General features: G+C 43.5%; 3 protein-coding genes and 1 long non-coding RNA gene across 5 annotated transcripts; 2 read left to right on the top strand and 2 right to left on the bottom strand.

Annotated features, from left to right (window-relative positions):
- Positions 1–9947: 9947 nt before the first annotated feature.
- LOC116654772 lies at positions 9948–10682 on the top strand. The gene is made up of 2 exons (XR_004309986.2): positions 9948–10257; positions 10329–10682. It is a non-coding gene; the product is annotated as an uncharacterized LOC116654772 (long non-coding RNA).
- A 34349-nt stretch (positions 10683–45031) lies between these two features.
- Positions 45032–46910, bottom strand: LOC6496004. The gene has a single exon (XM_001959990.3). It carries the CDS (start codon positions 46884–46886, stop codon positions 45087–45089), a length of 1800 nt encoding a protein of 599 aa, XP_001960026.1. The 5' UTR covers positions 46887–46910; the 3' UTR covers positions 45032–45086.
- A 295-nt stretch (positions 46911–47205) lies between these two features.
- Positions 47206–49425, bottom strand: LOC6496003. 2 transcript variants are annotated; one of them, XM_044715383.1, is made up of 2 exons: positions 49311–49425; positions 47206–49255 (listed from the first exon to the last, which is right to left on the bottom strand). In XM_044715383.1, exons 1-2 carry the CDS (start codon positions 49363–49365, stop codon positions 47259–47261), a joined length of 2052 nt encoding a protein of 683 aa, XP_044571318.1. In that variant the 5' UTR covers positions 49366–49425; the 3' UTR covers positions 47206–47258. The 2 variants fall into 2 exon arrangements, with proteins under 2 accessions (XP_044571318.1, XP_032306464.1); XM_032450573.2 differs by lacking the exon at positions 49311–49425 and having other exon boundaries at positions 47206–49256.
- Positions 49426–50849: 1424 nt separating this feature from the next.
- Positions 50850–51735, top strand: LOC6494603 (circadian clock-controlled protein daywake). Its single transcript, XM_032450574.2, has 2 exons — positions 50850–50973; positions 51025–51735. Exons 1-2 carry the CDS (start codon positions 50907–50909, stop codon positions 51711–51713), a joined length of 756 nt encoding a protein of 251 aa, XP_032306465.1. The 5' UTR covers positions 50850–50906; the 3' UTR covers positions 51714–51735.
- The last annotated feature ends 20354 nt before the right edge of the window (positions 51736–72089 follow it).

Raw genomic sequence — 72089 nt, 5'->3', positions numbered from 1 at the left:
TCCTCGGCGTAATTATTTGTTTTGGCTTGCTGGGTTCATTTACTCCACCAAAAAAGAAAATACCCCAAAGGAGTCACGAGTAGGATGTATTTTGCATGTGTGTCTCATTGTTTGTTTGTTTGTTCGTGCACATGTGTTTTAATTTCTGTTTGTTGTTTTTAACAACAACAATAAAAAACTGTTACACTCTTGTCGCCGCTGTTTTTGGGCCCATATTGCCGCCTGCCCTGCCCTGGCGTGGGTTCAAACAATTACAAAATGTGGCCCAGTTTAAGGGTTACCTTGCTTTTAATTGTTCTTCCTGCCAAGGGTCTGCCTTATTATGAAACTATGTATCCCTCTCGACTCTGAAAAATCAATATTCTCTCATCTTTGAGGAGTGTACAAGGCAAAAACTACAAGTTCAAGTAACTTGTTCGAAAAATCAATAGACCCAAAAAAGCTTTAAAGCCAGCCTCAGTATGACAAGGACTCGGCTGCGTCGCGTCCTTTCGGTTGGCAAAGAAAAGCGAGTTGGAAAAACCGGTTTAATGAGCCGGCTGCTTCGACTCCTTTGGCTGATGGTCGTCTTGCACGCAACGACACCAAACATGTCCTTTTGCTTATTAAATTTCGTGAGCAAGTGCCGAAGGAATCCCCTCCAGTCCAGAGCTGCAGGAGTTGCAGGAAAAAACGCAAACAAAGCACAGCCAAGAGAGCCAAGGCAGCCAGGATGGTCGGGACAGGATATTAAGGACACTGGCCGAGGGAAGAGGACATAAAAAGCAACGACTTGGTCACGACCAATAAGATTGAAGACAATTCAATTGAAAAAAATCAACGATCGATAATCTTTACCACTGACCGCACACACGCTCTGTGCTCCTTTCGATGGCTTTCGTCTGTTAGTCAGTAGGTCCTTGGACCTTGGTCCTTAAAGTCCCGAGAGTTCCAGTTTCTCCACCGACTTTCCCCCAGCTGCTCCTGGCTGCTCCATTTACATGTTTATGGGAGGAGCAGCCTTTCCTTTTCTACTTCTGTGCGTTTGCAACTTGAGCGTGTGCTTTTTAATTCGCTTTACTTAGTTCCAAGTGCCTAGAGCTCCGGCATGGACACAGAACGAGAGGGTAGTCTGGTAGCCTCGCTGCACAGCTTTCTTAATTTTGTTTGACTTTAGCTAAAGTTTAATGATGGACTCCGGCTGACAAAAGGGGTGAAAGGACGAGGCGAGCAAGATGAGTCAACGCTCTGGAGAGATACACTCAAGTGCTTTGTAATCGACTGCAATCAACACGAGCAGCAAGAGGCTTATCCTGGCAACAGGATAAAAAGGATGGGATAATCACGAGCCAGTCGCTGGGGGCACATTGTTTTATAGTTTGTTTAATCACCATTAGTCAGTAATGAAAAAATTGAACATGAGATGTAACATTTTAGGGTTAGTACTTAGTATTTTTAAATCCATCATAAGTCCTTGTGTTCGAAACTATAAAGTGTGACTTTATAATCCCAGTTCCCCTCCGGCAAACTATATTTAATGTTTGCTTAAATAATGTAAAATAAATATTGACAAGCTGCTGCCTGCGTAATGGATTTAATGAGCTCACTGCCAGGGACTCTAATCCTCCAGGATATTTGTGTGTAGTTTTCGAGGCTGCAGCTCATTATCTTAGTTCGGCCGGAGGCGTTCTCTGGAAAACACACGTGCACTAGCCCCCTCTCTTTCCGGCCCTGTAGCCCAATCTCTTTTGCACTCCTCGCCTTAAATAAACAAGGAAGTAATTAACATTTTCGGGCATTCCTTCGGTGTTCTTTATATTTTTTTTCTGTTCACTCAGCTCGTTTCTACTTCATTTACTTTGCTTACTCAAATTTCGGGACCAGCCTATTTACATGCAGAAAAACTTTTCCTTTTGCCGTTTTTTTTTTATTTCATCTTTTTGTGGAGTTTTTTTTTTTATTTTGATGTTGTTTGTCCCACAGCCCTGGGGCTGCACTTTATAAAGTGTTAACTTGCCGAACCTGAAACGGGCCCTAACCCTTTGCTTTCTGCCGGGGCAGGAGGGGAATGGGAAACTGCGTGTTCTGGCCATATAACTTTGATTCGATTTCCGTTCCAACATCGGCCGACAAACTCCTCTAATGCCCCGTTATGGCCAGATTAAATATTTATTAATACGTTTTATTAAACGATAAAACTGTTTATGGTGGAAACAAAACGTGTCTCCTCTAATCAAACATTTTATGCGTCACTTTGATGGCTGGATCAGTGATGGGGGGGTTACCTGAGTTTAGTGGGATTGTGTGTTTGTTTTGTAGTAATGTATTAAAAATGCATAAACCCATAACCACATAATTAGTTTTTATAAGCGCAGAGCCCGGTGTGGAGCTAATTTTGCATGTGCCGTGCCACAAATCCTATTTCCAGCCCCCCGAAAATATTTAACTATGCTTATTTTTATTTAAATAAAGGCCATAAATGTTTATATGGTCTATGAACTAACTTTATGAGCCTCATAAAAAGTGGAGCACGGATGGCCTGCTGGGGTGGGTGGGGTATAAGAGGGGCCAAAACCCTCGTTCGAGAACCGCCAAAAGCCAACTAAGCCTGTCAAATCCATCGAACAAAACTATGGCCAGCATCAAATCGCTGGAGTGATATGACAAATCCGCAAGCCAAACAAGTTTTATTTCGGACAGGGAGATGGGAGATGGAGATCTTATCGTTGGGCAACAAATTAACCCAAAACTAAAATCTCTGGCCCTCGGTTTCTGATTTCATAAAAAATGACATGTCCGACAAAAAGTTATAAAATCAGCACGCGTAGCCAAACCGTTTAAAATCAAATGCCATCTCCAGCAGCTCCATCATCGGATTTGGGTTCCCATTTGGTTTTTTCGGATGAAGACTCTTCTCCATCTTCTCCTCCTCTAGCTGAAGAGTGGTGGACTCCCCCACAGAGAAATTTATTAAGTGGAAGATAAGCATCTAGGGGCATGAGGAGGGGCAAACAGACAAACCGACTTGACCAAACCATTGATTGATATCCCAGATACTCTCACACACAATCGAGTATCTTTCAGATACAAGCGGATGGGTTATGGACATTTAATGGGCGCGATGAGCTTACAGAGCTGTGGCTCTGGTCATTGCTGTTGCCGGGGCTAATAATAGAGGTTAACTATGAAAATAGCTTGGCCGCCTAGCAGCTGCGGCTTGTAAAGTTCAAAATACTAAATATGAACGCAGTTAAATGGGAAATTTTATTCCCTCTGAGATGAAGGAAGAAAGGGAAACGGCTCAAGTTTTTACGACCAAAGATGATTGTGATTTCTTATCTTCGATTTTTTGGGATATAGCCAGGAAATCGGTTTTATTTCTTCCTTAATAAAATCAAAGAAATTATGTATTTTCAAACAAAAGTCGTTAAAACAACCACATACATTTATGCACTATTTGCTTTTTGAAATTGTTATTAATAATTGTAATGGGCCCTTCACTTTCTATTTCCAAAGACCTTGACAGCCTCGGACAATATGGAACAATTAATTTTCCCCAGCTCTCCTCTATGGAATTTCTTATATTAGCAACGATACATATCTCAGACCCGCATACCTGAATCAAAGACTATTTCGAATGATTTCGCTCACCGAGCAGCTGCAATTAATTAAATCACTTCACCTTGATCGGCAAATGAAGCAGTTTTGTTGACCACACCAGTCGCTATCTACGCACATATCTAATTTAGTCTAATAATGTGCATTATATTCGCTTATTTATTTTAGTTGAAAATGCAGAAAGACAAGGCATATATACACCTGACTCTATAGAGGGGCAGCCTCATTTGTGAGTCAAAGTTCGAGTTTAATAGGCCCGCTGGATGATTTCTGTAAAGTAGATGATGATTATTGCGATGGGGAGGCACTGATAAGACCCTTCTCGTAATGAGCAAACATTTAAGTATTGAAATTTTAATTAGGCATTGCGTAATAAAAATAAAAAACGGCCTGGAAAAAGGAAAACAAAAAATTATGAAAATTATAGCCGGTAATTTCGGTTTGTGGTCGCTTTTAGTTTTCTTGGTTTTTTAGGTTTTATTGAAATTTATGCCCGGTGACAGTTGAACCCCCTTTGATGGGGGAAATTAACCAAAAGCTTGGCCATAAAATGCATTAGCTCCCAACCCCTTTTCTAGAATTTATTTTTCATATTTTACGATTGCGTTTTTTATTGTCAGAGAGACTCTTAGAGGGGATCGAGAGCAGTTGATTGCACGGACGGACCATGCAGGTTTGCATTTTATTAATGAGATTAATCAATTTTTGTTTTCTTCATTATCATGATGCCTGTTGGTGTTCTATTCGCCCCTTTTTTGTTTTTATTTTTTTTCTCTTTGGCTGGCCTCTAGTGCCGAGTGTCTGGTATCTGATGGCGTTTTTTACGAGGCCTTTCGGTCGGATCTTAATATTTATGTGGGAGTCTTTGGAATCGGGGCGATGCGGAGTTTTTCAGTTGACGGCTTTTTACGATCTGTCAACGCAGCCCAACGTGTAGAATATATGAGCTCAATTGTCTTTTTTACGACTCCAGCTCATTTGCTTAGCGTTGAAACGCCCCTGCCTCTGTCCCAGGTCCCTGCCCCCGTTCTTAACCCCTGGCGTCTGTTCTGTCAACAGTTTACACAAATAGCAAAGCAAAGGGAGCATTTTATGTGCACTACAAAATGTATGAAATGTACTGCTAATAGCAACCCACCTACCATCTCCCCGGGGTGCTCCAACCAGCCAAACGTAGGCCCCTTCCTGGCCCCAAGGTGCAAACAACTAAAAGGCACTGAACTCACTTCGGGTTTTACGACTCGCATTGCCAACATGCACCGGCAACATGGGGTTAATGCTGCCACATCGATGGCTCTCAGCAAATGAAAGTAAAATGTTTCCCAGTTTATGACTTTGGCCCCAGGAACTCTATTAGGCGCAGGTAAGGGATTTCAGATTTAAAGGTTTCCTATGTCCTTGAAAACAAGAGCGCCTTAGATTGTAGAGATTTTACTTCAAAATTGTAAAAAAAAAATGTATTTTTTTCATACTACTCGTCTGTGCAAATTATTTTCAGATGATTAAATTCCTTTGCATCTGCCAGGATATTTACTTTATAACCAAAAATGGAATTTCTTTCTCCCATTGAAGCCATGAATCACTCCCGAACTCGCAACCACAATAAGTGCAACCGAAAATACTTCAAAAGATGCAATATTCCCATAATTTCTTGCAATTTCCAGGCCATTGTGTTGGCTGATCGTCCGTAAAACCTCCCATTCAAATCAAAACAAAAACCCAGTGGGCCATTTGGCAATGCAATTTTTTGTATTTTTTTTTGGTAGCAGACAAACAAGGAAAAGGCAATTAAATTCCGGGAATTATCGGAACAGAATGCCGCCCGCTAAACAAGCGACAAACCACAAAAGCGCAGTGGTAGTGGCACAGTGGCAGTGGCCAGAGGAAATCATGGCTCGTAAGTAGTTTTGCTTTTCAATGCAACAAAGGTCACCGAAAAAGACAGAAAAGGAGAAAAAAAACAGCAAAATAAACAATGGATTGGGCTGAGAAGAAAAGGCCTAGACAGGTAGAGACGCAGCGACAGAGGCTGAGAATCGGCTTGAATCGACCTCATCATGGCCATCAGGTGGCATGACAATTAAAATTAGGTAACACGGTGAAAATTGGAAAGTTGCCGCCTCCGAGAACTTTGAACTGCCGCCGATGCTCCGGATCTGAGCTGAACCCGCCTTTGATGACCGCCGACTAGTCTGGATCTGGATCTGACGCTGACGCTGATGCTGATGAAGTAATTCAGTGGCCCGGCCATTTAACAAAATATTTTGATTAAAGCCGAACGAACATTGGCTTTAAGCCAAGTCAGTCGGGACTGGCCACAAAAAAATCAATAGACTTCCGCTGCCGACGCTTTATTTAAATGGCAAGTTCACGCCCGTTTCTGTTTCTGTATTCGTTGTCTGGGCTGTCCATTAAAAGCAAATTCCTCAAAAACTCTGGCTGTCAGCAGCAAACAATGTCAACATGGCTGAAACATGGGTTGGGATGGTCCTGGATCTGGATCTGCATGCGAGGGTCACCCTCTCAAGCTGAAGCTCAAGAAAGGCGAAATATTCATGCGAAAATTTGTTAACTTTTTCTTGGGGCCAGGACCAGGACCAGGCCCAGGAGCAGGGCCAGGACCAGGCCAGTCAAAGCAAGGCAAACACACAAAACGCAAAGCACAAAAGGGCTAAGCTATACAATTTTGGGGCCATCTATCGCTGTCGCTTCCTACTCCTTTTTTATTCATGAGCACACAAAAATAATACAAATGAAAATAATAAAAATACAAATTGAAAGGAAAACAAAACACTTTTTGTGTCCTCGAGACCCCCGGACTGGGGCTGAGGGCTGATGGCTGAGGTCTGAGGACTGAGGACTGAGGGCGGTGTTGGACTTTCCCCATGTTTTTCGCTTTCTGTCCATTTATTTGTCTGTGTGTGCGTGTGGCAAATAAAAATAAATATATTATTTTACACGCTGCCAAGACGCGCGCCAGACGCTGCACAAATCTAATTCAAATTCAGCTGAAGAAGTGGCAAAATAATGTGCGAGCACAGGGCGTGCACCATTGCGGGTGGATATGGGAGGGTTGGACTGGGGCGACTGTCGCCCCAATCCTTTTTTCGTCCTACGGGCGGTCCGTGACGACCATAAAAAGGCAGGAAAAAGGCGACGCCGGCACAGGCCGCCCATTTGTTGTACTCACCGCCCCGGTCTCCCTTCCTAGCAACTCAAAGTCCTACTGCTACTCTAGCTCCTTTTCCCCTTGGAATAACTCACTCATATATGCGATCTAACGATTGCAGACTGAAACCAATACGTGTCCTGTGTGTTAGATACATTAACATATTTGTTTTGTCTGCGTGAATTCGCTCGTTTTCCCCATTTCCTTCCAACTGACTCACTTTCTCTTTCTCCAACGTGAGGTCTTAAAGTGCACAAGGAGTTATTACCAAGGATAAATATGGAGTTTTTTGCTCAAAAATTTGAATATAATTGTTTCTAAAGACTGTATGATACCCGGGACTTTTCCTTCTACATCTAAACTTTCACTGCCAATATTTTAAGTCAAGATTATTATAAAATCGCCTTTATTTTGTAATAGATACAATTGATAAATAGATTTCCAGACTTATTTAATATATATTCTTTTTCAATCCAATTTATTCGGTATTCCGTATTATATGTAACCAATCGCTTAATGAATTCCATATTTTCCCTCGCCAGGACACATCGTTTGCCGGTCGCCGGTCCTTTCCCTTTTGGTTGTTGGATCTAACAAGCTCTGGCAGCTGTCCCGCAGCTTTCTTCCCACCTCTTTCACTCCCCACACTCACTGTCTCTTTTCCAGCTGCCTCGGCCGTCTCTGTCACTCGCCGAGGACTCGTTTTCGCCCGCATCCACTTAGACAGCTCAGGCATAAAAAACATATGTTGCCTTTGGTCCTTTCACTCCTTCCGCTACCGTGTCCTGCCACCCACTTTTGGGCCACCTCGAGCCACCTCCTCCTCCTGCTCCTGCTCCTGGTGGACCCCCCGCCTCTGGCCTCTCGCTTGGTTGTGCTTTTTCCAACAATTGGTTTTTAGGTGGCAGTCGAGCACATTTTAAGTGGTAATCATTTACGCTTCGCAAATAAATACCGAGTTTGTGATTTGAATTTTCCTTCCATTTCCATCTCCATTTCATTTTCCCTGCTCCTGCTCCCTGTTGCCCGCTTCCTGACAGATTCCGTTTCGGATTGTGTTTTATTTTCATTTTGGGGCGCCCCGTTTTGTTTTTGTTGCAATGTTTTCAGCTTTTCTTTTTTCCCCGCTTCGATTTTTGGGTTATTTTGCAGCTTTCGCAGCCTTTGTGGAGGCGGAGCCGGCCCTGTCATAAAAACAGCGACCGGAGGACATTGTAAATTTTAAAGCTTAACCCTTTTCGCTTAACTTTTATGCGAGTGCCGCCAGATTTGAGATTTGAGAGTCTTCTCGCCCGGGATTAGGTTGGTTCACACTTTAAATAAATCCCAGGCCATATCGATCATCGGGCGGGCTGTTGGGGAAACTGGTTTTCCAATTACCCGGGCAACTGGCCTCATTAACCCATTAGGTCCGGCCCATTACCTTAACCTGGAGTACTTTCGTTGGAAACTGGAAAACTGAAAAAAGTAAAAAGCCGAAAACAAATGAAAGTTATCATTGTTTGAGAAATGGTTTTCAGAACCCCAAGTCTCCTCGGGAGAACCTCGCAACCGCAGATGCTGACTGATTTCAAAAGATTTCAGACTGGATTTCGAGCCGCTCTCTTAATGATCCGCACGCAGATGCGGTGAGGTTGGACCGAGATGGAGCCGGGTAGGAAGCCGGGGGAGAGGGCAGACCAAAACCCGATCTTTGAGTAACGCGATCAGGTGCGAACAAAATTATCAGCCCATGGGCAGAGCGAAGAGGCCCCAGACCCGAGAGATGAACAGAAAACAGAAAAAAGAAAAGAAATCAAAACTTGCCGCAAAGTTAATTATAATTGCCTGGGCAAAAATACAAAAAAACACACAGAGTCGAGCGGGGGGGATACAAAAAATAAATAAAGGTTACCTTCCCGGCTGACTTGGTAACGTGGGCAGAACAACAGGAGAAGCCGAGGGATCGGGAGGCGGAAGGCGGGCCTGGTTTTATTGATTCGGCGCTTGGATATTTTTTGTTTTTGAAGTGTGCGTGCGCCGGCATCTTAAATAATTTTTCATTTGAGGCACGTCGCCGGCCTAACTATATGAAATATCATTCGATGGGCCCCGTGAATGGGAATGCTTTTTCATAATTATATTTAATTTCAAGGTTGCGTCGCGGCGGAAAACAACAAATAATTGTTGGAGATAATCGGCGAGCTGTCGCGGCTGCTTAGCGCCTTGTCAGATCTGAAAAAAAAGAATAAATCCAACGCCATTGGCAAGAAGCGATTCGAAAGATACAAAGCAAAAAAAAAAGACAGATACATCAGCAGCCGTATCTGTGTCCGAGAGCTCTGTGAGTGGGCGTAATTATGACAATTGAAACCCACTTGCTAGCCGGTTGACCCGCCGATTGAATTGGGAATTAGCCCAATTGCAGTCTCTCGAATGTGTGAATTGAGATTGGAGAACAATCAATGGGTAATGGATTTGATATTGGAGAACGTTTGCTGTTCGCCATAATTGAGGCCTGGTCTGCTGGACGATTAAGCTGAATGGATGTTGACAGACGCAGATACGTCTCGGAATTAGCATTGAAAGTAGGTTGATAGGTTGATGTCCAATACGTGGCATTGAATGATACTACTGAATTCCAATCTGAAAGATACAAGTGTCTTAAGTACGTAAATTAAAGTGATGCACCGATAAATTAGACCTGCTGCTCTGTGGGAAACAAACAAATCAATGCCCAATAAAATGCAAACAAACCAGGTCAATGGGTCTGGCCGTATAGGAAGTTCTCAAATTAAGACATACCATTCCAAAGTAACAACTTCCCCTCTTGGGCAATAAAATCCTCTCCAGTGTGAACCGAACCGAGTGCTTTATTATTTTCAGAGCAGCTTCAACATTCAACAATAATGGAGGAAAACCGGGACTGTTTGACATATCAATTTCCCAATTTTCCCATGTAAACATATCAAATCGATCGTACAACTTGTCATGCCCAAATAGATCGAATGGTTTCATATAAGACCTATATGTCAGACACTAAATGGAATTGTAAACACAAGAAACATAACTCTGACTCTGGGTATGGGTCTGGGTCTGGGCCTGGCTATGACTGTGACTGTGACTGTGTGACTTATTGTGTTCAATCGAAATTAACACGGAATCGAATAAAACATCAACATCTCGACTAGAGCTCAGAGCAAACAAACAGACTGGAGAGAATGGTCCAAATAATGCGGCTCGGGCTCAATTTTGATTTTCGAGTTGTTGTCAGAAATGTTTTTGGCTTTTTGTTGGGCTTTCAACGCCTGCGCAAAAGTCAAGCGGTACAAGCGTCATAAATTGAACTACAACATGCCAGCCAGTCAGACAGTCAGACAGCCAGCGAGACAATATACCAAATGCCCGTAAATCGACCAGAGAGCAACACGAACACTTTTGTCGTGCATTTTGCGCCACACCCAGTAAACAATTTAGTCAATATACAGTGCCGATATGCATCAGCTCGTGGGGTTCGTAGACCCATGTACCCATGTACCCATGCACATATTTATATACAAGTATACCTCACTATGACTTTCAGTCGGTGTCTTTCTATGCTAAACAGTCTGCTCTCGGCTCTAACTTATTGAATTTCACACGCAAAATGGAGTATGTCCCATCGATAAGCCCCCAGTTCCAGCAAGGTGATCCGGAGAACCCCACCTAGATCTCGATGGGGCTCGATGGTCGGTCATGTGAGTCCGATGCAGTTGGCTCCCCGCCCGATTCTGTTTCAGATCTGATCACTCAGAGTCTCTGCCGACAAAGCCGCCAAATTGCAGACACACAACCTTCAACACCAGCTCCAGCTGTGATCTAATGTATTTGATCTTGATACGACTGTCAGATATATAAAAACCTATGCTGAAAAGGTTTAAATAAAAATTAAATAGAACTACCTAAAAAAAGTTAGTGGGGCTTTTCAGAGAAACTCCAAGTATTTAAAATATTTTCACGATAAAATTCTTTGGCATTCTTATTACAAATCATTCAGTCGGATAACTGATGTATGAATAATATATATGTATGCTGGGGAGTACTGGGTCAGTTTAATGATTAATTTCTTGACCCAGGCACCTGTTCGATGGCAATCGATGTCCATAGCCCGTACTGGCTGGCTGTCATCGATTGCCAGATGCTGCAAATATTTATCAGAGGTCCAATCCAGCTGCACTGACCCATAAAAGCTGCATAAATATTCATGGGCAGTGCAGTGACCAGTGCCTGCATTTATAATAAAATGCAAATGTATCAATTAAAGTGTGCTTTATTTTGTCAACAGCTCGGGATTCCGATGGAGAAATGGATCGTATCGTGTATACGCACATATAGACGGAGAGTGAGAGTGGTGGTGGTGGGGCCACTAGAGACAGTACTTGGTTTGGTCGTTGCTCTGGTTATTGACCTCGTACAACTTTTCAGCTCACATGGAGAGTGTATACTGTACTGTGAACTCTGTGGCATGGTGCCATAACAACAACAACAACAAAAACAAAAAGAACAATGACAAAAGCATAGTGTAGTTTCACTTACAATTAAATGACGACGTCGCTGTCGATGACGACAATTGTCCGCCGCCACAAAGCAACGGGACATCAATAAAGCTAAAAACCCCATACACAGCCCAGCACCCAGTGGCGACCATGTGAGCAGAGTAGAGTTGCCAGTTTCAGTTCAATTTGCCCGGTCAATGTGCCAGTTGCCCGCATTTGAGTAATCAGTGAGCTCAAAGGAGACCCTGGGTTGCAAGTTGCCAGTTGCCAGTTGCCGGTTGTCGGTTGCCGGTTACCAGAGTTGCTAGTTGCAACATCTAATTGAGTTATTACGTCGCCCAGATTTGCATAAACAAAGGGAGACGCATCACGTCTAATTATCGATTAATTATAAGACCTTCCCACAGGCAAACTAAAACTTAAATCTTAAAAATAACTATATAATAAGGTTACATTCTCTTTAGAGCTCACCTCCCTCCACTTGTGCAATCTCGTACCGCTTTAGATCTCAACATTTCCACGCTTTTGACTGACAGTGCGGTTTCCGGCCTCCGCCCCTCGGGATCCACCCCGTCTGACATTTTTTCTCAGTGTGGTTTGCTTTGCTTTGCTGCACACAAAAAAAATTTATGTTTATTGGCGTTTGTCAACAATTTATTTAAATTTATTGTGACAGCAGTTTTTGTTTATTTGCTGCACCGTCGTGCAGCTCCCCTGTTTGTGGCAGGTTGCTCTCTCGGATCGTGATGAATTAATCGAGGGATCGAGGGGCAGCTACAATTAAGTATAGTATGCAGGTGGAGCAATTAGCTGTTCGATCCGGGGGATGATATTATTAGTTATAGTCGATCGTTCATCGTCGCTCCAACCAGCAGAGGCGTGTTCAACTTTGATCTATTGATCGTTATGCTGTCCTAAGTCGAGTCTCATTATACACGGACCGTTGCCTGGGATAATGGGGATGCTAAACGACTTGTTAAATTTAATTGAACATTTTACTTTCACCAGACAGCACACCAGACACAGGGCTTTCTAATTTTAGTTAATGGAAATGTTTGCTACGCCATGGAAACGCTTAAAACAAAAGCCATCCTGTTCCATAGGATATGTTGGAGAGTTCTCAGGAACCCGTCTCATGGCCGAACCCGCAATCATCGATGACTAATCCGACTTTAGCTTAATTTCTCTTTCGTTTAATTTATTGTTTAATGGCCCCCAGCGAATCGGAATCGTCTGAGAATAAATAAAAGAGCGAAGCGGAAAAGACAGGACCGCAACCCTTTTGGCCAGTTTGCCAGTTGCCAGTTTTGGCCTGCCAGCTTTTAGAGGCTGCCTTATTTACGTGCTTCGCCGGCAACCTGTGCCCAAAAACACAAAAACTACACAACATGCACGGGCATAAATCATAAGCGTCGGCGAGTTGGACCGAAACGGTTCAAAGATACAGATACAGATAAAGATTCGGATATGGGATATGGGATGTGTGGGGCATATGGATGCGGATGCGGATACACAAACTCCGTGGCAGAGGCAAGTCGAACTTTTTAACAAGCATTTAACGATTTAATTTGGCAAATACGTAGACAGTGGCTGGAAGGAGAAGAGTTTTTGGGACTAGCCGAGAGGGGGGATCGGCGGAAAAGGATCGGAAACCGTAGTGGCCGTACTGCCCATTCGATATTTATGGATCGGAGGCGCAACCTTGCCAAAAGATGAACGCAACGAGAAAAATTCACCAAAAAATGCGACTGGGGATTCGCTAGTTGCCCGGCCCCGGTAACCCAACCATTTTCATTTCATTCCATTTCGGGCACAGGATCTCATATGCAAAAGTGGTGCCCTAAATGCGGTGCAAAGAGGGGGGTTGGGCAGAGGGCAGAGGTGAGGCAGTAAGGAGTGGCAGGCAGCATATGTGTGCGAGTGGCGAACTGCCGACTGCAAATGGAGCACATAAATTATATTCCATTCGATGATATTTGCGTTTTGCTGCTCTTTATTTAAAAAGAAGCAGCGCAGTTGGCCAAGGGCCCAGGCCGAAAAATTCTCTAGATTTCAAGGATATTCAAGGGGTATGATGGACTTGAATAAAAGGCTTAAAAAAGGATAACAAGATTAGAGAAAACACATAGGAAGCTTCTTTCGTCTGATTGAGAAGTTCTCATAAAACAAAAAGATATCAGAAATAGGCCTTAGGAGGATTTCTCTCTAATAGAATAAATACCTTAGGTTCAGTTTAGTTTTATAAATATCTCTTAAATTTATTAATGTCCTAGGTATTAACCCTTCTGGACCGCAACCCTTCAGCATCACACTCATACTTGTTAAGTTTCCAACTCTGGCGCAGTCAGCAATTTGCTTTGGCCATATTTTTCCAGTTCTCCAGACTACACACATGCATTTTAATGCCCTCCGTTCGACTCCTTTTTTTATATATGTACCATACATATATTTTTTTTCTATTTGCTTTCGACATTTGAAATGTGCCTTTGACTTTGCGGCTGCTGCTACGAATTTGCTGGGGCTTGGAAGTCAGTCCGAGTCCAAATTAAAGGATTCAAGGCTCGACCGCAACCCATTTATCGACTTTCGGCTTCGGCTATGGCTTTGGCGCTTTTTTTCTATCTCTAAAGTAAATGCGCCATAATTTATGGGTACTGGGCCATTAAAATATATGTGCTCTCAATATAAATATATGGCAAATACATATATAATATATAAAATGGAATCGCATTGGATTTGTGCTGTGCAGTTGCTGTCCGCTTATGGGCCATTTGTTATGCGGAGGCCTTTAATTTATTTTTATCTTCGGCTGCTAATTGCACTTCTCAGCAATTGATTTAAATTATCTACCAAATGTGCATACATTCACTGTTCACTGTTCACTGTTCACTGACCAGTGTCCTGTGTTTCAGAATTTCTCGTTTATTTATTTCCATATAAATATTTCATAAATCTACGGTCGCGATTGGGTTAACCAACGTTGAAAAACTTTGCAATTAAGCTGGCTATAAACAAACACCAGCAACAACAAATTATCACTAACGATTTTAAGACACAAACAGAAAAAAGGGACAGGAATAAAAAATAAAGTTTATTAAAAAGTCTGTCAGTGGCATATGGGCGGAGTTTTATTGTTGTCACTATTGGCATAAAAGTTTCATAAACAAATACATAAATTAAAATAATTGCACCCGATACCCGAATGATTTTATGATGACGACCGGGCCGGGCAAGCACATTTAAGCCAATACCAATTAAATAATCAAATATTTTGCTCCGGCAAGTTAAACTGCAAAGTTTGCAGAGTCTGCACTCAAGTTTCTGGGAAGACCATTAATGCCACACACAGAGAAACAAGTTGTCCGGCATTATAATGACCAGTGAATTAAACATTTAATTTATTAACAAACTGTTTTCTGCCATCTGCCAGCGACAAACAGAAACAGAAAGAACAGCAGTCCGTCGTTTGCTTTCCATTACGAATTAACCAGCCGAGTTTGATCATCGCCAGACAACTCAACTCTTAATAGTTTAAAAGCCCAAAAGACACACAGCTCAGAGCAAACGAAAGACTGAAAATACGAGAGCAAATTAAGGCTGCCTGGCTGCCCGGTTGTCTGAGATAAAATGCATCACAAATATGGAAATTACGTCTTCAGCAAATTGCACTAAATTGATAATTAGATGGGAAAGCTCTGGGTGGGAAGTAGGGCAGTTGGGATAGCAAAGAGGCCATAAAGAAAATGCTGCAAAGAAACTGCTTTAATATTCGGCTTCCGCTTTGGCAACCATTGCCATTTTCCCCAACAATCCATAACTGCTTCCTGGAAACCCACTTAACTCCTCCGGAGACCCCACTGACCTCCAAGAAAGTTCCACTTACCCACTTGGCTAATATACCCAAGTCCTTCCGCTTCCTTTCTTCTCCTGGCTGGAGTCCTTTGCTCAGTTTGTCAATTTATGACTTTTGAGTACGCATCCATATATCATTATAATTGTCAATAATCGTTCGATTTATTTATATTTTCTCATATGTGCCCTGACATTTTATGGCCATTTGCTGGGGCTCATAAAACTGCGACATTCTCTTTTATTGCTCCTCTTGACTCGCATCTTCCGGTTATTCTTTCATTTTTTACTTTTTTTGTAGCCTCGATAAATCATGCGAAAATATGAGAGCAAAAGTATTGCATTGTCATACAAAAGAAACTGCCCGGCCTCAGAATTTTATTAGGCATAACTTCTTTCTGCATTTGCATAAATACGCTGGCTGGCACATCAACATCAACAGCCCAGCCCCGGTCCAGGGCCAGGGCCAGGGCCAGGAGTCCGGACTTATGTGGGTTCAAATGCCGCTTGTCAGGGCTTCTTGGCTTAGATCAAAGGCCGTTATCAATATTTAAAAGCCAGCGAGTCAAGGTCACAAAAGGCCTAAACACAAAAAAAAAAAAATGAACAGGACAAAGTATAAACGACAGGACAAAGCTGAACGTAGACCCGAAAAGAGCGGGGAAACGGCGGAAAAATTACAAAAATATAAAGCCAGCAGGAAATTGTGCTTTGTGGCCTTCTCATTCCTGTTGGCCAAACTAGCTAACTGTCAGCGGGCTTAACTTTACAACGTTGCATGAATAAAAATTTAAATAATTTATAAAATTTGTTACTTATGGCGCCTGCCACACAAACAGCCCCCGGGCATGGCAACACAGCTACATGGCCACGGCCACGGTTACGGCCAAGTAAATATGGCGAAAACAATGTGAGCTTCCTGTTGAAAACGAACCGAAACGGTGGCGTATGCGTAATGCGAAATGCCGGTAAACGCGTTGGAGATAAAGATGCAGAGGTGGAGGCTTGCCGGCTTGGCAGCTTGGCGACTTGGAGGGGGGGTTACTTAAGGTGGGGTGCCCGGAGCTTAAGCTCCAGGAAGTCGTTGGCGGGTTCCCTGGCTGCTGCTGCTACTGATGCCAGTGCCTCTGTTTGTTGCCGCTTTGTGTTTTATTTTTAACGAATTTTTATGATGTCTATGGCAAGGGCAGACATTCTTTACGCCGCCGTCCTGGTACATTAAAAAGCGTCGTCTACTGGGTACTGTGCACAGGATCCCCCTAAGACGTTAGTGTGTAGTGGTGCCGAGTGGCGTAATTTCTGGTGTTGTGTCTCAGGACTTGAACGTAAATACCGCTGGTTTTTCTGCTAAATGGAAATTTTCAGCAGTAGTAGAACCAGCCCCGAAAAACCCGACTTCAGGAATGTCGCCCAGCTTATCCCGAGACACCTGAGCCCACAGCAGAGCTTATTGATTCGCCAGCCCACACGGCGTATGTGTAATCCCGCCGCTTGGCTGCCGTATTTTTGCGTAATTTAATAACTTTGTTTAACATAATTGTCAATTGAAGCGGCTACATTGTCGCTTATAGGCTGTTTAATGCCCCTGACATCGACATCCAGTCTAGAAGTGTAATGAACTCTGAAATTTGATAAAAAACCAAAGTTAAAGCCAAGCCGGCAGGCAATCAGGAATTCTCTTAAGAGAGACGGCAAAGCATTTAAGAGTGAAACAATCAACTGGCTTCCCTCGGTCTGTGTCTTTTACTTTTTAAATAGCCAAATTGTCAGGGGCTGTCCAAAAATTTGAACTCATTTAATATTTAAATAGCTCGAGAGCGTTTTGGCAAAATTGTTATGAATTTTCCCACGCACACTGAGGGCGGTGTGCTGGGAGTTGAATGGAATGGGTATGCCTTGTGCTGGGGTGTCATAAAATTTTAATTAGTCGCCTGTGCATATACGACGCATGCCAGCAATTTGAACTCTTTGAAAAGTTTTGCCGGCACACAGTGCGTATGCGTTATTCATATGTATAAGATATGAGACATGGAATTGAGTCTGTCGCTCGGCTGCCATTTTTATGTTTTTTTCGGTTTTTTTTGGTAGGGACTTCGTGTGCAGTCACTCAAATTGCAGCAGCAACGCCAGCAGAGATCCTGGAGAGAACCGAACAGAACCTCCTTTACGCAAATGACAAACTGACGTACGTGACATTTATGCGAATTGGCAGTCGTTGGCATAAATTCATATATATGTCCATACAAATAGAGCTATGGGGGGGACGGCGAACAGGACGGTTTTTATAGAACAGCCCGCACATAAAATGTGTGTCACTTGTATATGTTATAAGCGTATTTATATGCTGGCTCTGGAGTGGGTATGTCTCTATATGAAGTGAGTGTGTGCGAGTGTGTGCCTTTTGCAAAATGATTTTTCTATGGCGCATTTACTAAATGTTTAAGTGCATCTGGGAGATGGAATGGCGTGTCAAGGTTTCGCTGGTGCTGCTTTGCTCTGATTATATTAAAGTGTCATTTGTCAGCGGCAAAGGATATTACGGGGGAAGCTAGTCAAGGCCTGTTCGGTCTCCAATTTCTATGCTAGCTGGCTGGGACTGGGGCGAATTTAAATTTCAAATAAGCGGTGGCGGGGGGCTGCAAATAAACTTTCGCAAATTGAGCGTCAAACAGGTCACAGAAAGCATTCAGTTCGGTTTCCTTTATGTGTTATCTGTCCCTCGGTTCGCATCCTTTTGCCGTTTGCCATTTGGCGTTATTTCGCATTTACCTGGCAATTTGAGAAACCTCTTTCAAGTGGAAGTCAGGCCAAAGTTTCTGATGCCGTTTCATTAAAATGTAATGAAACCTTTCGATCGATTGCACATAAAAATGTTTGCTATAAAATTTTAAATACACCAATACGGATGCGGCATCAGTGGGTCTGTATCGGTAAGTGTGTGTGTTCTTGTATCTCTGTGTGCTGTGCTGTGTATTTGCAATAAAATGAAGTTGAACAAATCGCATAATAAAAAGAAGATACACAAAAACGAAACGGGATGACAAGGTTAGGGCTGGGAGGTGGGCTGGGCTTTTGGGGTTGAGGCTCTGAGGTTCGAGGGTTTCAGCAATTTTTGGGTATACGCCATAAAATTTTCGCCAAATGTCGTTTGATACGAACACGCTTATCACACACACACTAATACACTCGTACACTCGTACAACAACAAAACACACACCCACACTTGGACCGACAAGATACACAAACACATTATGAAGTCGTAATAATGTGTCTGTATGCGTGTCTGCTGGGTGTGTTTGCGGGTGTGCGTGTATGTGTCTTTGTGTCTTTGTGTTTGTGTTGTCAATGTAAACGCGGCGGAGCTCATGTAAAAAGGACACGCAAAACCGCGCAACAAATATAAACATATCGAACACAACGAGGCACATCCACATCCACAACCACACACAAGCACAAAGCACACACGCACGCAAATACAACAACTACATTGACAGCGGCAGCAATAATAACCCCATCACGTATACGCCGCGTTGTGCGGCTGCCACACACGTGTGCCCGCAACCCCCTCTTGAGGTCCTGCCACCCGGACTCTCAAAGTGCCGGAGTCCTGAAGTCCCGATGTCCCGGGTCCCTGTCCCGGGTCCGGGCCGCGACTCGCCTTTGATAAAATGACATTAAGAAGTCGTGACAATGCCACTAACTGAACCAAAGAGGACGCCACCCGTTGCCGCAGCCTTTCAGCCAGTCAGCCATTCAGACCGCCAGTCAGCCGTCAGCTGGAGCAACACTTGCGAGTTGACGGGCACAGTGGTGCTGGAATTTTGTACAATACAAATATTTAAATTCCATCAAAGTTTTCCAATGGACCCCCTTGTGAAATCCAGGATTTCCATATCCAGCCCTAATCCAAGTCCATATCTTGGCCAAATTCCACCCGATCCTTAAGCGGAATACCTTAATCGATTTGGGGTGCGATTCTGCTTCAATCTGCATCGAAACTTAGAAAAAAAATTTTTGATCCATATTTTTCAACTTTTTCTGATGGACCCCCTTGTGAAATCCAGGATTTCCATATCCGGCCCCAAGCCAAGTCCATATCTTCGCCAATTTCCACCCGATCCTTGAGCGGAATACCTTAATCGATTTGTGTAGGTATTCCGCTTCAATCCTCATCAAAACCTAGAAACAAAATTTTCGATCCATATTTTTCAATTTTTTCTGATGGACCCCCTTGTGAAATCCAGGATTTCCATATCCGGCCCTAAGCCAAGTCCATATCTTGGCCAAATTCCACCCGACCTTTAAGCGGAATACCTTAATTGATTTGCGGTGCGATTCTGCTTCAATCTGCATCAAAACCCCCTGTTGGTGGACCCCCTGTTGTAGAACCATATCTGTTGTAGAACCTGGATTACACAGGTTCACAACATTCGTGAACAGAATGTTTTCAACGCTCCGATGTCTATTTTCTATTAGGGTAAAGTACTTTTTTCATACAATTTTTAAGAGTCCATTGCCACAGTGGCTGGAGGTTGGAAGCACACTCATATGGCATTTCTATCTTCATCTCGGTTCGCGCTCGCGTTGCGCCATGGTACTGCCGTAGTGGCGTACTCCTGTTCACCCGTTCCAGTCAGTCAGTTTCCCGGGTCTATCTGCATTGTAATGTCCTCTGAGATATGGCAAAGCGGCGATTCCACTCGAAATAAACTTCACCATACTGAGGCACCCAGGGAAGAGTCCTCCCCCAGTCCGCCCCGCAAATGCCTTGTACAGTTGTGTCAACAAAGCGAACGTGCCAATGTGCACATTAGGTTTAGGTGGAGGAGTTCCTTTGCGGGAGGATGGGAGGGGGCTTGAACGGTTGGGAGGGAGCGGGAAAATTAAATAGAATTTGTATGGCAGTACCCACCGAAAAATGTTGTGGTCGCCAGTTGGTTGTTGGCTGTTAGCTGTTGTCCCAGCATAAAATTGAATTTGTCTAATGACAAGTTGTTGGCCCGGCCCGGCCCTGTCCTACCCGCTGGTGGTTGGCCGTCAGTGTCAGTCTAATGGCCAACTACTGCGTACTGAGTACAATAACTGTTTGCCTAACGTGCGGCAGTTAAGAGTAACAGCCAGGAGCCACAGGTATCCAAGGTTGGGGGGAACAGGTGCCATGGGAACCTGTTCGGTTCGGTTGGCAACAGGAAAAGCGAGGTTTGTTCAAGTCGAAATGTATACCAAAACAAAAACACACGTTCTCCGAGTACCAAAAATTAATGGCATTTTAATTGTGGCCTAGTTGAGGCACTTCTCCAATTGGGGGAGGATTGTTTGGTTCGTGCGGCCTGCATTTTGCACTTGTTTGTCATTTGCCACTTTCTAGACTGCAAATTTCCGGCATACTCGTTTTTCCAAAGTAAAAATTAATTACCCAACTCTAGTTTCAGATTTTTAGTGACCTTTTTTTGAGGGGTTGGCTTTAAAGCAGTGGTGGGCAAAACGCACACATTTACATATAACATTTGATTGTGTGCGTAAGCAGCGAAAAACAAAGAGAGCAACCCATTCACTGAGCGAAAAACTTTGTGTACTAATTCGTTCATCGGTAATTTTGTAAATATTGCACAAAATAAGGTACTTTTTGTATTTTTCAGACTTGTATAATGAATTTACACAATTATAATAATAAAATATGAAAATATAATACAAAAATAAAAGAAAAAATACGAACTATAATAAAATTAATAAAGATAATAAAAAAAAATAATAATAGGAATATTAGGAACAAATAGGAACAAATTAAGCATTGCGCTTCCCCATCCATATTTTCTATAAAGAAAAATTTTTCTTCCCAAATTTCAAGAAACATTTTTCTCAGTGATTTTTTTGTCGCAATGGTCGTGCTCCAGTGAGGTCCGATCATCGAATAAATTCATTTTCATTGGTAGAACAGAATATTTTTGGCGCTCAAATGAAATGAAATGAGAGAAAAATGCCAACTTTGGCCCTCTCACGAAAGCTAATGAGAGTGCTTCGGAGAGGAGCGAGCTCGCTCATACTGTGCGTGTGCCGGCAGCGCTGCAGCAGAATTTTTGGCCCTATGCTCGCGAGTTATGGGAAATGAGAGTTTGCCCACCACTGCTTTAAAGTATCTTGTTACCTTAGAGCTGTCGATTGTTTGGCACCTTCTTCGACTCTCATTCCCTCACGCTTCTGACAGCCACCAGGAGGAAATATGAAATTTGAGCAGATTTCTGGGAAAATTGTGACCCCATACCGCCCCAAAAAACCATTAAAACAGTTCTCGGTAACAAAGAAAACTCATAACGAGCGAGTGTGTTTGGGCAGTTGAGATTCCCTGACACAGATACTATGGCCATGCTTGTGGCCAGCACTCTCTGGCCAGTCAGCCAGGACACATTTTCTCCTTCTAGGACCTTACCCTCAAATCACACAACCACCCAACCACCCATCACCCTCATAGCTTTATGCATGCCTGAGCACTGGAGTCCCGGCCAGGTTCGAAAATTGTATGAATATGAAAGTGATGAAAACTCGACGATAACGTGCCAAGGTCGTTTCCGGCCGCGTGCATATGAACCGTACAACCTGCCGGACAGCCCCTTCTTCTACTCCTGCTCCAGCCCTCCCCGCTGGCTCGTCCTTTGAAACAATGCAATGCGGTTAACTCACTCCGGAGTGGTCTTTAAGTAAAACCCACTTTTGTGGCCGAGAACCAAACGAAAAAGTTGCCACAAACGGACGCTCGTCGGTAATTTCAATTTTGTTCTAAGCACCTTTGACTGATGGGTGGTAGGAAGGTGGGTGGAGTTAGGTTGGGCTTACTTTTTGGGTCTTCTACGGGCTTCTGGGTGATTATTGAGCTGTTGCCGATAAGCCGGGCCATGCCTGGTAATGAGCCAGTGGACTCAACCTACCATCTCCAGCTCCTTCATCATGCAACACTTCAAAGGGCTAATCAGAGCTGGCACTGGCCTGGTCTGGCCAGGTCTGGCCTGGCCTGGAATGAAATTCAAAACGGGCAACGACCACCCGAAGACTATTGTCTGGCACTTGAAGAACCTGCACGAAAATATTTAATTACCACAGAGAGTCAAAATTAATTATGACAGCTGTCAGTTGAGTGTGGCGGAGCGGAGAACAAGCTCGGCTCACAATAGCCGCTGGAAAATGAAGCGGACAGGCCCAAATGGATGGATCCAGGCCAGAACAGACCTGGCCAGACCATACCAGACCAGAGCAAAGCGACAATGACCATAACAAATGGAAATGATGATGAAATGGGTCAAGCATACCAAAAGTGACAACTGTTCGACTGGAAGGAGAGACTTCTTTTCGTCTTTGAAGACTTGAAGAGTTTTTTAATGGAATAAATTGAGGAACTCCCAAAGGAGTATAATGTGTAATGAAAGGTGTCTATATTTGTCCTCGTTCTGTACTCTAAATCCTAAATACTGTAACTATTTAGTGTTCTTTTTCTCATCCACAAATCCAGGTCAATTTAATGCCACCCAACCGCAATCCACAAATCAAATAATCTGACAATCCATCCATCTGCCAGTCCGGCCATTCATGACGCATTTGCAGTTAGATTACGCGCTATTCTCCGCGCCCAATTGTCGTGCATAATATCGGAATATGTTTCCCGATAAGGCCCCTGGCATTATGTCCAAATGCCCATGACTCGGACCGCTTAGTTTTAGAGCCAAATGGCAATTAACGCGCCAAGTCAAATGCAACTGCTGGGTGGATTGGGTCTGGACTGGGGCTTTTGGGTGGGGGTGGTGTGGTGTGGAGTGGGGTATCTATATGCATATGGGCAACGGGATATTACGAGAGAGACCTACGGGAGCTGGGGGTGGATCAGGAATGTGTGTAGGGCTCTCAACGAAATTAAGTCATTATTTTAATACGCGGCGTCACTTGGCCGCCGACGATGACGGCGATGCGTCCGTCGTCGGGCTCCGGGACTTGATATATGAGCGATGTTTTGTATGCATAATTTCATTATAATGTACTACGCACTCGCCTCTTGGACTGGACACACACATATACACGTATATACGGATGATGGCTGTCCGCACGGCTGGTCGGCGATTATAAATGGATGCCTGTTAAGTGCGCAAATCGCCAGCGAAGCGTGGGTGAGCTGAGCTGAGCTCGGTTCAGCCGGGCTAAATGGGCGTGTGCCACGCCCACGGAGGCAAACAACAGTGGCAGCTGCAATGCGGGTGCTGTCTCTTTCTCCACGGCTGTTCCTCATTCTTTCACTCTCGCTTCAGAGGACTTCCGTTTAGTGGAGATCGTGACCAAAAAAGATCTTTCCAAGCATTTACATTTGTCTTTCTTTTGGGTCATTGATACACTGAAAAAAATAGGGTTTTATATTCATTTTCTTTGAATAAAAGTACAAAATAATTGGATTATTTATTATATTGTTAAACTACAAATTTTAATATTAAAATACCATATTTTGGGGCAAAAGTTCTCAAATTATAATACCTTCCTTTGTAGATCAATCTATAGTATTTTCTCTCTGTGCATATCTATCTTCCCCCTCTCTCCCCTTACTTGCCTACCGACTCTCTCCAACGCCCACGCATTGCTCAATTAAATGAGACCCAGCCTGGTCTACCTGTCTCTGCGTTTTGTGCGTAATTATGATAAGAAAAGGTTTTACTTGGGCCCTCCAACTACCCGTGATCCCTTTTCCCCCGTACCGTCAGTGGCACACCCCTGCCACTGCCACTGCCCCACTCCTCCTCCACTCATTCATCTACGCACCACCGCCTTGAACCTTTTGCCAGCCTATTATTTTCGTTGACTACTGTTCCTCGTGTTCTTTTTGTTGTTATAATGATAAACTACCTCCTTTCGGTGGCGTACTTGGCTTTTGTTGTTTTTGTTTGAATTTGACATGGTAATTAACCCGCAACGCTCAACTTTGCCCAACAAACTCGGCTCCAAAGTTCTGGGGCACAGGTGTGTGGGTGTCGAGGTGTATGCGTATGCGTGAGTATCTGTGTTAGCCACGTTGGACCGCCGCCGTCGCCGCCTGTCTGGGCCATATGTGTGTGTGCGTGTGTTGGTCTTCCTTTAATTAATCAAATACCGGGCCTCAATTTAGTTAATTTCGCCAGTGACATTAAAAAATTGTCTTTGGCTTAATGATTTAAATAATTTGGAGATATTTAAAAATTAGCGATAGCCATTTAAAGTAAATTGGTTATTTGGCCAAAAGAGGAATAAGGCCAACATAATAGACGAATTTTGCGTAATACTCTATCAAAAAATATGATATTTCAAAAGTATTGAGTTACAAAAACAAAAAGATAATACTATTATTTTATGCAAATTATTGTTTAAAAAAATAAAATCAAACACTCCGTCAATTTATTCAGTATCCCGTCTATGGTATACCCTGCCAATACAATTTTTATTCAAATGACTTCCAAATAAAACTTCCAAACAATATATAAAGCATAATTTAATGAATTAATGGACAAAATATGTATTCAACAGTGAATTCTCCGCTCAGCGTGGGCAACTGATTTCCACTTGTGATATTTAAATCGCTGAGAACGAAACCAGAGCCCCGACACAGAACAACAGAAATAGATACAGATACATCGAGACTCGGTTTCAGATACAGATGCAGATTCAGATTCAGATACAGATACAGCCACAACAATGTTGATTTTATTAATTGGATTTGCGCTCAGGGATTTTTCGAAAGTGTTATATTGTTTGTCGTGCTGTTTGTATTACGAATTTGATTAATATTTGTCGGGGTCGCGGTGAACCTGTCGTTTGTGTTTTGCTGTCACGCCGCCTGCTAAACAAATAAAATTTTAATTTTTCTACCACGGGGGGTCAATTTTTATTTTGTTTTTTTGTTTTTGTTTCAATTTGATATTGGGTCTCCCTCCTAACTTATTCATGCCCATCTTGGTCAGTTAGCCAGTCATTCCAGCAGAGATGGCTCATCCACATCCACTTCCATCGGCGCCAGTTGGAATTACTTGGATTTGGTCACCTCTTCCTCCCTGGTGGGTAACATTTCTGATTTTATTGAGGTGTCACAGAGCAGGGCCAACAACTCTGTTGAAAAATTGATTCCGAATTGAAATTGAGTTTTTCTTTCGTTTTTGAGACCCTTTGGAATATGGTTTATTTTTATGGAGCAGCAGCCTCAGCAGGGGGAGATGGGGTGGACGCTTTAGAGGCGCCGAAATCGTAATCAAAAACATAAAAAATATTGTAAAAAAACAGGGTTCTGGAAAATGTTGGTTGGACCGTTTTAATTGCTCAACGTTTGGATGAAGAAATGGAAATGAAAAGCGGAGAATCGAGAAGAAAAGCAGACGACAGCAATTATCAATTGTCTTCTGGGATGTGCCATAAATTCTTTAGTATAATAAACCATTTTTTGTATGGTTCTATTTATGGTGCCATGCTGATTCCAAACTCGGGCTCTGAGCTCTGAGTGGGCTTCAAGTTTTTTATTGTTTTTTATATTATTCCTCCACTGGCCTCCAATGGCCAAGTGGGAGTTTCTCGTGATCGGAGGAGAAGAGTTCCTTGAGGCAACATCGTCTGATGAAACTGGATAGGTGCAGTCCATGAGGCATTTGTCGAAACATAAATGAATAACAAATTTAAAACAAATATATTTCTGTTCGAATCCGCACGACCCATCATCAATCACAGCTTGAAAATATTTCTGTCTGCGTTTTGTGTCATTCCCAGGTCTTCAGTTTTGTTCATAATTATTTCGAGCTATACCAACTTTTTTCTCTTCTCTGCGGCACTACTGCTTCGTTTTAATTATTTGCCTGACTTGCAGGGGCATAAATATTCCAATAAAGCTCTGTGGCTTTTTGGCACGCGATGTTGCTTGGCTTTTAGTCGCTTTTGGGTCTGTTTTTTTTTTGGTTCAGGCTTCGGTTCGTTTTTCGAACTGGGTTTCCACAAATGTCAAGCCCTTTGCCTAGATATTGGGTCAATATGCCAGTTGTTTGCATGTTTTCGTGTGGCCCGAGACATGCATTAATTATGTAGATAACTGCCGACTGCGACTGCGACTGTGGCTGCATGGTTCTCCAAAATCTAAAATCGAAAAAAAAGAAAATCCGAGGAACCAAACCAGTTGCCCCGACAAAATCATATGCAGAACTGTTGACCCAAACACCCTGCAACTCTCATATATTTAAAAGTATATATGTATAGTGTGTGTTAGATCGTTTAGGTGTCGGGCATTTGTGGCAATGCGGCACGTCAGATTCGAAAGTTCAGCAGTCAGAACCTGGAGGTGTTGCACAAAAAAACAACTTCACACACGGATTGCCAAATCATGATTTAGCAAATGTCAGTCCAGGCCTAAACTGAAGTGCAGTTGCAAGTTGCAGTCGAAAGAGTCCAATCCGATATTGTAGCTGGTCAGAAACATGGCTTTTATTAATTACCACGAAACATAAACAGACGTTGTATCTACATTTGTTAAGCATATAAATTATTGAGTTATCTTTCCTCGGCTACGGCGGGTTTGGGGAAAATTTATGGGACTGCAACGCCATGTTTTATGCAAATCTATTAGCTGAATTATGTTTTCATTTTGTGTGGAAAGCCTAATGCCGATTGAGATTTTAACCCATCCCACAGCTGATGTTTTATGCAGGTCGCTGTTTTGTCTTCTTATAAACAAAGTGAAAATTATTCGATATTTTTCACTTTCCAATTTCCGACGCTGGAAAAAACTGAAAATGTCACTTTTAGTGGCGATAACGTTTCACTTTGAAACTGTGAATGATGATGTCGATATGGTTTTTATGGCTAAAGTTTCTTGGGTGGGTATTTTTTGACATTTTAAAAATTAAATAAATTCACCATTTAGATTTAAATGATAGTCCGAATCTAATTAGTTATTTTTTAAGATAGGAACCACGCCACAAGAACGAATAAATCTTATTTTATGTCGGCAGGAAGCTAAACATTAATTTGTTGTCTAGCGTAATTTAATTGTATTTGTGTGCTTTTTAGAGTTTTTCGCCGGGGTCTCTGCCAATTGAAATGGCTCATACCATATCGTATAGCTCGGAGTTTTATTCTCATGTTCCGCTTAATTTTCTATCACATCCCACTGCGCTGGCAATGGCAATAAACACTGGAAACCAAACGAGAGTTGGCGGAGTAATTAAGCAAAAATCAAAGCCAAATCAAAGTGCATGGCAATTGTCGCAGAGTGGGGCTTAAACGCGGATGAAGCTGGATTTGGAATTGGCCGGGATGGGAGACCGACTGGAAGATTGCCATTAATTTGTAGCGCATTTAAAGCTCGTGGGTGGATTTTATGTTTATGCGAGAGAGCGCATTAAGCGGGCCAACAACAACTATCCAAAGAGTTTGGGGGTCTCGGCAGTCGGGATTCGGGATTGGAATTGGGATTGGGGATTTCGGGATTGGGCGGTCGCTGAAACACAATTCATTTTGGCATCAAGCAAAACAGAAAGCCAACAAAGTCAGAACGATTATCTTAATTTAATTGTCTTTTATTCATGTCAGCCATGGCATTTATTTAGCCAAATGGATTTGCCGACAAAACAACAACAAGCCTCTGTATATTTATCGGTCTGCAGGACCGTATCTCTCCCTCGGTGTGTGAGAAAGCGCCAACTGTCGCCGGAGGCCAGGACCTCCTCGAACTCCTCGTAAATAAGCCTAGTGCGATAAACCGGCATTAGAAATTGACAAATTCGGAATGCCATGCCATCTCCATGCCATACATACTGCCGCTGGATCCCATTCATTGACTTATGTAAATTCCGCTCCATATTGTATTTCAATGCTCGCCAATAATCATAAAAACTAATTAATGTGCCCCGACGACCGATTTGGTTACAAGTGCGTGGAACTCTCGGGCCGAACGGACGTATAATTAACGTCCCAAGTCTCTAGGACGGGGGGACTAGTATCTCTTGGCAACCCGAGACTGCCCTTTGCCATTTTCCAGACAACCGACGTCGCCTGTTTCTGTCTCTGGCTTTTTGCTTATTTTGCGCTCGATTAGCAGATAGCCACTGAAATTAGTAAATGAAGCTGCAATCTCGAAGGCAATTTATATATTTTTTTTGTTTTTGGTGTCTCTTTATGGAGTTGGAATCGCCGAAAGTTTGCTCCTTGTCTACTTATGGCCATAATCAAATTGCTGGTCGTATCTTGGCTTCAGAAAAGGGAAAGGGATCCTGATGAATCATTCTCCAAGTTCCAGAGGGGATTATCGTTTGTTTTTATGCGGAAAACAGAAACAAAACAAATTAACACAAAATAAAAACCAACTCTTGATTAAACAAAAAGTTTTTCCAAATGAAATTATGGCTTTCAGACCAATCCGATTGATTATGCAACAATGGATGCTATTGTTTTTGATATTTGATTTAAAGTTTCATACTAATAGCTAAAATAGTTCTCCCTCCCATGACCTGAGATTTCAGTCGGCTTACGTTTGATCTCCAATTTTCTGGGCCCTTGGCTTTTCCAGGCCAAACAACACGAGAGCCAATTAAAAAAATCGGCCACAGGACACTGAGCACTTCCCTCGCGGGCGAAAGGACAATTCCTGCTTAGCATGCAACAGCAGGACAATAATATATCAGTGAGCCGAAACTGACAGGTTTCCCCGTTTATTGGGGATTTTAATTTGAGTCAAACATGACAAAAACATCGATAACAATTTTCGGACATCTTCCCGACGAAAAAGGGAATCCCATCTTGCCGAACTTGTCGCAGTTGGTTGCCCATTTTGAGTCGGACGAGGTCCAAAGTGATGGCCCAAACGGTGGGTGGGAGATGGGCCCAAGAAAAAGGCGGCGCGTGTTTCGATTCCTTCTGCTATTCCGACTCTGAATTCGACTTTGGGTTTCGTATTCCGGGCAAGATCTAGGGTTTTGGTTCTGGGGTCTCGCCGCTGGAAGTCGAGATGTCAAAAAGAGAAAAATGTTTGACAAATAAACAGTTGCCAGTGTCCAAATTGCCTGCAGTTATTGTTTTGCCGTCTTGGCCATCTTAGCTGGAACCTTCGTTTATGATGTCCCCGGGCACTTTTGACCTTTTTTGCCAGGAATCGCATCAACTTCTGACTGCGAATGTGTGTATTCGTTTTTATCACATCATTTTCCCGGTACCTGTCAATGTTTTTTATTCCGTTTTCTTTCTTAAAAAAAAATAAAAGTGTGCTCGACTCGCCCCTGGCCAGGTCGGGTGGCGGTGGAGGGGGTCATCATGGGTCATGGGTTAGCCAGGGTCAGCCGTCGGGATGTCGTTAGCTTATCTGGGGTCTAAATCGCGCAAGGCAAGGTGCTAATGTGACAGCTACTTTTACTCAGACTCACCGGCTCATTAGTCCGGGCTCTGGACTTCGGTCTGCAAATATTTCATAATTCATTTCCAGTTCCACCGCAAAAGTCATTTATTTAAGCGCTCCCTGGCATTCGTCACTTGCGGCTTCGATGATGATGTATGGCCGAAATTGAACAAACTGATGAAATGCGGTTGCCGGCCAAGTTGCTCCTCAAAATTGCTAAATCTACGTTGCGGCCAATTAAATGATGATTTAATGGCTCAAAATTAATAGGGAAATTACTGAAAGTGGATGGCCATAAAGAAATGCCAAAATCACTGTACTGTTATATCTATTTTCAATCACATTAAGTGGCTTTAAAGTTTAAATCAAATAATGAAATTATTATGATATTGACTAAATAAGTAATTTGTATATGCTGATAATTACAGTACAGCGATGTGACAATTTCCATTTCAAATGAAATATTTGTATTTGTAAATAGAAAAGTTATTTATGCAGCTCATTAAAGCTTATGGAAAATGTAAATATCTATTTAAACTTATTTATTTTTTTTTGCGATTAATTTTAAACATAACTCAATTTAAAGTGCGTCATTATCCAAAACCTTGTTAGCCTTTAAATTCAACCTTTTCGAATCAACCTCAGAGATATTTATACATCTTCCTTAAGCCTATTAATACTGTTAACATTTATTTCCAGAAATGAAATCCCTTAAGAGGATTTTTTCCTAACTCGATGGAGCTTCCGTTAATTTGTGGATAGGTTTCTCCCCAGAAAGGAACTGCTCATTGTCTGAGTTAATAAACGGTTTCGAAAGACCCACTCCCAGATCGGTCGAGGGGAACCCTTTCGGCTTTCGGCTTTCGGCTTTGGACTTACTTCTTCATCCATGGCTCTCTAGTTGTCCTTTGGCAACGACAAACTGCGCTTAAACTTTCTGGTTTTTGTGTTATAACCAAGAACTCCAGTTGGCAAATATAGCCGAGGGCCATAATTACTATATGTATGGCTGCCTCGGCTTCTGCGGCGTCTGCAACATTTATAAGTTTATCGTCTGATTGCCGTCGTCCGTCGACCTGGATGGGACCGGATTTGATCGGTCTGGTCTGGTGGAGTGGCGGTGGCCTGCCCAGGACGGGATTGGTTTTGAGGAGTGGAATGCAGAGGCTGCTGTTCAAGGGTTCACTTCTGTGGCCGTTTTGTTTGCGTGTCCTTTGTGCATTTAACGGCTATTTCGAAGCTAAGACAAACGCAGGCCTGACTATAAATTAACTAAATTGTTGCAAAATTGTTTTTGTGCAAATTATGGAATTATTATAAATGCCTTTTGAATGGCTTGCCAAAAAGTGAGCTAAGCAGAGGAGTCAATAAACCGACACCAGGCAGTTCATTTAATAAACATTAATACGCTTCCACCGGTTCGCCAGAGTTGGCTCGTTTCCTCGTTAATTTGTGAATAATTACACATAATTTGCTTAAAATAAGCCAACAGACAAATTTTTCCGCATGCTAACCTGCCGCAAAAAATACAAAAATATAAAAATACAAGAAAAAAGGCCAGCAACTGGAATTATTTATGCATATATCTACCCCCTGAGGGCCAGAAGGCAGAGCGGCAGGTAGGGTTGTATGCCAATCAGCCCACAAAATTATGCATTACAAAAGCGGTTAAGTCCTCTCGGAAGCCGGTCATAACACCTCCGAAAATATGAGAGAGAGACGGCCTGAGTTCGAGCGAAGAGAGATGGGGCGATAGCGAGGCAGACATGACTCCGGGGCAGGGCCATGGCCATATTCATATGCATGTTGCTCCGATAATAATGATAAAGGAAAAGTTTGCCAGACAGCGCCTTTAGTGGGATTGCCTCACCTTCAACTTTTGCATCCAGGACTCGCCCACAAAATCCTGTTTGTTTCTGTGCCGGTGTGCGTGGAAGGACTCAGGTAATTACCTTGTTGGGGTTGCCCCCAGATGGGTTGTGTTTTATTTTTTCGGGGGTGGATGGATTGGGGTTGGGCCCAGGGCCCAGGTTCCAGGTCCCGTCTCCGACTCGGTCTTTTTATGCATAAATTTTCGGCTAAGGAAGGCGCGTGCCAAATCAGTGTTTACACTTTTATTTGCTCTGCGGTTGGAGTCGGCTGGAGGATAAGAGGGAAGCTCAGGACATAACTTTTCTGCCCAGTGCAGCCCCCGGAAAGGGCAGCTATTTTTGAGTAATGTCTAAATTAAAGTGTCAGACTTTGGAGGGGGAAAACCCAGCCGTAAAAGGGGAAGGTTTTTGAGGAGTTTATTGGTGCTAACTTAAGGAAAGTTTTTAGTCTTTAAAAAGAGTTTACTTCCACTAAAATTTAAATTAAAAACCCTGTTTTAAGCCACCCTATTTTAAGTTTGCAACCCCAAGAAACGGTATGAAAAATGCCTCTGGGAGAAAGTCAGGTCTCAAAACAATTCGCCAAATTGGAGAGGACTCTCCTGCAATTCCCGCCCAGTAATGCAAATTGGAATGCTATCGCAATCCGGTATGGTCTGCAGGTTTCCTTTTTTGTCCAACCCCCACCCCATTGAAAGGGAAAACCCCACCTGCAGGAATAAGAACTCGAAGGAGAAGAAAACTCACCCCGTTTGTGTATAAGCCTTGGCTATAATTTGTGGGCTTTGCCTGCCTCGAGGGCGTCTTATTTATAGCGGGGCTTTAATATCAATGTAAGCCTTCCCCGGGCCTCCACTTGGTACTTATTGATACAAGTTGGCTCTGACTTCCGGGCTTTTTATTTCCACCTGAACCAAGCCAAAGGGGATGAGACTCGAGTCGAGATCTGTTTGAATTGGATTGGGTTCGCTTTGGTTTCGGTTTGGTTAAGTATAAGTACCAACGAATATATATATATCTTGTATGGGCGCATTTTTGTGGTTATAATCGGATTTTATTGCAAATTAACGAGCCACCCTCGCCAACCTGAGCCACCCCTTGCCCTCCAGTACAATATTTCAAGCACCCTGTAAGTCTGTTGTCTTTAGCTTTGGTTATTTATACGATTTTTATTACCTCCATTTGCGAGGAGCTACTACTGTCTGTCTCGTTTTTGTTCTTATTCCAACCTGCGGTTGTTAGGCAGGTGTGTCCTCTACCTCCCTCTCCCTCTGAAGTTCGCCCACTTCATTATCCTGCTCCTGGAAAAGTTACTCCTTAGCCCCCGTTTATTAGCCCTCCACCCACTCATTGAGCTGCATTTATTATTATGTGAATTTTGGTATTTCTTCGATATTAATTTGTTGCTGCTGCCGCGTGTTCCTTTTAGTGGCCTCTCAATATTCATTAGTGCTTTGATTTGTTATGGTTTCCCTTTGGCTTTGGCTCTGGCTCTGGCACTGGCTTTCCCTTTTCCCACTCATCGAGCCCCTTTCATCCGGCCATCATTTGATATCAGTTCTTGTGTTTTTTTTATGGCCACAAGTATTTTGATTACTGTGCAGAAAGGTTTGCCGGCCTCTGTTATTACGCCAGAAAAATCAACTTCAACTTCAACAAGTTGAACTAGTTTTGGCCGCAGCTGCTAGATGTTTTCATATTTCTCAAGTTGCAGACAAATTTTGGTCCGAAAAGGTTTACACTCTACTTACTGGGGAGTGTCCTTTTTGGGATAAATCGTAAATTTGTTATATTTAAGATCGTTTAAACTTTAAAATGTTTTATGTTTTCTTTTAATTAAAAAAAGTCAGTTACCTGTCAGAGTAATGGTCATTGTATTTTAAAGTCTTGTTTTTTTTTGGTGGCCAGGCGTTAGTTGCTTTTGATTTTCATTTAATTACCGAACCAAATTTCCGACACTTTAAACGTTGATGGCATAAAATAATTGCAAGTGCTGAAAACATTAAGAAACCGGATTTTAGCGAGCTGCACTGAAAATAATTTATAGTTATTACAATATTTCAAAGCTCCTACAATAGGTTTCTAGTACATTCTATGTAGTTACCTTTTATTATATTTTCCCCCTAATCTTATACTTAATTAAATGTCAAATTATACAAATTTTTGTAGTGCCTAGCTTGGGGGTTAGCTCCAGTTTCGGTTTCAGTTGCTACTCTGGTTGTTGGCCAGCTCGTACGTTGGCTTTTAAGTTCCAGGCGCGACTTTCGTTTTCGTTTTTGCTGCTGATGTTGCCGGTGCTGTTGTTGCTGCTGCTGCTGCCAATTGTAATTGAATTTTGTGTTGTCGGCAAAGTGGCAACCGTCAGGCAACAGCAACAGCAGCAGCAATGGCCAACAACCGACAGCAAAAAGGAAGCAATTTCAGGCTAAATTTAGTTTAAATGCCTACCCCTTTTGCTCCTGGCTGGCTAACTGACTTTCTGACTGACTGCCGCTTTTGTTGCATTGTGTGTTGTTTGTTGTATGTATGTTGGATGTCGGATGTTGAATGTGCTCGCTTTTAGAGTCGGCTGGAATTATGCTTACTTTGGAATTCAATTAACTTGAATTTGTTGCAGTGGCGCGACGTGATTTCATTTTGAACCAGCTCGCCTGCTGCCTGCTGCTTGCTGGCTGCTCGATGCACTTTTCAAAGCCCCCGTTCGGGCCTCGATGATTGTGTTTTATGGCAGCTAATGAGTGCCACTTCCATTGGGGCATTACGATTTCCACAATTTTCAGCACAACAGAGCCTGTATTTTGTGGTATTGCATGAATAAAAGCGTTTTTATTGGATTATTAAATAAATTAAGGTATAAAGTCTCATAACCATTTAAAAATATTGACAATAAAGTCATCATATTATTAAATATGTAACCCCAAGCTTGGTTCTATGGTACTGTGGGTTGTTAAAAACCTATTGTGATTACTTTCTAGGTCCTCATGTTGTGCTTCTTAATTGGACTCTCGAATGGTTTTCATCATTCAGACAAATCCTGCAATCCACAACTCCCTCGATGTATTTCCGAAAATTGAAAGCTGGAAGCTGAAAGATTTTCGCATTTTCGCAAGAGATTTCCTCCCTCTTCAAATGGAAAACTCAAAAATGTAACTGTAAACGGTATACTTTTCAACCCACACTATCGCTGGCCTGTCTAATCCGAGCATATGGCTGAATGGCTGGGAAATGTATCCCAATTCCAGCTCCAACTCCAGCTCCAGCTCCTGCACTAGCTCCAATTCCAATTCCAATCCCTATCCGAATTGGAGCCGGAAAACTGTTTGCTGTTGACGCTCGAGCTTAGAGCTCATTACAATTTTCAAGTACATTTGCGCTGATAGTTACACCCAGCCGGAGAAGAAAGGACGAAGGACGAGGATGGGTCCGTGTGTTTCATGCATACAAACAAGCACTTGAAACATATACTATGCAAATATCATGCCAACTACGAGCTACGAGCACCCAGACAGATGCGAGCGAAAACTCACTCCACTTGACAAGAGACGGGATGGTGGTGGAGCCACAAGAGGAGGAAGTCCAGCTTTTGATGCCCCTCCAGCGGTGCAAACAGTTTCCCAGTTTCCCGGGCACAAATGTCTGCTGACCATTAAATTCACTTCACTTCATTTAAATCTGAAGCATTTGCCGGGCGAGACTTTTGCGGACATCCCAGGGCTATGTGGCATGCGGCATACGGCATACGGCATGTGGCATGGCCATGCCTGTTGGTAAAAGTTTTTCAATAACACAAGAAAATTTGTTGAGGAGCCTCCCAGCCGGCCCTCCCGACTGCCTCTGCCACTGCCTCTGCCTGACAACTGCAAATAATAGTTTCGCCTCTCAGCTGGCATTGAAACATTTTGGTTGGAGCATCTGCTCCTCTTCCATTGATTGAGGACTTGGCCTGGTTTATCCCAGCATGAAATTGATTTGCCTTCATCATGGGTTCAAGGGTATTCCACGTTCGACCTGTAATCTCGATCCTAGCTTGGGCATAATTTTTATTTGGCTGACGGGGGCAAGTTTCGATGGGCCGGCCTCCTCCACTTAGAGTTTGGGAATCTCCCGCCTGAATCTAATGCGTGCCCCCATCCCACCCAGTCAGCATGTCTAATTTGCTTTGACTTTGATGCATTTAAACTAAAATGCAGCTGGGTCACACCGGTCCGTTCGGTTGCTTTTCATTTGGGGGCAACCTGAATGTCCTGGCATTTGCTCCTACCCGCTGACGATGCGGCCCTTGGGCTTCCATATGTGCTGGCCCCCGAAACCGCAAAACCAAATTGATTTTGTCTACTCAAGCCGGGACATGGCAGCTCATCTCATCTCAGGTCAGTTCAGTTCGGTTCAGTTTGGTTTGGTTCGTGGACAACTGGCGGCAATTTTCATTAAGCGTCTGAAGGACTGCTGCTCATATGAGCAGCATTACGCATTTGACCCATTGTCCTCGGCCTCGTAGGAACAGGACAGGACAGTAGAGTACAGAACAGGACAGGAAAATTGAGTTGGCAGCATTGCCATGGAGCATTGTTTGGACACCGAACATTGGATGCATGCATGTAAACATAATCAGTATTTGCAAATACAGGAGTGCGTCGATGTTGCAGGTGAAGCTCGGCCCAATAAATGCAGTTGCAGCACAATGGAATGGGAATGAGGTGTGCGGGTTATGGGATTATAGTCCGATTACGATGGACTTGGCATGGGGAATGCTTCTGTCCAAAATACTCGCATTCTAGCATGGGTAATGTTTGATTATCATCAGGGTAATACATCCGAAATACTTCAGCGTCAGCATGAATTTCGGGGTTTGGTTGCAATTAGCAAGAGAGGTATCTTGCTGACTTGCAGGCTCTATAAACCATAACCTTATCCTTTTACTTTTCTTTTATAAGTTTGTCCCCATTCCATAAATGGTATTGTTGAAACTGGAGCTTAGAAATCCGTAAATTGGATTGGACTAACCAATTATGTAGCTACTGCAATTTGGAACCATTCCCCATTTCGCTCCGAGGTAGCAATTACCAAATTGCTTCGGCCAGCCGCAGTTCAAAGGCAGCAAAGACCGTCCCAGTGCCAAGCGATCCGATCCGATCAGATCCAATCTGATTGCCAAGGGGCCACCAGCTGCTTCCTCTTGAGGAAATAAAAACAGTTGGCCCAATGGCATCGCGGGATGCGATGACAAGACATCGGGCGACAATCGAGCTTATTCAGAGCCGGGACTCAATGGGGAACAAATGACAAATTTTTAATGCCTCACGAAACAAAACGCTGATAAGATCAGCGGCTGTCGCACAAGCGAAACAAAGCGAATAAAAAACGCAAGCCAGGAGCAGGAACAAAGCGATGCGAATCCCAAAAACCCGAATATAATAATAATAAAAAAAACAACAAAAAAAGAACCAAAACAAACAATTGGATGACAAGGACGAGGAGGATCTCAAGATCTCTGGCCGCTGATTTGGGAATTAAACACGCGCGAATAGGAATCAATGACGGACTACCTGCTCGCTCAGGATCAGGGCAGGGGAGGACCTGGGCTGGATGGATGGATGAATGGTTGGATGGTTATTATGCCAGACAGACGGCACACGGTCGAGCACACATTCGAGATTTTTGTCAACAGGATTCGGCGGGACAGCTTGGGGCGTGCAGAAATAAAATTAGTAAAATACACCGTCAGGGCCCTCAAGTCTCGCTATCGCTAGGAAAGAAAGAAAAACATTTTGAAAGGACAAACACACTCGAAACGCTGGGGTGTAGCCGGATTCTCAATCTGACCTGGCTGCCAGCTAGTTGTCATCATTTGTTGATTTTCATTCCGCCTCGTTTCTGCTCCTTCGCCGAGTTTCTGCCTCGTAAAAAATCCTTTAAGTGCACTCCAGAGCACAATGCACTCGCTCTGTCCTGCTGCGCCTCGGCTTTGACAGCGTCCTTTCAGCCAAGTGCCCTATCCATATTCAGGATTCCGGAATGAGGCTAGGGAATGTAGCAGGTTCCACAACAGGCCGTCCATTGTCTTTGGATTACAAGACTCGATATGTATCAGAGGTCTTCTCCTAGATTAGCAGATATATTTAAATTGATGTCTCAGCTGCTACTGTCTGGTATAATTTTAAATTATCTGAGATCAATCTTTAAAAGTATTTTAAAAGGTCTAGCAAATAGTAGAGCCTTTAATATTCCATCCATCTCATTACCATTTCAATAACCCAAAATTTAAATCCATAACTCTTTTGGCGGCGCCTGAATTCCCCGGAGATCTCCTCCGTAGAATGTCTCACCCCGCCAATTCGCAATTTCAATGTCACGCTCCGTGCAAGTGACGATAAATTTGCACTATCCTTGGCCTGAGAGTGGAAAAAGGCAAGAAATTGGAGGGAGACTGGGATTCTGGGATACTAGGGGACTGGTAATGGGGAACGCATCGCTGGCTTCTTGCACTTAGCGAAATTACATGGCTGCCAGGACTTGTTGATTGCCACGTTGCCGGTGGCTAAATTTAGCATTATTAAAAAATTAAGCTGACAACATTCTGGTGTCATCTAGACCGAGGCAAGAACAACAGAAGCAGCCCAAGTCGAATTCCAGCCAACCGAACAGTGACAGAGACAGTGATGGGAGATGGGAGGTGGAAAGAGAGAGCCCAAAGACATGCGTGCGTCATGTGGCAGGGTCGCTTGGACCGCCCGACACTTACTTTAATTTGTAGGTGCCGCCGAAGGAGGGGCCAGGGAAAAGACCAAGGAAAACATGCCTCAGACTCTTGCCACATGCCTCCTCCGTCAGCTGATTAATTGTATTTCTGTTTTTTTGTGTCTGTTTTTTTTTTTTTTGGAGTTATGAGCAAGGCCAGTGCCGCACGCTAAATTAAGCGAAATTTTTCATCCGCATTTAATTACGTTAATGATCCAGGAGTAGGTTCCTAGTCCAGAAGCAGTTGGCTGCCACTTATTAATCAGAGGGCGGCACGCGGCTCGGAACCACTTCCAGTTTGGAAAAACTAATGCTCCACCAGCTGCCAGAGGAGTTCGAGTCCACTCCCCAGACCTTCTCCGCCCACGACTCGGAACTCCAGACATGATTACCAGTCGCTGGGGCAGCGAAAAGTACACGAGTTGTAAGTCAAACTGACACCGAAGATTATGGTTTATGTCGACAAAGTTGACACGTTGTTTATCAAAAATGCAAGTCAAGGACTCTGTCCGGAGAAAAGGCAACAACTGCGCAACAACTTTGTGTTGACGGATGCCTGGCAAGTGCAAGACAAAGGCCCAGACCCTGCCACATCGACTCCATCTTCAACTGGTACTGCAACTGCAACTGCATCGTCGCCTGACACCCCACAAGGGCCAACAAAGGAAATAACCGACAGATAAGCACACAGACTTGTGGATTTGGAGGAATCCGGGGAGTTGCAACTTGTGTAGTGCGTGTGTCTTACAAACAGTTGTAATTAATTTCGTTTTTTCTCACTCTCGCGGGGCTGCAACTCAAATGCAGTCGAGATAGTGCCAGGTCTGAGTGCATTATGTTCTGCTTTCAGACAATATAAATCAGAGATCGGATCGGTGGACACATGAGTGATTGTCGGTGTCCGGATAGACGGGTGGAAGATATTTTAAACTAAGCTAAACAAAGTATTTAATTAAAATAGGATGTTCTTTTAACTTAGAGGTAATTTCCAGAACCTACTTTTTAAATCTCTGAACATAAATATATACCCCCCTGATAGGCTCATATTTTTTGGCCAAAACGTAACGACCTTATAAACTTTTAGCCCTCCGGCCACGATGCTCTATCGTCTGCGGTAAATGATAATGGGAAGCAAATCGCATAACGCCCATTTAGATGACATAACCGATAAACTGTAAATTGCCGACAACAAAACTGGAAACTGGAAACTTTCTGCCACACATTAACATTAACCTATCTGCGTGCGTATCTGCGGCATTGTCTGGGACACATTTATGCGGACCACGCCCACTCGCCCTGCTCCCCCATCCTGTAAAACAGAGTCAATCAGGCCACTCCAGGACCAGAGCCCGAGCATGTGAGCCTGGCCAAAAAGAGAATCAGGATCAGGGAGGAGGACTAGCTGAAAAAGGAGGAGCATTTCCACTTGGCTGACTTATTCCTTCGACGTTCCTTTCGCAGGCTAGGAAGTTTTTTTTCGTGTTAGTTATAGACGTTAAATAACTCCCCGTTGCGTGGCAAACTTTGTTTACGGCAATAAAAAAGTTTTCTTAAAATATACAAAATAAACTCAAGTCCAGAAGCTGCGAGTGGAGAGCCAGCCGGAGAAGGATGTGCAACCTTTTGGGAGCCCTTCCCGGGCGCAAATGTAATATTTGCTAATTTTATGTGAATTCGGAAACTTTGGCTCCCTCCCTGGGAGCGGAGAGTTGGGCATGGGGGTAATCCTCACGAGTAAACGCAAATCTGGCGCATTTATGGCTATAAAATTTTCTCAGAATGCAGAAATACCTTGAGAATCAGTTTTTAGCCAAAAAACACACACAAAGCGAATAAAAACGGGAAAACATCCTTCGTTCGGATGAAAAAGGGAAAACTCAAACAAGCCCCTTACACAGGTCTAATGTATGGGATTATCCCTAAACAAAGCAAACAAACGGCAGCTACTCACGAGGAGTGAAGGCGAATCAATTTTACATATGGCTTGTGTGCGGGGAATCCTTTGGACTCTTCGCTCCTGGCTTATCCTTTCAGATGGAAATGATGGCAACGGGAATGGAAATGGAGTGCTTCTGCCCAGCCTGGCCCGCCTTGGATGCCTAGCGCGAACTTGAGGAAAACAATAAACTTTCGCCTCGGCATCTAATATAAAAGGTGAAAATCTTTTCGAAAGCTTCCAAAGGTCTTTTTTTTCCCTCCCCCAACATCTAGCGGCTCCATGGAGCGCACCTATGCCCCTTGGAAAAATTTTTGGGATCGGAGAAACAACAGCAGCTGGCAGAAGCCCCATAAATGCGGTTAAATGTAAAAGTTTTTGCATCTTTAAGATGAGCTTGCGGTGTTTGTACAAAGTTCATGGCATCCCAGCTGGCTGGGTTGCATACGAAATCAGAGGAGGGTTTCATCGATGATGGCATTCAATGATCCCCCAAAAACAAATTCCTCAAAGTGGCCCACACTTCGTCATCTTGGCTAATTATGAAAGAATCTTGTTCTCTTTTAGAGAACTGGCAGTCGTAACCACACTTATTAGTGGCTGCCACTGTAACAGTTGAAGAAATAATTCTAATTTAATAATATTTATAATTACTAAATAGAAAGAGTTAAAATGTCTTTACAAATGTATTTTCCAGTGTGGCATTAACAAGCCAGTTGCGTGCCAGTCAAGAGCCCAAAAATCAGTGGGTTAATGCATATGCCACACACTCGTTCCCTCGCATTCATGAGTATCCATGAAGTGGAGCCCTGGCCCATCCCAAAATATGACTAAATGCCTCAGCTTGGAATATTGTAAAATGTTCCCAAACATTTCGTTCGGCCCATGCTAATTATGGCCAGTAAATTAGCTGGCGCGACCTTCGAATCAAAGAGTTAAGGCACACATGTCTGGCGTTTTTTCTTTCCTTTTCGATTATAAGCCAAAGTATGCTAAGGGTTTCTCGGTTTTGATTGATTAATTCAAACCGAACTGGGCCATGAATTGAATTTTAAATGGCTCCATAATTTGGCAGCAATTAAACTGACTTATGGGAACGGGTAATGTCATTAAGGTAAATGCATAAATGATTGTCTGACGGACGGGGTTGTCTGCCAAGCTATAAATGGTAAAGCCAAAAGTCAAGTAAATGGGTAGAGAAGTAGTCCCCAGATAGAGTATCTCTGGTTCCCTGAACTGACCAGTTTTTCAGTTTAAATGGATATATTGGTTCCCCACTTTCTTGTCTATTCAATCAAGTTGACACTAACACATGTCGGACCCTAAGTGTTGGAGCCCCACCCCCGCAAAACGGGCCAGGGGATGGGGGAAAAGCCTCTATTAATAGAGCATTAATTGATGATTTTGTTGGGGAAAAGCGTCGTTGACAAACTACGTATCTGATGGATACATGCTCGCAGTTGTACGCCATTGAATGCTGCCATTAATCAAAGTGTAGCTGCTGATTTTCCGAAAAGCTCTGCTGCGGTTAAATATTTTGAGCGGCGACATATGTTGCCGGTGTCATAAAGCCCAATGATTTGTATCTGCATCTGTGTATCTCTCTATAGCTAAGTATCTGTGAGTGTGCGCCTGTGTGTGCCTACCACACCGCAGCGACAGGCCTTGCAACATGCACAACTCTCAACTATTTACCACCGAAAAATTGCTAGTATCTTGGGACTGCTCTCTTGGCTTGCAACTGCATTCGATAGATACTGGTAACCGCAAACAAGCTGCCGCTTCGCCGAGCCAGCTGTTTTTCGGGGAAACTCTTTCCGGGAAAAGGGTAGAGGTAGAGGGTTTAGTGTTCGAGCCAGTGAGGAAAATCGCTCCATTGTGCGTTCTGCGTTTTGCGTTCTGCGGTCTCGGTTTTCAGGCTCTCGTTTCGGGCACGGATTTTGCGTAAAAGTTCTCAAAACATTCCCCGAACTATGGCAAGCATTTTTGTATTCAAAAACTAGTTGGCTGTCAGCATTCATCCGCTGGCTGCTGACTGGCTATATAGCGCAGATAGATAAATGCTAGCACTTATATAGAATTGCGGGAGATAGCCGTTGCCAAAGTTTCGCCAACAACTTTATGGGTATTTATTGATTTTGCGAATAGTTTCCCAGCGAGTTGGTCTGATTGATGGTTGCATAGTTGCCGCATAGACCGCCGTTCTGGCCATTCTGGCGCTCTGGGTTTTAAGGATTTGAGAGATTCATAAGATTTTGGCCAGGCTTTTATGTAATGCAATGTATCAAAATGTTGACTGCTTTCTGTTTCGAGCTTCCACTCCAAAAGCATTCGAATTATAAACTGAATAGCCAAAGTTTTAGTGGGAAATGAGGCAGTTGGAGCTGGAAATGCCAGCTCGAATGGCCCGAATCGATCTAAATATCAATCTAGTGGCTTTTCTCTGTCAGGGAGGAGGGAGAACTACTTGGTAAGTGGCTGCTTTCCCTGCGAAATTGGCCCGGCCTAATGCCACTGCGGCAGTGGTGGCAATGGTGGCAGTGGCAGCTGCTGCAACTGCGGCTGGTGCCTCCCAGCAATTACGGCAACACATGAATTACGCTTCCACCTTCGCATATCGCCCGGGTACTTTCTTGGCCGAAACTTTCGCTTGGTAAGGGTAAAAGTGAGGCTGACAGACCAAACCATACACTGAGGAAATTTCCAAAAAACAGTTAAACTTTGTTCGATATGGTTTGCTATACTTTCTTCCAGTGGGATAATTTCCGGAGGGGCAGCCTAACATTTGCCCAAACACGACTTCAAATTAACACGTAAATTGCAGCGGGCTAACACGCGTCGGTGTGCAGTTCGAGTTTTTGGTGGAAAGTGTTACCAATCCAATTCGAAATGGCCTGTCTTGGTTTCAGTTTCAGATTCAGTTTCGGTTTCGGTTTCCGTCTCGGGCTTTTAGCCATCGCTGTCGGTGTCGGTGTCGCTGTCTTAGCCTCGTTAATGGTTGCTTGGCTCGCTTGGCTAGCGGGTATTGTTACAATTAATTGCATATGCCGGGGCAACATTTTTGCATACCGGCAACATGTTGCAGTTAACAATAAATTAGCGTTTAAAATGCAATGGCGGAGTCACTCTTACTTGCACCACTTGCCACTTGCCTCGTTAGCCCTCGAAGATCACGCAGGCGACGTCGGGCGATCAATCAAGAAGGTCTGCCCGTGTAATAGCGACTTGTCCCGGGTCTCTCCTTATATTTCTCCGGGTCTCTCCTCTTATTTTTTTTTTTTTTTTGCTACACGATAGTTTAGTTGAATAGCGCAATTAATTAGTTTCGTGTTAATGAGCAATGCGCATCGCATCATCCCGTGGTCATAACAAGCGCTCCAGACACTCCAGGCCCGTCACTCGATATGGCCAGGAATTTTTTAATGGCCTTCTGCCGGGTGACCGGGTGCAAAGTAAACTAGAAATTTATGGCCATCGGCCAGGCTTTGCCATGAAGACTCACTTAAAGTTTATGAAAGCCGAAGGGATCCTCTAGTCAACGATTTCTGATGGAGAGAAACCAAATAGAAAAGCAACTAAAAGTTTTAGCTTCTGTTATAGAGAATCATGGCTGCACTGAAAAAAAAGGCTTTAAAGATAAAAGACACTTTAAAATCAGCCTTATGGCAGCCCTATTTCTTTCTCTGTAAATTCAAAACTACTGATTGCTTCTTTGATGTGTAAGGATTCACGTTTCCAAGTCATTAGAGGCGAAGAGCCAACAGCGAAATGCTCGCTGGCCTTGTCAAAACACACATTCGATATCGTCTGAAGCACAATTTTTGAGGCCTCCTCCTGAGGTTTTTACCCTTTGGAGTAGGAGTAGGAGTATGGGGCCGGCGTTTATTGTTATTTCTTGATAGGCTTCAAAATCCACCCACTCTCACGCCGGCGATGCGATGTCAAAAGTTATGAGCAAACAATTTTCTGCTTAAAAGCGTCTGTCACAAAACTTTCCAGCGCCCCTTGTCAAGCCAAACAAATCCCCTATTGTGCCGCCCATGTCAGGCAATACTTTTCACAATTTGTCTGCAATTACGACAGCCGGAAAAGTTCACTTCGAAGCACCCATACCCAAACCCATTCCTGGAAACTCCGGAAAATGAAATTCCTACGTGATTTGGTTTTAACGAGATTTGTCCCCGCCAGCAACTATCGACAATGCAAATATAACGTATCGTATTTTGTAATTCACTTCGCCCGATGTTGTCCACTGCGGGGTGTGGCCACGCCCCCATTATTTTGCACACAATACAACATATCGTATGTCAGAAATGTGGAAGCGATTCACGTCCCGCCGCCAATTTTCCCGGACTCCTCCGTGTTTATTGTTGGGACCTCTTTCCAAGCGGTGCGTATTGTATAATGTTTCGCATAGTTTTGCAGCTGAAGTGGTTCGATTTCGATTCCGATTTCGATCCGATCCCAGCCCCTCAAAATTCTGACAACATGCACACATAATCACAAAGTTGCAAAGTGGCGACAAAGCAAACAGTTTACATTTTCAAAGGACCCTCTTCGACGTCCCATTCGAGCTGACCGCTTTCGATTTATAATTTGACAATCAATTGACAGTTCGTTGGGTAAACAGAAAAACACAAATGCAAACACACACTCACAGAGCCACAGAGTCACAGAAATATGCAACAAAACCCTTGACAATAAAAATATAGAATAAAATATCAAATAACTTGGCAAAAACTATCCGGAGAGCAAATTGCGTTGCCCAACTTTGATTTCTCCCCCTCTGACATTAGTTGAGTGCCGGAAATTGAGTGCCTGTGTGTGCAGCTGGGGGTTCTCCTTCGAAAATCTTTGATTTGTCACCCAAAAAGGAAAGAAAATCCTTTCAAAATAGTACAGAATCAAAGGAACTTTACCATTTTACTTTTCAGAAAAAGATATTGGCTACTCCGAAGCTCTCAGGTTGGACCTGAAATATTTAATAAAAAATTAATTAATAGGACATGTATTTAAAGTATCACAACATGTATTCATTCAGGTTCATTCAGGCAGCCTTCAGGTTGATAATTTTAAGAATGTCTTCCTTGGTGAACTTTCCTTCATCCTTCTTGACGATCGGAGCATCAGGCGCAGTAGGAGCAGCCTTTTTGGCCTTTTTCCCCTTTCCCTTACCCTTGGCGGGAGGAGCTGCCACTTCCACTACTTCGGGATCATAAAAAACCAAATGGGGTGGGTCGCGCTCCACCTGCGCTATGGATGTCGCCGAGCGCTTCGGTTTTACCCAGCAGCGATAGCCCTCTTGGGAGATACCAGGTGGAGGTGGCTTCGCAAGCAGATCCTCGATTTCATTGGCTTTTGCTTTCTTGATTGTCTCTGGTGTTGGTGGCTCAGGCTCGGGCTCTGGCTCCTTCTTCTGTTCTTCCTTGAAGGGCGCGAGGTAAGTGAACAGATGGGGATTGTCGCGCTTGTATCTGCACATACAGCAACACTTGGACAAGGTTTCCTTGTCTTCGACAATCTCAACCTTCACCGGTGCCTTCTCCTCAGGTTGGGCCTTGGCTTTCTTTCTGTCCATTCTTTCCTTGCTGCTGCCCCGGAACGGAGCCAGCCAGCAGTAGTCGGTGTCGTAGTCCTCCACTCCGCTCTTGGATACCTTCTCGCCGAGGTTCTCTTCCTCGCCGATATCGTCATCGCCGTCATAGAGCGGTCGACACTTGCACACCTGGCAGGTGCAGGTGCACTCCGAGTCGCAGGAGAGCTCTTCCTTGACACAGGGTGGGCACACCTCCTCCAGGGGCGGGAACGGAGTACAGTGCTCGCCGAACATATCGTCCTCTTCGGTGTACGGCAGCCAGCGGCAGATGTAGGGTCCCTGGCTACACTCCGCCGTGATTTCTGGTGCCTCCCTAGCCTCGCCCTCCTCGCGGCAGCAACGCAATGGGGGGCAGTTGCACTTGGCCTGACTGAGAATGGAGCCGGCACTGAAGAGCATGGAGTCCTTTTGGGAAACAGATTTATTTTGAGTCTTCTTTAGGCTGTAGTTATGGCGCGAGGATGCGGAGCTGAGGGCGTTCGAGCTTACTGCCCGGTCTACCTCAAGACGTTGGGAGGTCGGTGCGGATGCGCCAAGGCTCAGATCCATGTTCTGCTTGACGTAGAGGACCTCTAATTCAATGGTCAACGAAGAGACCGCAGTGGAGGCCGGCTTGCTGCTATGTTGGCAGTTGCAGACCCAGTCGTCGGCGAAGACGATTCTTGTCTGCAGGACATCGAACAGGTTTTTGTAGACGCACTCGATGCGCTCCTCGAACTGCTGCTCCTCGGAGTACATCATTCCGGTGAGGACGGCGTGTATCTCTGCCGTGCGGCGTGCGGCGTGCAACCAGAGACACTCCTGCCTGTGGGGCAAGCCGGTCTGGAGGGAGACATACCGCTTTCCTTCCTGTCCCGTCCCATAGTAGAAGGCCTTGAAGGCCCGCTTTACAATGGCGTAGGCCATCTGGGCGTCCATCCGATTCATTTGGGCCTCCTGTGCCAGACCGTGCAGGAAGGTCTCCTTGGCGAAGCGCTTTCTTGGTACCCGATCGATCCGCTCTCGCACCTCTTCGTAATGCTGCAGGGAGCGACGGATCACCTCCGAACTCCGCTTCACCTCCCAGGGACGCAGCCCGCAGATCCGCATCACCTTCATCACACTGTCGGTGACATCTTCGATGTCCAACTGGAGGTACTCCTCGATAATATTATCATTTTTAATGCCACAGTCCTGATTTCCCGGCACGCGACACATGCAACGTCCTTGCGTCTGCGACTGCTTGCTCCATAGAGAACTTACCTGATACATGTTTTTCCGGAAAGTTTCAGAATTTGGTAATAAACAAAATAAAAAATAAATGTAAGCCTATCAGTGACTGATGTGAGGAACTTATCATAGATAACTATAGCCTATTAAAAAAAAAGGAAGCATTCCGATCAAGAGTTAAAAAACGTAAGCCTTTTACTGCTCTACTACAGCCTATACCACTCGAAAGCCATATATTTCAACACACGTTGGCTAGGCAGGGAAACAGTAGCCAAATCTTTCATTCATTTAACCAAAAAAACTAGTTTTTTTTTAAATGTTGCGCCATCAAAGAAGATAAGTTTTTAATAAACGATCCATATCTATGTATTGATGGTTGGACTTCTAACTTCGGAACCTGATTTATTTAAGGAACTATTTAAACCTGAGGCCTATGATATCTAAAATGTCTTCCTTGGTAAGCTTATCTTCCTCTTGTGGCTGATCAGGTTGTTTGGGAGCCACTGGAGGCTTTGCGGGAGCTGGAGCCGGCTTGTTGCTCTTAGAGGGGGTTGGATTAGGCGCCACCTTGGCTGGTGGATTGGCTGTAGGCTTTGCTGGAGCTGCGTTTCCTGCACTGTCGGGGCTCGGATGGTGCTGCGTTTTGGTGGTCACAATTATTTCGGGACCTTTTGATCCTCCCTTTACTTTTTGTTCCTGGCTACAAACCATCACAAGTGGATCCCTTTCCTCCTGTGATTCAGAGGATGTCGATGGCTTGGACTTAACCCAGCAGCGATAGCCCGCCAGAGAGACTCCTCGTGGTGGAGGCTTGGAAAGCAGATCCTCACTTTCACTGAAAAGGGGCAGCTGCGTTTTTATTGGCTCTGGCTTAGATGGCTGAGCCTGTGGCTGCCTTTCTGGTTCCTCCTTGAAGGGTGCCAGGTAAGTGAAGAGGTGAGGAAAATCACGCTTGTATTTGCACATGCAGCAACATTTGGACAAGGCGTCCTTCTCCTCAGCAGCCTCCTCCTTTACCGGTACCTCCTCAGGTTGGACCGCCATCTTCTTTCTGTCCAATCGTTCCTTGCTGCTACCTCGGAACGGAGCCAGCCAGCAGTAGTCGGTGTCGTAGTCCTCCACTCCGCTCTTGGACTGCTTCTCGCCGAGGTTCTCTTCCTCGCCGATGTCGTCGTCGCCCTCATAGAACGGCCGACACTTGCACACCTGACAGGTGCAGGTACACTCCGCGTCGCAGGAGAGCTCTTTCTGGTCACAGGGTGGGCACACCTCCTCCAGGGGCGGGAACGGAGCGCAGTGCTCGTCGAAGGTGTCGTCTTCTTCGGTGAACGGCAGCCAGCGGCATATGTAGGGTCCCTGGCTACACTCCGCCGTGATTTCTGGCGCCTCCCGAGTCTCACCCTCCTCGCGAAAGCAGCGCAAATGGGGGCAGTTGCACTTGGTTTGGCTGAGATCGCTGCCATCACCACTAATGTCTGGCTGCTTTTGATCTGTTTTGTTATTGGCCCTTTTTAGGAAGTAGTTATAGCGCGAGTCTTCCGAGCCTGCCGTCCGGTTCGTCTCCAGGCGTTGGTATGTCATTGCGGAGGCGCCAGTGCTGAGCTCCAAGTTCTGCTTGTGGAAGAGTACTTCCATCTGGGCGGTCATCGTAGAGACAGCATTGGATACCGATTTGCCCTCCGGTGCTGGGTCGCAGTTGCAGACCCAGTTGTCCGCGAAGACGACTCTTGTCTGCAAGACATCAAACAGGTTCTTGTAGACGCACTCGATGCGCTCCTCGAACTGCTGCTCCTCGGAGTGCATCATTCCGTTGAGGACGGCATGTATTTCTGCCGTGCGGCGTGCGGCATGAAGCCAGAGGCACTCCTGGCTGTGCATCAAGAATTCCTGCAGGGCGAGGTACCGCTTTCCATCCTGTCCCGTCCCATAGTATAACGCCTTGAAGGCCCTCTTGATAATGGCGTAGGCCATCTGGGCGTCCATCCGGTTCATTTGGGCCTCGCTGGCCAGACCGTGCAGGAAGGTCTCCTTGGAGAAGCGCTTTCTTGGTACCCGATCGATCCGTTCTCGCACCTCTTCGTAATGCGTCAGGGAGCGACGGATTACCTCCTCACTCCGCTTCACCTCCCAGGGACGCAGCCCGCAGATCCGCATCACCTTCATCACACTGTCGGTGACATCGTCGATGTCCAGCTTCATGTTTTCCTGTATTAGCTTGTCGGCCTTGGCCCAACAGTCCGGCAGTGTTGGCGGCAGGTAGCAGTGACACTGGGGTGGCTGAGAGTCAATGCTCCATGTGGAACTTACCACGGCGAACATCTTTCGAAGCATGGGGCAATTAAAAATTTGGTAATCAACAGAATTAAAAATATAAGCACATATGTATGTATATTGTCCGACTGATGTGAAAGCTGCTAGGAAAACAGTTCTATTGAAAAGTTTCGTTGAATTAAAATTTCAATTTACAATTAAAATTACGAAAGTAAAGCCACCACACCAAACACCTGCCGCTGGGATTCATCAAAGGTGAAGCGGATTATTTATAGCTTTACGAAATATATCTGCATTTCTGACATATCGTGGTCTTCGCCGCCTGACAAACGAAATTGTGTTTGAAGTATGAGGTAGGCGGACCAAAAATGTCGTATTTATCATAAATACCAGGCCGCATGCTGCTGCAGATATTTATTTGTTTGCCCAACAATTTCTGGCACCGCCAACAGAATGTTTTTCTGATTTACTTCTGTTAATTCGAAATACTTTTATGATGGAATCCAGGCGGAAATGCACTGGGGACAAGACGCACTAAACCAACAAACAAACGCGAGACAGTCAAGATCTCTTTAAGGGTGTAGTGCTTTCCCAACTATGACGTCTTAGAACAATATTCTAAAGGATAGTCCTATGAGAGAGCCACGAATCTTGAATACCCTGCCAAACTTATTATATAACTTATAAAGATTGCCAGTTAGTTACTGTCACCTCGAACGTCACACCACTGACATAAAAAGTGAATCAAAGACTGAAGTCTGAACAAATATTGTCATGCGGTCGTGACAAATATTTACATAGTTGGCGCGCCATTGGATTTTCCCCGGGTAAGGTGAAATGTTGTTCCCCAAACCAAACCAAACCAAAGCCCAGGCCCTAGCCCAAAATAAAATCAAATGAAATGAAATGAAAATACGACGAGAAACAAAACGAGCAGCGCCGGAAAATGCGGGCACATTGACAGTGCGGGCGATTGATTTTTCCTGTGTTTGGGTTTGAATTTGAATTTGAATTTCTGCCAGCCAGGGGACTGAGAGACAGGGAGCGCTCAAGTAACGCCGAGGGTCGTTTTCCGGGGCAATCTAAAATTAATGCATTGCAAATAGATGGCACTGCAGTTGTCAGACCCGAGGATAGACAGTTGGGTGATGGGCTGAGGGACAGAATGAGTTTAATTGTTGACCTTAGCTATTAGCCCCTGTCAAGGGCCTCCCTTCCCTCCTGACTCGAAAGCAAAAAAACTGACTGTAACTGGCACTTCCCGTTGTGAATATAAGTACAAAATGTTTTGTGTCTTTGGACCCGCTTACTTTATATGCAAAAAACACAACGCACTTTTGCGAAAATTTCTCAGAATCCACTTTAGACTTCAGGCAAACGCTTTGGAATGCAAGACGCTGACTGACGAGCGAAGTTCTCTTTGTCGGCTTACGATTTATACTCGCATTTGTTTATGTTGCAACAGCGGTATTGTTTCTGATTTTGATTCCCCATCGGCCCCCAACTCTCCATTCCACATTCCGGGGCAATGTGCAGCTCATTATTATGAACGCTGCATCGTTCGATGTTTAAATGCGTCAGCGAACTATTTTATCTTCCAAGTATTCAAAGTCCAGGGGGAGTTGCCCCATTATAAACATTAAATGTAGCTGGGCCAATAAAACATTTTAAAGTGAATCCCCCTCCGGTCTCAGCGGGTTATGTTAATCGAAGAAAAGTTAATAGGCTAGACTACGATTAGATTTTGTTTAGGCTTAGTTCTAATTTCGCAGTGGCAGAAACCAGACTAAAATGCAGTACCCTTTTGGATTATTCCTTTTCCTAATATTCCCAGTAGTGTCTTCATGGATGGAGATTCGTAAGTTATATGGTAATCCTGTAATTAATAAAACTATTAAATCTTGTTCAGCATTCAATATCCATAGATGTCGCTTTGGAAATGAAACCTGTTTGGTTGAAAGTTTGAACAGCTACATCAAGACCTTTGCAAAGGGTATTCCGGAGAAGTATTTTAGGCCCTTTAACAGGCTTTCCGGTCCCAATTTCCCCTTGTTCAATGACTCCACCGACTTACCAATTGGTCTGAGACTCAACTTGAAAAACCTTACCTTGAATGGACTCGAAAATGCCACAGTATTATCAGTCAAAGGGTTCGAGCAGGATCCAACCCAGAAGAAAATATTGATCGAAATCAGGATACCACGTCTTGAATGCGTCGCTAAGTTTGATTTCGATACCAAACTCTTGCTGTTCAGGGCATCGGGCAATGGAAGTTTCAACGTCGATGCCCAGAATTTCCATTTGAATATTTCCTTCAAGGTTTTCGTGGAGTTCCGGCAAGGAAAACGCTACTTGAGGGTTTATGATATGGATTTTAACGTGGACTTGGATCGCTGTATTCTCTCGCTGGATAATCTGTACGAATGGAACACGGATCTGAGCATTGTCCTCAATCGTGTGATGAACGAGCACTGGCTGGAGTTCTGGAACGAATTGGAGTCCAGATTCTTGCCCTATTTCAGCCGCATGGGTGTCGACAGGCTGTCTCGATTCTTCTATTACTTCTCTTACGATGAAATGTTTATAAACGATCAATAAAGTGCAAGTTCATTCATTGCAAGCACTTTTTTTCATTTAAAATGATATCTGGTTATGCAAATGAAGCTTAATGCCGCTTCGCAATAGTGATTAATGATCATTGAATTGATTCATATTTGTGGCTAGAGTTTATATACATCCGATTGCATTTCCAGACGGTACATCAATGACACGCCTCTCCTTAGTTCCCCAGTTCCCATGGGGACTGTCATTTATCACCCTCGATCTTGATTAAAAGTCTGACCTCGCACACGAGTTCCCCTTTGAGATCGAGTAGCAGACCATCCAATTATAGACAGCCAAAGCCCCGTGAAGATGCTGATCTCCGACTGAATGAAAACGAAATGGAAATTATAATGCGAACAGCAACAACTTGCAGCAACTGCAATAAAGACATCAACAGTTCATGGCATCAAAGAGGCAGCCAGGAAAAAATTATAATACCAACCCAAAAAAAAGAGAAGAAAAAATCAGAGGAAACTTATGAGAGTTCCAAAAATAATATTGAAATTAGCAATGAGGCGCAACAAATGGCCTGTTCAGCGCCCCACTGACTATAAATCCAGTTCCTCAGCCAGATCTTCGTTATCCCAAGAAGTAGATCAATCAGGGCTTAGTGCCTGTAATTAAAAATGACAAATGTTCGATTTACACTAACACTAGATGGGTTAAAAATAAACAAAGAGTCTAGAATGGCAGGCAAGGGGTTGAAACGACTGAGAAATTTCATTGGATAAGTTAGCTGTGTTTCCACACAAAATCATAATTGGGTTTTCGGGTTTTTCTTACCAGCTACTGGCCAAATAGCAAACCCATATATAAATACTTACCTTGCCGCATTCACACGCTCGATACGGTTCTGAGCCACAAACACAGACATCCAAGGGCCAAAGTTAATAATGTTAGCGCCATATTTGACCGCTCGGCTGGCCTTATCGGGGAATGGCCAAGTGGAATGGCTGCCACAAAGTTGCCTGCCCAGAAAACAGTGGGTTGGAAACTATATAAAAGGGTATTACTTAAGTTAATGAAGGAAATTATACACTAAAGCAAAAATAAGATAGTCTGATGGTTTAAAAACTTATTAAAATATTTTAAGTAGTATATTTCAAGTATCAAAGATTTCGAACTTCAACCACTGTTTCCAGATGTGTTGGCCACTAGGACTTCACTTGGTTGGAGGAACACTTGGCTAGCCGGCAGGTGCGGCGGGCTTTTACAACATTTGCGGTCTGCAGGCATTTGCATTTTGCATTCGGCATTTGGCGTGGCCACGGAATCGCACGGATATGTGTCTATAACAAAACAATTAAAGGCCATGGAGTACTGAGGGCTCCGAAGGACTAAGCCCTCGACGATTTGACGGTGATTTATGAGGGGGCAGGCAGTCGGGCGGACGGGGCGGAAAAGGAAAAAAATAGGAGCCACAAAAACGAAAAACTCAAAGACAGGCACGTAGCAGAAGGCGGGCGGGGATTAGCCATCGACCAAAAGGCAAATAAAAGAAACTTGGCGCACACACAAAGAGCCAAGTCAAAGGCAGGAAGCTTCCTCCAAAGGGGGGGTGGCTAGGATGGTTTTGGGTGGTGGGGCAATGGGTGGTGGTGCCTCGGCACTTTGGCCACCCGTGGGCATAGTAAAATGCTAGTGAAACAATTATGCAATTACTTAATTTGATAGCCCAAGTGTGCCCGTGTGTTTGGTCGACTATGCAGGCCGGCCACTCCCACTCCCAGTCCCAGTCCCATTCCCGGTTGGCGCCCACAGTTGCCTTCTTGCCCGCATTACGTTACGTATACGTAACGTGGGCCCGGACTTTGCTTTGTGGCCTGTAATTGTTTTACTGCCGCTCTCGCACGAGCAGCAGTTGGCCAACATTTGGCTCGTATTACCCCCGGGTGGTTATGAGGATCCTGCAGAATTGTCAGTATCGTTTCGCGGCATTAAATGCAAGTCAAGATATATTAATTTCGGGGTCCTTGTCTAGAGCCCTTTCGCTGGCATCTGCATTAACTCTTTACGTCAGCTGGTAATGCCACTTTCGCACAATACCCCCCATGTAATCAACCTGCTCGGGGGTAGAACAGAAAAGAAGAAAAGTCAAATAAGTTTTTATTATCATGGCCCGAAATATGTCACCGGGGAGCGTAGAGCGTAGAACCCATATAACCACTTATTTCATCCTGTCCCCTCGTCATCTGGTGCGGCAGAAATTTCAACAACAATCAACACCTCCGACGCTACGCAAAGTGCTAAAAATTGCTAGAAATCATGGCTAATATAAATCATCTCGGCAAGCAGCTTTGCATGTTTAAGTGTCATACATAAGGCAGCGCAATATGAGAGCGCTCACGTAAGAGCTTTTTTGCTTTGGAGTGTAGAGTGTGGCATGGAGTGGAGTGTGGCATGGAGTTGAGACTCCTCTTCATACCCAAACCGCCCACCCACTCACCCAGTCACCTAGTCACCCAGACTCACACCCACACATAATAAACACTCGGAGAGCTTGCCTTAACCCTTTTTGACTTTTGCAAATGCAAGGATACCCACACTTTCCCACATCACCTCCCCTAGGTCTGGCCCTAGGAAAGCAATACAGGTAGGGCAGGTGGGTTCTGTTTGCTTTGCTACTCAAGTTGTGTTTTCTGTTTATTTTCGTTAGGATTTACTAAAGCAATTTTCTTTGTTGTTACCTTTAAGGCAGCCCAAAGTTCCTTCTGGGCTCTGGGTTCTGGGTGCGTGTGTAAACACACATTTGACATTTGCTATATTTTTTGTGCAAATAAATAGTTGAGGCTGCCCGACAGCCCAGCCCGAACAGCTGCTGGCATATGTTTCTCTGAAGTACTCAGGTGGTAGACTCCCCTGAGATTTATGCCATGTCAAGACATTTTTAATTAAGTTTAATTCAATTAGACTTCTTCGTTTGTCAGGCTATTGGCAACCAATGAATTTGTCTTGTAAGTAAATACCTGAGATGTTGGACAGTACAATTGGAGCGACGAGAATTTAGAATTTCGTTTCCCAGATTACGTATCCGTAGCATGTCTGAGCGCCATATAAGAATTAAGTCATAATGCTTTCAAGCGCGTCTGTTTCAAATGCAAAAACTTGACAAACGCAACATGGCAAACATAAATAACTTGAACCAGCCAGCAAGAAAAACAAAAATAACGAAAGCTATATAGCACACACGTTTTTATGATGTGATGGGGCAACAAAAAAAGTACAAAAAGCAAATACCACACAGAGACAAGGAATACGGTAAAACTAACAACTCAGTCAAGTTGCCGGTGACATACGACAAGATTCAGGGGGTTTGGGCGGATATAGGGTGAAGGTTGGAGGAGTATTGGGGACTTAGGGGTAGGGGAAGAGTGGTAGGGCGTATTGGATGGGTGGGATTTTGGGCCAAAGGAAAAACTCACGAAACACAAAACACAAATGGGAGGTAACGAGCTCCTACGCATCTTTCTCCTCCCCAGTCTGTTAAATATTTTATTGCAAATGCAGATAGAAAAATATTGTCATTTTTTAAAAGAATAATATAATTATTGCAATAAATTAATAACTTCTTTAAGCAAAAAACAATTAAAAGCTAATTAATTAGGCTTTTGAAACAAGGAAAGCCATTTATTTTTTTCCTGACAGATCTCTCTTTTTATCAAAGCCCTGTCCGATGCAGACAAATGTCCTTTTTACATTAATAAAATAATAAATTAGATTTTTTTTTTTTTCAAGTGTCTTTATGGGGATTGTAAAAGGGATACGATACAGGACGAAAAGAAATTGGAATGCCACACATACGTTGCTGACGAGTGAGAAGGCACAAGAAATTTAAATGACATTTACTCACTCAACCAAAGTGCAGCAGCCGTGACGAAGGACTGAGGGTGGAGGCGCCACAGAAAGAGATGGAGCAGCTTAACTAAATTGCATAAAATTTATTTAAATGACGGAGACCAAGTGGCGGGCATGCCGGAGGGGGCGTGGCTAAAGCTTTAAAACAATAACTATGCAATATATGTGCAGACACGACTGTTGGCATTTTACCTACGACACATGGCAAGGTTTATAAAGGGGCTGGGACTCTAAGAGGGTGGTGGGAGGAGGGATGGGGTAACAGCAGGCCGCCTAAGCCAAAGCCAGACATAACAGAGCATATCCTTGGCAGGACCCTAACCCATCCGCCCTACCCTCCGTCCACATGCAAACTGTCGTCAGTCAGCTTAAATTTATTGCTTCCTTATGTTGTGCTGCGTTATGAAAATAAATACCTTAGAAAACACACACCCACACACTCACTGCAGGATGTATGTTCATATACATATCCTCCCATATCGCTAACCCTCCGAACCCCCCCCCGTAAACTTGAACTTTTGCGCCCATATTTTATGCCTGCTCCCTATGAGCACTTTTAAAATATTGTATTTTTGTTATAAATTTTTTTGTTGCTGCCTCAACTTTGAAATTTTTGTGCAGTTTGAGACTGTAAATTTTGTTTGACTTTTCGGCAGTCCTTGAAACGATATTTCCAAACACCAGCTCATCCTTAACCACCCCAGCCCCCCCAAATTCACCAACCCACCAAGTCCCTCGCTTCCTCCATTTCTCCTTCCATTATTCTCATGTGTCCCTATGGCCATGCCACTGAGCATGACCTCGTTTTTAATGGCGTTTGTTTTGAAGCGGGATTTCCGTTTTGCGGAAAGGGTTTTATGACTGCTTTTTATGGAATTCGAAAGGCCCAAATGGATGTGTAGGAGTCATCCGTTCCCTTTGCTTTGCTTTGAATATCATTTGTTTAAAGTTGGCCACAGAATTATGATGCCTTCGACGTACATATATTTTGTAGCCTAGATTTGATTTCAGCAACTTAAGAGGAAATCTCTCAATCCAATTCAATAGCTTCTGTTTGGCCCCAGGATAGTCTGATGTCTTAAGGGTAGAGTCTTATACTTTAATCGCCACCACAAAAGTACTTTAATGGAGCCACACATCTTAGAGGACCGAGATGCTTCCAGCAGCCACCCTCAAAATGACCCAAATGAAGTCAGATCGCCGTGGCTGTCTGGATGACCACTTGCCACCCTCGTCTGTAAGCCCTTTGGCGGGGAAAACACCTTGCAACCACCCCAGCCAAGTGGCACTGGCACAAATTTCATTTCATGCCAATTTAATCAATTGGGGCTATCGTGGAGCTCTTCCGGGGTGTGTGGATACAGATACAGATAGATGCCTCGTCGAAAAAAACCCACGATGCTCTTTGTCACATGCTGCTGAAATTAATTGGTTTTTGATTAGGCGCAAAAAATCAATTTCTCGACCAAACTGAGTTTTATTTGTTTATGGCGGACATCAGTTTTTCTAGCCCCAGCTCCCAGTGCCCTTCCCCTTCGGGCAGCTGCTGCGTCACATTATTTGTTACTGTCTATCTGACTGTCTGGCAGCGGCAACAGTTGATGGCCAATTCACCCACTCCTCTCGATTAGACGTTTATTTGTTTTTTACCTCGAGGTAAATGCAAATTCAAGAGGGCAGCGTCGTCCGTCAGTGGGGGTTTATAAATCAAATGCGCGTCTCTCTGGCGGCAGCTTGGGCTGGCAGCTTCTCCACCGCCGGAGACCGGCATGTTGACAATTTTTTGCTCAGTTACCAAGCCTCTGTGACCCTGGCCGCCACAGACCCTTGACCACGATTGCCCCGTCCTCGGAATCGGTAATTAACACATGCAGATTTCGCGCCGAGGGGGTTGGGTGGCTTTCGGCAAAGGGTGGCCTTTGGCCAATTTGCCACAACTGTTACCAGGACATTTTTGTGCCGTTTTAATTTCAAATTCAATATTGACGCTGGCCAGAATCCGCACAGATAGATAGAGTCTGACAATTTCGAAGAGAGGCAGGTGCCAATTGGCTGTTATTGGTTAGTGGATTTTAATTTTGTTTGCCATCCAATTTTGCATAAATAAATTGGAGTACTTTAAGTGATTTAAAAAATAGTTTCTGTTTTGGTTAAAAGCGTTACAGAGTTTATGGGACAATGTGATAAATGTCAGGGCAGATATACCTTTCGAGAGAAGTCCACCTCAATGGGATAGCGTGACGAACCATTGACTGTGAAACTGCGGCGGAAAAACTCTCTCGGTGGGAAAGTCAGGAAAAGCCGGGTTCATTGCACCTTTTCGAAAACTATGCCACTGCGGCGATTTTATCGATTTTCCCTACGGTTTCCGCACACTTTCGTGGCCTGCAGTCGGCGGTTGTTCAATTCAATTTCATTAACACCGAACAGGAGGCCAAAATCAATAGTAATTAATAAGAGTACTTGACGAGGACGAGTCCGAGGATGGGGTGTGGGCTGTTTCTTTCTTTCAGAGCCCCCCTCTCCGCACCATCCCCTGCCAATACGCCACAAATCAAAAATCAAATATTAAGCGAGGTGGAAGAGTCCGAGGGGAAGAAACCGTAGAGACTATATGTTTGGGTGGGAGTGTCTGTGTTAAATAAATACGTTTTAGCCATGAAAATCCCTTTTAATTGCCACGCAACAGCCAAAGGATTTACACACACACACGAATATTAAGACTGGCCAGACACAAACAGGAAGAGGAAGGACTAAACAACTCGGCCGGCCTATGCAGCCGGGAGAATAGAGAGTCCGGAGTTCTGAGTCCTGAGAACCGGAGTCGAGAGTCCGCAGTCGAACGGCGGACCTGGCCACATCCATGTGGGATTTAGTGCAAATTGCAAAGTGTAACTTGTTTTTCGGAAAAAGCACTTTAGCGCATTAGAACCCACGCACAGGCACACACACGGCTCCAGCGAAGGGTTGCTTTCCCAATAGGACAAGCGGACAAGCGGACAGGAGGACGTGCGGACACACGGAGTAAATGACAGCCGGACGTGGACACATTCACTGTCGAATCTCTGGCACAGTTGTCGATGATGATTAGAAGTCCAGCTGGAATTCGATTGCAGTTTTGGGAGAGCATTTGGATCATGCGTATGGGGATTATATAACTCTTTCTTTTTCAAAACTATTCTTTCAAATCATAAACATCAGAAACCCATCTTTAAAAACTATACCCTTCAAAGATGTTGCCTTGAAGCTGAGTTTTATGGCAATTTTAAGATATTCAATTTTTGTGGAAGAACTCTCCTTTTAAAGTCCCCGAACAAGCATATCGTGTTTTCCGATTTCGCATAAACCCATTGCAACATTTTGGAGTGGATTGGGATTGTGTTGTTGCATGTCCGCTACAACGGGAGCAACAAGCTTGCATATTGCAATGTCCTGGGTGAGTTCGGTAAATATCCTCGACCACACACGCACACATGTTCCAATGGCCATAGCGTTGAATGAAAAGAGGGCCAGATGTGGAGGGAGATGGGCTCAGACAACTTTCATTAAACAAACAGCATTAATTACATTAAAGATTTTGAATACATTACGGCCAACTCGGACGCAAGCTTCGTAATTGAAGGACCCGGGCGAAAAGGATATGTTCTGTCCTGGCAGCGACCGGATGCAGCTGTTGGATAATGGAGTTCTGTTAGTTTAACTAGTTATGAGCCCATTATGTGCAGGGCTTAAACAAACGGCAAGTGAAAGCAATTTAACGGCAACTCGATTTCGGTCAAAAGAGCAGAATGTCCATGTCCTTCGGATTCGGATTAAATGGGAAACAAGCTTCGGTTGTGAATTGTCAATGTTTGTTTTCGGCTGTACCCAATTAATTGGACTTCGGACTTATACAGTATTATAAGAAATTCAATTCCGTTGAGCATTGCTCTCTTTTTATTATCAATTGCTGGCAAACGGAATAAAGTCAGTGCACAAATCGAATTACAAGCTATATGAAGCGAACGAAATGAAAATTAATTGAAGACAATGGAATGCAAAATGCATTTTCAATTAATTTTCATTCTTTGCAGAAGAAACGTGGACGCACAGTCGCACAAAATCACATATTCATTATATCGTTATGATTTGAGGTGTCATGATATGGGAGGCCATTGTGAAATGTGTCGGCGCTTTTTTATCCATTAAGTGCTTGGCATAATTTCATTTTTTCGTTCAGCTTTTGATGGTGAATTTTATCGGCATGGCACGGCACGGCTTTTTTCAACAGGCTCTCACAGGCTTTCGGTTTTATTGGATTCTGATATTAAACTTTTGAATAAATTGTCTTTAAATTAAGCAAGGGAAGTATGTTTTGTGGCAACCCTCCCCAAAAGTTTTAGTCTAAAACATATTTTCGAATCAATAAGATACGATTGAGCGCGATTTCATTTTGCCGGAAGTCAAATGGCGGTGCGAAAATAACACCAATGAAATTAATGAAAAACCGCAAATATCAAAGGACCTCCAGCCATGATTCAGAACCTCCCTCTTTCCTTCCGGTTTCCGATTTGGTTTGGTTCGATGGTCGGTTGGCCGGTTGGTTGGCGGGTCTGCCAGGCGGCCATAATTGTTTGCGAAAACTTTATGCACGTTGCGATAGCCGGTCAGGCCAGGAAGAAGGAAAAAAAAGTGCCATTGCCCTCGTCCTCGTCCTTTGGCACTTTTTCCATCTGCTGCTGCTGTTGAAAATCGCCATTCGCCTAAACTTCAAACATAAAACGCCAAATTGCACCATTAAGAAATTCGTTGCGCATCACTGAACATTTAAAATGGGGTCGGAGGCGGTGGGAACATAAATAATAGTTATAAATACTTAGTGGTAGTAAACTTTGTCATTGAACCCGAAAGCCAAGAACCGAAAACCGAGAACCGAGTACCTACCCCGCGAACTTAGCAGCGCAAATAATGCGGCCAGGACTCTTTGGACTCATAGAGTGTCCTGAAATCAGCGCACGTCAGCGAAAAACTTGTTTACACTTTAAGAAATTATACTAATTAAGATTAAAATATAATATATTAAGATTTAATAAATAGTAAGATTAATAAGTTGGTACTTCTACCAAATTTTAAATCAAATCTTCTTTCAAGTATTATAATGCCATAAATATGTCCTTACTGTGTATTACTCTATTTCCAGTGTAGGCCGGCGCACTTTGCTGCTTCCTGTCCTGTTTTTGGCCAGCAGGAGCCGGCAGCATCGTAATCACTTGAATATTACGGAGCGGAAATCGAAAAGTACTCCGCAGAATTTTTCAGCGCTATCTCAGGCGGCAAAGGAGCAGGCCAAAGCTTATGACAATAATGAAAGCGTTTTGAATGTGCGCCAGTCGCCATCAATTTGCAGCTTTTGGCTTGCCACACCGCTGCGAGGGAGAGGAGGGTGCCGCAGCAGGAAGACAACTCGCCGCCGGAAGTGGCAGTGCTGCAAATAAAATGGCGGCGCGTCTGCTGGCATCGCATTTTGGTCATTTTTGCGGCGCCATTGAACAATTTCGTTTGTGTTTTGCAAGTTGTCGCAGGTTGATGATGATGGCGACTCTTCGGGAGAAGGACAAGAAACGAGGGCGGCGGCAGGATGCCCTGGAGTGGGAGGCTTCCCTAATTTTGTGCTTCGCTGGCGCTTCCTCCAGGCTGCATTTTGCGACGGCGCCACTTGGACGTCGCATCTTGTTTATGGCACATAACTAATATGCTGTAAACTAAGTGAGAATCTACGGCCAGACATGCCCCCGCACCGTTTTGGCAACTTTTCGGTTCAAAAACACATTTGCAATCAGTTTGTCTGCGGTGGAAAAAAGAGTAAAGTGGTTTGTGGCTCCCATTGAAAAGCTATCGGTATCCACAGATCAAATTAAAAAGATTCTATTATGCCAGAATGTTTATAATCCAATTTCTAATACCACAGCATCTCCATATTATTCCTAAGCAACTACCAATAATAAAAATGTTTTTATAAAATATGAGAAATACTTTCAAGAGCCACATCCGTTCATTGGCATTAAGAAATGTTTGGAATGACAGTTTCCCCTCAGAAAAAAGGTGCATTTCGAGGGAACTTTTCCTTGCTACTTCCGTTCGTTGCATGCCGATCAACTGGCAACCAAAAAAGTGAAAACCGGCAACCGACAACTTGCATCCCACAACTGAACAAAATGCTTTGTCCTTGCCCATTCGAAGTGCGATCCAACAAAGGACACCAGAACGAAAGGACAGAGGCAGAGACAGAGTCAGAGTCCTGGCCTCGAATACTGGAAAACGCAAACAATTGTAATGACAAAACCAAACTAACCACATGGGCAAGTAGTGGAGGATCGGGGGATGTTGTTGCCGAATAGACAGATAGATGTATAGATGGATGCTCCGAGATGGATGGAACTCGCAACGCAACGGGTTTTCACACAATGGCACCGCAAACCGGAGGATGGGCCAAATATATATATATGTATACGGACATATATCTATAAAAATCTGCTAAAATCATTCATGGGGTAACGAAAATTCTACAGAAAACTGACAAAAGTGACAGGCGGGCAAGGGGTCGAAGACAATGGGCAAACGTTGTGTGCGGAAAACATGTTGACAAAAATTGCACACACAAAATACTGGACTGGAGGACCCGCTCGGGGAGTCAGAGGCTTCTGCTTAGAGGGACAATGGTCACATACACACACATATATCTGTGAGTTTGCTGGGTGACACCCTTGGAAGGGCGTTTAAATAAAAATCTGATTAATTTCTTTTATACTCGTTCGGGTTTTGTGTCATTGTGCGGCCAGCGAAGGAAAGGTGGCAGGAAGCAAGGATGAAATGGGCAGTGACATGTTTTGTGCGGGGCACATGACATGTGGCATATGCCACATACCCAAACACTCTCTGGCCCAGCTGGATGTTAAAGGTTGCCAGGAGGTAACAACAATAATCTCACATCATAAAATATTTAAAACGAATTTCTGTTTCACTTTAAAAAGGCAAGCGTAAAATAAATTCTAAGACGCAGTCAATTATAATAATTCCTACTCTTACTCTGTAACAGATTAATTTGTATATTTAATTTTCCATTCAGTTCTTATCTTTCTTGGGACTGACGGCTCCCAACTAAAGTTCACACATAACAAAATTAGACAAAAGAGTTTCCCCATTCATTTAGCAACGCAGCTTAGGTGTATATTTTTGAATTTGAATTTGTTTCAGCGCTGAATTGAGTTCACATGGCCTGGAAGAGAGCTCTCTTTTTGGCTTTATCTGGCCGTGGCCCTTAACACATCCCACTTTCCGGCTCTGGCCCTTTTCGGCCGAGCATTATTGTTGAAAAGTTGAAAATGTCTTCTAATGACTCATAAGATTAAAAAGTAATTTTCTTGTTATGCGCAGCGATTTTGGTTGCCTTCGCTCCCTCGTTAATTTTATACATATTAATATTGGAAAATGCCAGAGAAAATGTCTAAGAAAGGCGAGGCTGCCATCGAGAACCCGTCGAATAAACATAAATTTTGATGCACCAAATTGGGTCATTATTGGCAGCACCGTTTCGGCTCGGTTCGGTTCGGTTTGGGCCTTTTTTTTTGGGCTTCTCTTTACTTTTTGGCAGCGGATCTTTATTGTCTTGGGCGCTTAAAATTACACCAAACAAATTCATAATTTCGGTTGTATTTTCTTTTTTTATGATTAGCACGCCCTTAAGGAAACAAGAAGCCGCCCTGCCCCAGCCCATGTCCCCGCCAGAAACCAAGGCGACATTTGCGCCCGTTTATGTTCATTGGCGTGGTGGGTGGTGAGTCGACGGTTCTTAATTATTAGCTTGGCTTTTTTATGGTCCAGCAAAGTGGGTGCCATGAGGGGGATGGGGCTGGCACTCCAGACAGACACAACACACCAATTTCTGCGGTTTCCAATTCAACGCACCCTCCAATTAGAGCGTCCAATAAATAGTCTGGCATTGGGGAGAACAAATTTCGGGTGTCACAAGAGCGGCGAGAGGGGAGGAGTTGGTGGGAGCCAGGCCATGTGGCACAGTCCTGAACATTAAACTAATTAACAATTAAAGTGCCAGACCGAAAAATATGCTGCCCATTAAAAAACAGCCTAATGAATTAATAATAAAATATGTTTATCTCAATGCGCGCTTAAATGATGGCAATTTCTGTTCAAAGTGACAACGGAAACACTTGAGGAAATGTCTAATGTCAAAAGCCAAATTATGGGACCAACGATGTATAAAAAAAACAGACAAGAAATGAATATTCTAGGACAGTAATTTTTAAATTAATTTCAAGACTCACACTTGAAGACGATACTCCAAAGAAAATAGTAAAAAGATTATGATCCGAAATGGATATACTATTACTGCCGAGGTATTAACCGCTTGATTACTTCGATTTCCTTTGGAAATTGGCAGGAAGGAACCCTTAAGCAAACTGCCATTAATGCGGCTTATCAATTTCCGCACTTTTGCTGACCCCGGGGCATAAATCTTCCAAACATTTCGCCTAAGCCGTGAGATGTAATTAGTGTTATCAGCCGAATGCCAACATGGGAGCTTCCAAAAACTCGGATTCACCTGGAATCGAAGCTCTTTATGGCATTATTGTCTTATTGTCAGGACCTCAAAAGAGGGGGTTGTCGACGGTAACAGGAACGGGCATCCTTTCATTGTCTTTTCATTCGAAAATGGCTAAAGCCAAAAACCCTATTGCTGTCCATAATCAACGCAAATCCTTGCCTAATGCCAGTTTTGTGTCACACACAAAAAGGGTGAGCGAGATGGTAGCCAAACTGAGCTAGAGAGCGAAAACGAGATAGAGATAGAGTGTCCTGGAGAGGACCAACGTTATATTGTCATTTTCATGGCTCTGTGGAGCGCTTTCACCTTCGGAGCGGCCGATGATATCCTTTGGCTGTTCACTGAATAGTGTCATTCCCTTGGCCCGCATCGAGCCAGGCAGAGAAGGACTCGCCTCGCTCCTCCCTTTTGGCGATTTCACCGGCTTAATGTTATTTGTATGCCCGTTGTCCTTTTTAGTTTGCAGTTGTTGTGTTCCTAGGACGAGCCCGAAAAAAAACCTGACACAGGGGGCTGGGCATCGGCGCTTTTTGTGGTCGCTGCGATGTCTTCTTCAAGCCCAAAGAGCAGCTGAGTGCTGTGCCCTGGCAGGATTGTCCTTTTTGTGTAAAACAGGGCACACATATGCGCTCTGCGTTCCTGTTTCTGTTTCTGTTGTTGCAGCATGTCTGCGGTTGTCTTTTGGTGGCCTTTTTTCGGGGCTCTTGTTTGTTTGTTTGCCAAGCATGTCAACTTCCTACTCTTATTTTTTGTCTTTTTGGTTTGCTGCTTTGTGGCTGTTTGTGCGTTATCCTGTCGCGTCCTGGGTTCAAATTTAATTGCTGTGGGAACGCCACATATGAGCCACTTCACAAATCGGCCCGAGTCCAGATTGGATTTTCAATTGAATTGGTCAGCCCAGCCCAGCCCAGCCAGAGGCAGAGTCCCCAACATCCAAGGCACTCGGCCACTCTTGTGGGCCTTTTAATTTTTGTTAACAAAATATTTTCCAACTTTTAATGGCCCCCAAGACGAAACATCTGCGAATGTCATCATATTTCCGGGTAGAGCTTCGACAAAAAACGACCCAAAATGGTCTCAACATTTGATACGTTTTTTTGTGTTTAGATTTTACAGAAGTTACTATTTATCTTTGATGGAACAAAATAAATATTCAGTTTCTAAACTTAAGTTCCTTTAAGCCCTTAGTTTGGCATCTTTTTGAACTTATTTCTCCAGCATCATTATCTCGTTTTCAATGGATGCGATTTCCATATTTGTTGCAACCACGAAATGAAGCCATTAGGTTTTTATTTGGGCCGCTCCTTGGGTTAGATGCCGATAAAAAAAAAAAAATGCCGGTAGATGCCGGTAAAAAAACTTGCTGCCACACCACCACCCCTGCCATATTGCAGCAAAAGCAACAGCAGGGCAACTGCAACTGCAACGGCAGCAGAAACTGCAAAAACGGCGACATCATTATGCGGCAGACACTTAATTGTCGCTCATATCTATGCCAACACAAGCAACTGGAGGATGCAACTTCAGAGGGGCGTGGGCATAGATACTGGCGATACTGTTGCCACTGCCACAGCAGTCGTTTTCGTTGGCCATTTTCGTTTTTGGCAACACTACGGTTTTTGGGGTTTTCTGCCGTATGCCCCTTACATTATCAGCAATAATCAGTGCGGCACTGTGGCACTCCAATGCTGCGTAATGTATGCAACATAAAAGCAGATAGTTGTGGCCTGGCAGGGAAACTGCCAACTGCTATTTGGTAACTGTGCTTTTGCCCATTTTTGCGGTGATACTCAAAGGCACACAAATTTTGGCTATAGTGGGCTCAATGAGTTGTTAGACTTTCCTTCTACTACGGCCAATAATTAACGGGCAGCTCAGTTTTCTTTGGCCATAGAGCCATCCAGTCTAATCCAGTCATAACCCTTTGCTGCATTGAAATCCAGGCTGAGAAACCATTTTCGTCTATGGGACGTTTTTTAGCCAGCGGCGTCTTTTCGTTTTATATTTTTTGCTTCCTCCTGCTCTCTGCTAATAAAGGTTGCTCTTGTTTTGCAAAATTGTCAGGCCGGCAAAAAGCTGGGAGTCATAGTCGGACATTAAACAGTCAGCTCATTGTCGTGCCAGTCGTTTTAGTTTTTCATCACAGAGAGCCAGAGACGAGACGGAAAACCGGACTGGATTTGACTGGGAAAAGCTGGGAAAGGCTTCGCCCAGGCATCCATCCATCCGTCGGATGGGACATGGAATGAATGGAGCCACTTGAAGCTATAGCAGTGCTGGGCAAAACAACGATGACGACGTCTAACTGGGGGTCATTTCGCAGTCTCTCCGCTGGATGAAGATGTATGGCAATGGCTATGGTCGCCCCGATATGATGATGAACTGGCACCAAGAGGCCCATGGACACGAACACTCTAACTACAACTCAAACTCCAACTCTAACTCCCACTCCATCGACTGACAGCCAGACTGCAGATACAGATACGACTACAAATGCTTTTGGCCTTTTGAAGTAATTTGCAGTTGCTATTTCTGTTTTGTAATTGCTTATTAATGCCATTGTCCCAAGGGAGATATGGAGAGGAAGAGGTCTGTGCCATAATTTCCCTTGAGATGGTTTTAACAAATTTATGCTAATGTGATTTTGCAATTAAAGGCACAATGATTGAGCGGCGTAATGCAAAAGTGCTAGGCGATTTATAACGCCCCCAGTTTGTAGTCCCCACGATCCGCATCCGCTCTATGATCGGATTGGCATGCCAGCTTGCGCTCCTAAATCATCTTTCCATATGTTGCATGTATAGACGCCGACAAATGATGATGAAGTTGTCGGGTGGCGGCTAATGTGGAGTGCCTCTGGTTAGTCTCTAATGCAGAGACCCCATCCCAGAGTCCATAATGTCTGAAAATGGCAAAACGAGCTGCCAGAGATTGGTTTCTTGAACGGTGGATTGAGGGTAATGAATCTAGAAAATGTTAAAAATATAAAAATAGACCTTAGGACCCTAGACTTAGGACTTCAGATAATCTTGCCGATGCTTAGCAAAGGCTTATTATATTGATTTAAAAAACTTAATTACTAAACCACTGTAAAAATGTGTCCGAATTTTATTAGTTATGTTGTTCATTTGATGTCTTGTCTGGCCTTTGATCTTGGAGAACTATATAGTCTCCTCACTCTACTTTCATGGCATTTTGACATTAATGACCTCCACTGCCACCGGAGACGAAATGATTTAAGATCCGAGCAGTCCGTGGCGAATAGGATTAAGGTGGCTGATTAAATTTTAAGTAAAAATTTAAATGCATGTTTCAGACGACCCGTACTCCCTCCGACAGCGAACGTCGCGCATACGCCCCATGTGGCACATCAAGTGGAAGCCATCACATGCAATGTGAGAAATCATGCATAAAAATTTATTATGTTCAAGCGCATGTTGCAACATCATGTAGCCTGCAACCATCATAATAATATCAACGGCAGCAGAGCTCACAGAACAAAAACAAAGAGGTGCATAAAAAATGTATAAAAACTATGGGAAAAAATTACGTTCTGAAACGATGACTTTTTCACACTCTTATTCGGGTCGAGCTTTCAAAAATTAGCCAAGATTTAAAAGATCTAATAAATATTTCTTGACCTTATTTTTTAAAAACAAAAATAAACTTTTGCAATATTTTATGACCTAAAAGACTACTAGGACTTGCATCATGCTCTGTAATAATCTCATTGTACCACAAGTGGGGCAACAACAAGCTGCAATTGTTGGCAGCCACATCACAAAATGCAGCAATGCAGCAACGTTGGCAGAGGTAGAAGCAGAGTCTGTGGCAGTGGCATCAGCTGAGACAGAGGCGCAACATCATTTGAACTATCATTAAACTTTGACTATCATCCTTTTATTATTTGGAGCTACCGGCGCCACAACGCTCTCAGCCTCACATAAGTGCCAGGCATCAACATGATCTAAGAGGTAGCAGAGGATGGCATGTTTTTACATTCAGTTTATCTCATTAATTAATAATGAAGGACATCCTAAACATTAACACTTACTGTATAAAATCATTACTCTTTTCCAGAAAATTATCTTTCACTTTTAGTTAATAAATTCGATGATATTTCTTAGTCGTTATGGAAACATATTTATTGCCAATTGTTGCTGGGACAATACTCTATTTTTTTTGCATCCCTGCATTGCGCTGTATTGTTTTGTTTCATTCAACCAACACGTGAGCTCACCGCAATGCACGTTGAATGTTGCACGTTGCTGTTAGCCATGTTGTTGCTGTTGCCGCTTTTGGCCTTTGTCTCGTAAGCCCTCCACTGTCGGGGCAGCAAAAAGTGATGAACATGTTTACAACATTTGTGTTATAAATTCCTTCCCCTTTCCCCCACGACTGCTTTGTTTCGCTGTTGCCGGTGCTGTTGCAGTTGCCGTTGGCCTCTTTTCAGTTGCCGCATTTTTCATATTCCAGATGGCGTAATACATGGATGTGTATTTTGTTAATGCCACTTGCACTCTGTTTTCATAATACTTAAATGAATTTGTCAAAACGAGCGCCTTGAACTGTCATCAGAAAGCTAAATCAATTTTTTAATTATAATGAACTACAAATTCATTAACGTTTTTGGTTTTTTTAAGTCTTTTGAATTGAGAACATAGAACACTGAAATAAAACACTTGTGTAGCTTTTTAAATATTCCATCATGAAAAGCCTCTCCACCTGGAATCAGTTCTGGCCACATCGCCGTATTTCCGGCCTTATACGGAATAATCCCGTAATCCTAAAAAAGCTATAACTAAAAACAAACTACGAATTAAAATAAAAGACAATATTTTTTTTGTGGTTATATATTTAAAACATATAACTGCTCTGCGCAGACAATTTTTTTTTAACAGCTGAGACTGTAGAAAGCTGGGAGCTGTTCAACATAATTAAGTTAAAATATATGGCGGCCTTTCGTCTGGAACAAGTCGGGATTCAGTGCCCACAAGAGCCAGTATTAGAAAGGACAAAATTCCCATAAAGATGTACATGGTTTTAAATATAGTTTCTAACTAAAAGAGTATAAGAAGAGCAGCTATTTATACCATTTATTTCCATTTAGGTCACGGTAAGGTTAATTTTTTATTTTAAGTAAAACAAATTTACAGAAAATTAATTTATTACGGTCGACAAATAAATTAAATTGTCATTGAACTAATGTTTTAGATGTAACAATTGAAAAAAAAGAAATACATTTTTTTTATTTATTTAAATAAAATTTCCGAATCTCCTATACAATATTTTAATACAGATGAAACACAATAGTTTTTTTTGGTTATATATTTAAAACATATAACTGCTCTGCCCAGACATTTTTTTTAACAGCTGAGACTGTAGAAAGTTGGGAAATGTTTAAGATAATTCAGGTATAAAATATGGCGCCGTGTCGTCTGGAACAAGTCGGGATTCAGTGCCTACAAGAGCCAGTATTAGAAAGGATAAAATTCCCAAAAAGATGTACATAGTTTTAAATATAGTTTCTAACTAAAAGATTAGAAGAAGAAAGGCTATTTATACAATTTATTTTCTTTTATGTCACGGTAAGGTTAATTTTTCATCTTAAGTAAAACTAATTTGCAGAAAATTAATTTATTATGGATCATCAGTAAAATAAATTGTAAATTAACTATCGTTTTTGACGTAACAATTTTAAATTTATTTTCTGTGTAATAATAAATAGGCAAGAAAGTCAAAAGCTTATTATATATTTAAAACAAATTTCAGGGCAGTTTTTATTTTATTTATTTAGACATGGATTTAGACAGCTGGTCAACCCATGTGGGTTAGATATTATATTTTCTATTCTTTCACTAGACGGGATTCAGCTCCCACAAGACCCAGAACTAGGATGGCCAAAACTGCTAGTAAAGTTTTCATTGTTCTTCGTGTAGCTTTAAACTTTGAATGAAAATATAACTACTTTTGCTACTAATATTAGCTACGGAAATTTTAAGGTAACATGTCACACTCCCATTTAAATTTTGTATGCAACAAATGCGATTAAAATTCCTTAGTAAATATTGAAAAGTAATATTGAAACCTATTTAAGCTTTTTTATTGCCATGGAATTTTGTACTTTTTAACTTAAGATAGCTTTTTATTTTGCTTAAAGGAGTAAAATATTTCTCATCCTCCTTTAATTTAAACTGAAATTGGCAGTTGCCGCAAAGCGTTGGCAATTATTCAATTTTCGAATCTATTAATCGACGGCAATTCAGATGACTGAATCACTCGTGTTTTGCTTTTTTTCAGAGTCGCCATCATCTCTGGTTTGTATTTAATAGCTTCCAGCAGTTTTCGCGCTTGCAATCATTTTATTGACTGGGTCCTCCTTTTTTTTTTTTTATCAGTTTTCTTTCTTTGGCATCAGAGAGTATGTATGCCTTTTTTCGGAATCGGAAATTGTCACGTTGCCGAGAGGCAGTTAATTTGGCACGCCTCATTTGGTGGCGCCTCGAAGTGCGCTTAATTAGATGAGGACTAAAAAATCGAAGCTAAACCAATCATATAATACCAGCAGCTGGAAATTAAGGCGGAAATTAAAGAAATTATTATCTGTTTTTAGAGAGGGAGCTCCATCGTATACGCAGTAGTATTTATGCCAATCATCAGGAACCCAAGCATATGGGCCTTCGGGGCTCATTTCTCAATTGAATTTTCCATCCAAGGAGCGGGAGGTCGGTGTCCTTCGCATATGTTTGGCAATTGCGAAGGCACTACGTGAGCTGGATGGAAAAATCATTTACCAATTAAGCCCGCCCAATTGAGCCACTTACACTTTAAGAATTGCATTAAAAAGTATTTCGCCTCGATTTTCATCGTTGGTTTGAGCCTGACCGGCTAGCAATGTTTTTCGCTTCGGTTCGGTTCGGTTGGCCCGAACTTCCGCATCTCGGAGTATCTACGTGCCTTGGTTACGGTCTACAGTCTACGGTCTACGGTCCATGATGGTCTTCCAGTTCCACTTTGGGCCAGACGTTATGCACTTCACGTGCAACAAGTTGAAATCATAACAACCCGGGCTGGGACAGACAATATACTCTCGTACTTATGCAACCGAAATGCAATGAAAATATTGAAAGAACTAACATTTTTACAAATGTTTCTGGGAAATGGCATAAGAATCTTTTCCTCCATGCCAGTGTGTGTGACTCTAACAGGGACAAAAAACATTTCCTACAAACATTTCATGTTCGAGTCTAAGCTGTTTTTGTTGCAAATCCAGTTGTTCAAATTCAAATCAAAGCAGCAAAGGCAGCATCTGTTCAAAAGTTTGGTGTTTGGAGGACTGGGTTCGAGGAAATGCTTTCATTTATTGGGATGTTATGCTTTGATTTTGGTTAAACATTCAATAGAAAAAACGAAGGACTATATGGAGAACATTTAAACATATAAAGTGTATATCTATTAAAGCAATTTATCAAATGAACTCTACTTTTTTAGTTTTTCTTTGAGAAAGTTGGAGGATACATAAGATAGGCTTCAGACAGGATACTTAAGATAGCTACGAGTGAAAGAAAAAGCTTTCCTTTCGGGTAACTACCTAGAAATACATCCGGAAAACATGCAACAAGCCTCCTTCTGTTAATTTGGCAGAATTTATTCCCCCCTCGATTGCCTCCTGAAGCTGAGAGGAAATATTTAAATTTTTGCCTCGTGCGTTGCCTTAGACTTTAAAACTCAAACTGCGAATCACGACTCGAGAAACAAACTACTGTGTTTATACATATTTATGCCGGCAGCCGTTGCTGTTGCAGCCAGACAACCTACAACCTCCGAGAGCAGCAGCAGCAACACACCAGCAACACCAGGCTCGGCTCGGGGGATGGCATTAAAGTTCCCGTTCCCACCAAGAGGAGCTGGAA

This window comes from Drosophila ananassae, chromosome 3L, assembly GCF_017639315.1.
Source record: "Drosophila ananassae strain 14024-0371.13 chromosome 3L, ASM1763931v2, whole genome shotgun sequence".
Classification (NCBI taxonomy): Eukaryota; Metazoa; Arthropoda; class Insecta; order Diptera; family Drosophilidae; genus Drosophila; species Drosophila ananassae.
This window is presented reverse-complemented; position numbering and strand designations above follow the sequence as displayed.

Excerpts from the sequence above, each read along its gene's own strand:
- LOC6496004 (XM_001959990.3), bottom strand. The coding sequence starts at position 46,886 with ATGTATCAGGTAAGTTCTCTATGGAGCAAGCAGTCGCAGACGCAAGGA.
- LOC6496003 (XM_044715383.1), bottom strand. The coding sequence starts at position 49,365 with ATGAATCCCAGCGGCAGGTGTTTGGTGTGGTGGCTTTACTTTCGTAAT. Across the intron at positions 49,256-49,310 it reads TTACTTTCGTAATTTTAATT|CTTTCACATCAGTCGGACAA; the intron begins GTAAATTGAAAT and ends TTTTCCTAGCAG.
- LOC6494603 (XM_032450574.2), top strand. The coding sequence starts at position 50,907 with ATGCAGTACCCTTTTGGATTATTCCTTTTCCTAATATTCCCAGTAGTG. Across the intron at positions 50,974-51,024 it reads GTCTTCATGGATGGAGATTC|CATTCAATATCCATAGATGT; the intron begins GTAAGTTATATG and ends AATCTTGTTCAG.